General features: G+C 40.0%; 5 protein-coding genes and 1 pseudogene across 11 annotated transcripts; 2 read left to right on the top strand and 4 right to left on the bottom strand.

Moving 5' to 3' along the window:
- Positions 1–4,955: 4,955 nt before the first annotated feature.
- LOC103993343 (peroxisomal membrane protein 11-3) lies at positions 4,956–6,533 on the bottom strand. 2 transcript variants are annotated; one of them, XM_009413368.3, is made up of 2 exons: positions 5,694–6,533; positions 4,956–5,363 (listed from the first exon to the last, which is right to left on the bottom strand). In XM_009413368.3, exon 1 carries the CDS (start codon positions 6,457–6,459, stop codon positions 5,698–5,700), a length of 762 nt encoding a protein of 253 aa, XP_009411643.2. In that variant the 5' UTR covers positions 6,460–6,533; the 3' UTR covers positions 4,956–5,363; positions 5,694–5,697. The 2 variants fall into 2 exon arrangements, with proteins under 2 accessions (XP_009411643.2, XP_009411642.2); XM_009413367.3 differs by having other exon boundaries at positions 4,956–5,356.
- Positions 6,534–10,526: 3,993 nt separating this feature from the next.
- LOC103993344 (kinesin-like protein KIN-14F) lies at positions 10,527–18,206 on the top strand. 2 transcript variants are annotated; one of them, XM_009413372.3, is made up of 19 exons: positions 10,527–10,853; positions 11,138–11,304; positions 11,409–11,552; positions 11,733–11,987; positions 12,066–12,137; positions 12,249–12,317; positions 12,512–12,604; positions 12,692–12,823; positions 12,906–12,987; positions 13,078–13,173; positions 13,248–13,421; positions 13,504–13,610; positions 13,739–13,917; positions 14,132–14,293; positions 14,374–14,627; positions 14,711–14,874; positions 15,006–15,197; positions 15,973–16,499; positions 17,730–18,206. In XM_009413372.3, the coding sequence occupies exons 1-19, from the start codon at positions 10,736–10,738 to the stop codon at positions 17,860–17,862; spliced, it is 3,120 nt and encodes a 1,039-aa protein (XP_009411647.2). In that variant the 5' UTR covers positions 10,527–10,735; the 3' UTR covers positions 17,863–18,206. The 2 variants fall into 2 exon arrangements, with proteins under 2 accessions (XP_009411647.2, XP_065018778.1); XM_065162706.1 differs by having other exon boundaries at positions 10,587–10,853; positions 12,689–12,823; positions 13,739–13,919; positions 14,134–14,293; positions 17,730–17,949.
- Positions 18,207–19,445: 1,239 nt separating this feature from the next.
- On the top strand, positions 19,446–26,983 carry LOC103993348 (probable protein phosphatase 2C 33). Its single transcript, XM_018830123.2, has 8 exons — positions 19,446–19,575; positions 19,674–19,977; positions 20,059–20,230; positions 20,320–20,537; positions 20,631–20,738; positions 20,817–20,942; positions 21,060–21,286; positions 26,553–26,983. Exons 2-8 carry the CDS (start codon positions 19,759–19,761, stop codon positions 26,770–26,772), a joined length of 1,290 nt encoding a protein of 429 aa, XP_018685668.1. The 5' UTR covers positions 19,446–19,575; positions 19,674–19,758; the 3' UTR covers positions 26,773–26,983.
- A 5,677-nt stretch (positions 26,984–32,660) lies between these two features.
- On the bottom strand, positions 32,661–38,523 carry LOC135646203 (protein DEHYDRATION-INDUCED 19 homolog 2-like). The gene is made up of 5 exons (XM_065165487.1): positions 38,160–38,523; positions 37,911–38,056; positions 36,131–36,208; positions 35,704–35,975; positions 32,661–32,983 (listed from the first exon to the last, which is right to left on the bottom strand). Exons 1-5 carry the CDS (start codon positions 38,272–38,274, stop codon positions 32,884–32,886), a joined length of 711 nt encoding a protein of 236 aa, XP_065021559.1. The 5' UTR covers positions 38,275–38,523; the 3' UTR covers positions 32,661–32,883.
- Positions 38,524–38,741: 218 nt separating this feature from the next.
- On the bottom strand, positions 38,742–40,071 carry LOC135645726 (COBRA-like protein 7; annotated as a pseudogene).
- A 5,710-nt stretch (positions 40,072–45,781) lies between these two features.
- LOC135643965 (probable galacturonosyltransferase-like 7) lies at positions 45,782–49,538 on the bottom strand. Of its 5 annotated transcripts, none has more exons than XM_065161282.1 (4): positions 47,857–49,538; positions 46,969–47,528; positions 46,596–46,720; positions 45,782–45,890 (listed from the first exon to the last, which is right to left on the bottom strand). In XM_065161282.1, the coding sequence occupies exon 1, from the start codon at positions 49,006–49,008 to the stop codon at positions 47,875–47,877; it is 1,134 nt and encodes a 377-aa protein (XP_065017354.1). In that variant the 5' UTR covers positions 49,009–49,538; the 3' UTR covers positions 45,782–45,890; positions 46,596–46,720; positions 46,969–47,528; positions 47,857–47,874. The 5 variants fall into 5 exon arrangements, with proteins under 5 accessions (XP_065017354.1, XP_065017358.1, XP_065017357.1 ...); XM_065161286.1 differs by having other exon boundaries at positions 46,596–46,714; XM_065161285.1 differs by having other exon boundaries at positions 46,596–47,112; positions 47,200–47,528.
- Positions 49,539–51,210: the final 1,672 nt, after the last annotated feature.

The raw sequence follows: 51,210 nt of genomic DNA, 5'->3' as shown, positions 1-51,210 counted from the left end.
CTTTCACATTGAATTAAGGCAAATAAAACTATTTGTTTCATTTTCAGAACTATAAGAATCGCATTGTAAATTTTTTAAACAAGAGATTACGATGCTAATATGATCCAAGTACAAAGAGTATTATGTAATTAACCTTAGCTTCAAAAGAGTGCCATTTGTCCTACACATCCATGGAATAGAAATAAATAAAATAAATGGTGAATATTAGCATTCATTATCCTCATGCTGTAAATGAAAGTGGCAATGTATTGCATGGGCTAATTATAGATTAGACCATGTAGTTAGACCTCTTTAGTATCTCGATCTCTTGACTTAAAAAATTTATATTGAAATCTCTATATTTATGAAAATAAAACATTTAACCCTATTTATTATAATGTCATCAATTTTATCGATGAAAGATATAACACGTGTATAAATGACATAAACACGATAGACAAGACAGTAATTTCAATGATTGTGACAGACAATAGCGTTGTGGGCGGCTATTGTTGTGGTGCTCGACGACAAATGGTGGTTAACCTTACCAATGTCAATTCGAACATCAATAGGGAGGAGGAATAAGAGAGATAGCAATGAGACATCTATGTAAGCACCAGAAGAGGAAGAGGAGGGAGGTGGGAGGTGAGGCATCTGCGTCGACACAACAATGCTATGTCTCCTCTTCCTCCTCTAGAGCCACTCAGCGTCAGCGTCGGAGGAGGAAGAAGAGCCAGGTGAGGCATCGGTGTCGCCAACGATGAGGAGGGATAAGGAAGAGGAGATAGGTGAGGTAAAGTGGTGCGATGTCATTCATGCACATACTATCACATGTCGTATCTTCCATCGGTAAAACCGACATTATCAAGGTAAATAAAGTTAAATGTTTCACTTTCATAACTATATGAATTTGAATATAAATTTTTTTAGTCCGGAGACTAAAATAGTAAAGAGTTCTAACTACAAAGGATAATATGTAATTTATTCATCACTGTTAAAACTATCTTTTTACTCATCATTTTTATATTATTTATGCACGTATTATTATCTTTCGTTGGTAAAATCAAATAAATAAGATTACAATTTTCACTTTCATATCTAAAGTTTGAGTTGTTAAAAAATAATTAGTCCATCGGTACGCATGCAAAGCAACTAATCATGCTGAAATATCGCTTATGTCGATATGTGGCAGTCACATTAGCAACCATTAATTAGGTGATGAAAAGAACCACGAGAACCTTGGATGCATCGAATTCCACTTTGACCGGTCAAAATCGTCATCGAGTGAATCAACCTAATTAAAGTACTCTGTTGTGAATAAGTGGGATCTCAAGTTTCAATCATAAAGAACATCACTATTTTTGAAGTCGCCTCTCCGTTCATCAGCTTGTCACTCATCAGCACGGTTTTGGAGGAGTTGGTGATGCCGAGACTGCTGTGATCAAAACAATCCACTTCGTAAACTCAACATACAACAAAGAAACAGAAATAGGTTTCTTTCTCCTTTTGGCTTCACAGTTAAATGTGATTCCGCGCGTCAGCCCTCTCGTCTTCATCTTCCACCCCTGCTCGCACTGTAAGAACCCTAAGATCCCTGCACAACTCCATCAAAACGTCAAGGGATGCAGGGATTGCTTCACCAATATCCCACTCAGTATTGATCAAGTTTCCCGGATGGACGTGAACAGACGATATATGCATAAAGGATGTTAATATTTGAAGGGATGTACATGACAAATACATATTTGAGAAATGACAAATATGATAGAATATTTTGACTCAGAAGAGAGAGAGAGAGAGAGAGAGAGAGAGAGAGAGAGAGAGAGAGAGAGAGAGAAAATGACTCCATCAATCCACAAAACAAAAATATTTCTGAAACAAAGAAGATAATAACTATCAAGAAATCACATTACAGAATTTTAAGGAAGTTCTTGACATTTACATCGAATTATTTAATCAGTTGAAACTAAATACACCCTTGGGATCAAAATCCAAGAAACAGAGGTACACACATCTTGTATTCTGGTTTGCATCAGTGTTCTATGCTTGAAGAGGATATGATGTTTGATGCTGATAATTCATTTGGTTAATGGGAACAGAGAACCCTTTGGTCTCTGTTGATGGTGATGCCAAATACAGAGAGCATCTATCAGATGAAAACATAATTCAATTGGACTAGCCAGGAGAAACCGCAATTTATTCCCCACTTACACAACAATGAGACCTCCCTAGATCTTTCAAGGCAGATATAATTGTGGAGTGCACAAGATGATGTAAGCCAAATTACTTCACGAGGAACAAGCTATTCCCAAACCAGAAAAGAGAATAAAAAGGTTGAATTAAAGGGATCATCTGGTTCATGGAGCAGCAGAAAAGTGACAATCCCGAAAATGAGAAATTTTCCAAGTCAAATATTGCATTTCCATTATCCATTATTGGAATCACAAACTATAATTGCTCCTACTGGCGGCGAGAAAAAGAAAATAAGAAACTGAAATTTGTAGTATTTATGAAAGCAGATGCTCCTTTGATCAATAAAATTAGTTGGAACCAGACCAGGTGTTATCTAAGCAGGAAGCTCACTTTGTTTAGTAAATTTTTTACAAAGAGCTTTGTTAATGTAAAAGCCATCAGTTCTTGATTGCAGATGGACCGTTAATAAAGTATGTTAATAATGCTTTTTGACATGGTGCACTTAGACATTAGTTATCTCTTTCCTACATTTACTAAATCATGTGGCTATCAAAATTCATTTCTTTACTATTCTCTTCTTAGGCATTCAAGCACTGGAACTTAACTATTAAAAATTTTGGCTCCTAGCTTATCAAATAACCTGCAAGTAGAACTTTGATAATTTCTCTAGAAAGAACACTAACTTAGAAGAGGATACCAGCAAGTAAAATGTCCCTTGAATATGTATTGTACTATCTGTTTGAATGCTAGAGTAAAATTGGCGAAAAAGAATGTTATCAAGTTTCATCAGGGATCAGTGAATTTTCTTATTTTGTTACTACCTAAGTCTTGTCTTTTGTTGCGAATTACAGGATGAAGATGCTCATCCTGCTTCAGCCGTTGGTTGGTCTCTATTCTGGTATGACACAATCGATAAACAATAGATATTACAAGCAGAAACTCAAGTGCAATGCCCAACAATTTCTTTTTTGTATTTCATTTTGTTCCTGCAATCATTCCTAAAACTTAAAATAAAATGATCCACACGATTATATATACATGGAGATTCATTAACACAATTCTTCAGGAATTTTAAAATTGTTGATAGGCATATGAAGAATGAAAACATTGGTAAGTTCATCAGATCTATAACAAAATGTATGCAGTAAAAGTGTGGCAAAGATCTCATGACAGTTTCATGAAGAATTATGTAAATCCAAGTAACATCTACTTAAATGGAGACATCTTGGACTCTATTCAAGCTGGCATTGCCCAAAAGTCCAGAACAGTTACTGATCTTAGTATAATCGACAATTTACAATCACTGGTTTATAAGCTTAGCTATAATGATTTTTTACTCGAGAAGTGAAGAGGCAACTACAATTTTTTTCATGGAGAAGTTTATAACGACACAATGAAATCTATAGAAGACATTAGACACAATTATTTTCTACCTTCTCTTCCATGACAATCTAAAAATTTTTCCATGCATCCAGCTACCAGTTGGATATACTACAGCAATTCGAAAGTTATGAAAGGCTAGACCCAAAGAATCCCCAAAAGATGATTAGGTTTCTTGTTACTTTAATCACATCAGCAAAGCAACGTCCAAAACTTATACACAACAGCTCATTGCTCCTTAAACACTTAAATGTAGTGGGATTGAAGTCATTAGTATTAGTCTTCCTAGCTACAACAAGCATAAGCAAGCACAATTTTGCTATTAAATTATTAAATGGCATTTGTAGGTTACATTCTATTTAGATTTTTTTAACTCTATGATCCCTAGTCTTTTATGATCTTAAATCAAGTATCTTGTCCCTTCAATAGTCAAAACACATCTCAAAAGCTCTGAAGTAGAGAAAAGAAACAATCATCAAATCATGGAGATTCCATCTTTTCATTTTAAATTAATACTAATATTCCTGTCAAAAAAAATCCCACTTCATTCGCTACAGGATACAATAAAAACCCAAAATAACTTAGCTCGCGTCAAGGGAAATATGAGGTGGCAGCTTATATGGCATAACCTTTCTAGTAAGAATTTAGATTTTTTTTAAGCAGTGGCACTCATGATGTAATTGTTTTAAGTTGCTTGCATATTGTTAAGTAAATTTGAGTTCAGGATCTCTTCCGAATTGGACTCCAGCGAGCGTCCAAGCACCCATGGAAGCATTGCATGCATCTCAACATTATTAATCAAGATCAGTTGCAAATCTCAAACACCCACATCTTCAACAAGTGGTGATCATGCATAGGAAATGAACCATTAATGCAGGGCAAACCTTAGAGCAACATAATTTTGTCTTCCAAAAACCTTAGATTCTATTGACTTTCTTCACCATGATGTGTTCAACAAACTCAACTCAGAATCGATAAGCATATTCAAGGATATGATTGCCTCTTCTTGAAATTTGGCCTTCACCAAATATTCCTACTATTTGTCATTTCTTGAGCTCACACCTCTAATATGTTTTCTCCTTTTGGGAAACGAATAACACCCTTTCTAATATGTTTTCTCCTTTTTGGGAAAAGAATAACACCCTTTTGAAACTTTGTGGGCACAACACATCCACTCTATGTTTGGTCTCTCTTCTATTTCCCTATGTACTGTTAATGCACAACATGCTGATACCAGAGTATTCACTGATCAATAGCTTTATTTGAGAAAACTCTTTATCATGAGATAGGAGGGCTACAATATTACTGAAGTCAACATTAATCATAATCAAAACCAAATGACCTTACTGTATCTCTTTGCACTAGATGCAGAATGGAGATTTAAATACTATCAAGAACTCACATCCAATAACAAAGTGATATGCACTCCTATAATTCAAAAACTGGAACCAGCCAATTCAATAGTTAGAAGAAACCTCAGCTTAATCATACACATCCAGACTTGATCCAACAATAGACTATGAGTAAACTCCCAAACCTAACATCAGACTGAAATAATTCACCAGGACTCATCTAATCAACAAAAGAAAAATTACAACTCAAATGAATCACCTGAATACACTCCTCCATGAGCACGAACATTTTCAAAACCATGTAATTTTCAGGGTACATGTACTTTTTGAAAATGCAGCTTGGGCAGAACTTCATGAAGTATATGAAATTGAGAAATGGTAATATCCCACCATTAGTCAGTCTCTTCTTCCAAATTCTCTTTCTGCAAGTTTTCCTAATTCGCATCTTATACCTGCCTCCTAAACATAAATCGACCATCAAATTTTTTGAAGTGGATTTTTCTTTATCAGAAATGAAATTCCACAACAAGAAATAACAGTGGTCTATGATTCTAACAGAAGCAAAGGATACACTTCAATGCTCCAAATTAACGAATTGCAGCATCTTTTCAGCTAATTCCATTTTATTAGGTTTATAAATCACAAATGAATAATACTGCCAGTCATACATCATTATTGATCGCAGACTCTTATAGGATTTCAAGAAGTCTGAAATTTACTCCAATGATCTTAATAATCAGTTCATATATAGAGCTTTATTTTCTAGAGAATGGAAGAACAAGAATCTACCCGGTCAACAAGAAGTCCAATTCTTGTGGGTGCTGATGAGAGCTGAAAGGAGGCCGGCCGAAGCCATCAGCAGCGAACTCGAGAGGAACCCCTCCCCATCCCTCACGTCTCCGAGAGCCATCAGACCGTCGGCGAGGTCTTGAATGACCGAGAGTTGCTTCAACAGCAATTTCGTCCTCAATTTCCTGATCTCCTCATCGCAATCGGCTGATTTCCCGCTCTCGATTCGCGATTGGATCAAAGAGCTGATCTTTCGCAGCTCCCTAGCCTTCAAAGCGACGCTGCCAAAGTAGCCGATGAGCTCCGCCCAAGCGCTGATCTTCTGAAACCGCCGCGAAAGCTCCGCGGGTATGAGGCCTGCCTTGGAGAGCCAGACGAACTGCTCCACGAAGTAGTAGACGCCCTCCCCGCCGTAGGCGACAGCGGCGAGGAGGCGATCGGTGGGGTTGAGGGCGCCACCGGTGGCGGCGCGGAGGGCGTTGAGATCCTGGACGAACTTGCCAAGGCGGAAGGCCTTGCGGCTAAGGCCAACGCTGGATTCGAAGGCCTTAAGGCGGGGAGCGAGGGCTGGGGGTATGGAGGAAGAAGGGGCGGATAGGGCGATCTTGGCGGCGTAGCGGGAGATCTTGAGAAGCTTGTCGACACCGTCGCGGCGGGCGAGGTAGGCTTCGAGGTGGAGGAGGAAGTCGCGGTCGCCGCCCCGCGGCGGGGCGACAGCCGGTGGAGGAGGAAGAGAGACGTCGGGCTTCCGCGACGGTTCCGCCATGGAAAAGGGAGAAGCGCCGCGGAGTCGGGTATCGACCGCCTCCGACTGACTCGATCCCCTCCGAGTCAAACTTCAATCACGGAAGCGCTGTAAGATGCGTGTCAATATTTACTATGGGAAGATTCATGTATTGTTGAACCCGTTGGTCAATTACCCCAACTACAACTCCCAGCCCTGCGCGCTGGAATCAGCATGGAGATTTTGCAGGACCCACATTTTGCTCCAATCTCAAGGTATGCAGGAGAGCTGGTAATCATCTGGGTAATTGACTATTATTTTTCTAATAGATAAAGTCAGTTGTCAAAATCGTGGCCTGTACCGATCGCGTCTCTTTAGGGTTTAGATCCTGACATTATATATCTCTGATTGCTGTACTTTTGTACTTATCTACCACTTCAAGATGACGTCTAATGTGTCTAAGTAGCAATATATATATATATGTTAAATTATCAAAAATTGGATCAGAAATGAGGAATAATCTAATCAAGGCAACATTTAAAACCCAACAAAACAATCATTCATCTCTCTCTCTCTCTCTCTCTCTCTCTCAAACTCAACCATGCATAAGTGAATCAGGTGAAGCTCTCTGTATCAAAATGTGCCACATGGAGAGCATACATGCATAATACAATAATATGCATCAGAAAAGGCCCTCTGTTCATATCTACTACTACAGTTGAATGCTCAGAAATCATTTGTAAAGTATTTATCAGCTAAATTATTTAGTATACTATTTATTATTATTATTATTATTGCATTGCACATGTGGAGAGCATAAAGAAGCTTTGTTTCAGTTGATATGACTAGTTTTATAACTCCAAATCCATAGGTGCATGCAGATTAAGATCATCAAATGTATCTTAATTACATGTTACTTTAGACTCTATTAATATTATAATTGTATACTTAAAAAATTTATATTGAGATCTTTATGATTTTAAAAATAAAATAAATAATCTAATTTATCATATCATCGTTAGTTACGTTGATGAAAAATATAACACGTAACATCTCATGTTGAATCAACGTAAAAATGATGAGCAAAAAAATAATTTTAACATCTCTTTCCTTATCAGCACGTGGAATGTTAAAATTATCTTTTTATTCATAAAATTATTAGATACGAAAAAAATATTAAAATTATCCTTTTGTCCATCATTTTTGCTTTGATCTAACACATACTGTCACGTGTTATATTTTTCATCAATATAACTAATAATTTTATGATAAATAAGATTATTTATTTTATTTTTAAAATTATAAAAATCTTAATATAATTTTTTAAGTATAAAATTATGATACTAATATGATTAAGAAATAGAATATAATTTATAATTAGCAGGACATGAAAGAGGAGTTCGACTATTTGCCTCTTGCTCTCTGGCACATGAGAGGAGCAATAATAGGCGGTGCGGGTAGCTAAATGATTCACATAACGACAAAGAATTGTGTTTGACGACAAATTGGGTTGGGTTTGATATGGGCCCAAAGGACCGCAAATGTTGACCGAGTGATCGAATTGCATTCGTTTGGTTTAGACAAAATTAGGCTGTGTTGACATTCTTGCTGCATCAATCTCACCAACACAAAAAGCTGTCGGTGCTTACTTTCGCTGGCACTTTATTTTGGGATTCGACATGCAATTTATACTGATTCTGATAACAGTCAAATCTCTAGCGATAACAATAATAACCAATATCTCCCCAATTAAATAATAAAATATCATAATTCTCCTTCCAAACATATATTGTTTCGATCAATGCAATCTTCTTCTTTATATGTCATTGCTATCATGATATCAAAGCACCGTCTTGACAGAAGTACCATCTTACGGGGGTATGATAACATCTCTCGTGATAATTACCTCAATAACAACAAAAATCATCATCTGTTAAGAAAAATTCTCCTTTCCAAATATATATAGAGTTTTATGTATTATTTCAATTAATATAATATTTTTCTTTATATTTCTATCAAATTTCACATACATATAAATTGCTGGTTAATAGAGAAAATTAACCAGTGATACATTCATCATGTCTCATATGCTACATTGCAAAGTAATGCTTTAGATGTACATATACAGATAGTTCTACTTGGAACTCCAAATCTCATCTTGAACTCATAATCAAAGTTTTAATTATATTAATAGACTAGAAATTCTCTAGTATGAAAGAAATGTACTATATAACTTAGGTTAGACACTCTCACCAACTCAACTTTTCTAGCTTTTTGAGTGAGTTGAGTTGTCCATCCTAAAGCACTTTGCTTTGCATAACCAAATGCTGAGTTGCCTCCTCCCTTATACCTTGCCATCATCTTTGATGCTTATTTCTCGGCATGGAATAATAGTATTATTATGTGCTTCCAAAAGGATTGACACGCCCTTTAATTAGGAAAAGTTTTTGGACCCATTCAACCTTTATCACATTAATATGCTTCCTCTAGCACAAAAAGACTTGATCGACGGCCATTCGATCAAAGTGTTCTTGAGTAGCTCCAATGGTCCTTGTGGTGCCTAATTATATCCTAGAAAATAGGGGCAAAACCATTGATGTAATTAATGTCTCCTTTTTGATTGGGTTGGGGGGGCCAATGAGGGAAAGATAAAGAATGGGCCGCATGACAGGTTAAAGTGTGATGTCCATCATTGCAAATAGGTGAAGCTTCGCCTGTCATCAAAATAGATAAGCATGGATGGATTCTTATATGGCATATGGTGTGAGCTTTACACTGTGGGGGAGAGTTGGAAAGCTGCCACTGCAACACAATATCTGATCACTCCTCCGTGCGGAAAGACAAGTGTTAGGGGTGCACAACTCAACTAAGAGTGTAAAAAAAAGAAAATATAATTTTAATTTCAAACATCATAAATGCAATTCATAAATTTAAATTACTTAATAGGATAATTGATCCATTACTTAATAAATTTAAATTTATGTTAATTATATTATACTATTTTTATAAATCAAAGATTTGATAAGACAATAAGTCGATTTTCTGAGTCTAATTCTAATCGATTTATTTGATAATAAAATATTTTTCAAATAATTTGAGTCTGCACTCAAATTAGCTTTATTTGCGTCTTCAGAAAAATAAATATTTTTAACGAGATATATTTGGTCATATTAAAATTACAATATGAAGATATTTTTGATAAAAGTAATATAGTGAATTCTTTTTGTGTGCCTCATATGACAATTAAGGCTGAATTGTACATGTAAAGTGAAATCGGCAATAATAAGAAAAGGAATGGACAAATGGCATAAGATAGAGAGAGAGAGAGAGAGAGAGAGAGAGAGAGAGAGAGGGGAAACACAAAAAGGAACGGTGATGATGATGAGAGGCGTGTCATGCAGAATCAGGCTTTTCAGCCGGGGCCCACGGTCCGGCTTAGAGAAGACCGGGGCCCGCTCGGCCCAAAGGCGCGCCGCACGGGCCCCACCTTATATCTTTCCCCTTCCTCAGACTAAACCCATCTTTCCAACCACTTACCCGAGCCACTTCCGGTTCGGACTTCCCGAGCCTAGCTTTTTCAAAATTTTCGAACGTTGGAGCGTCAGAAGCCACATGTGAAGCCAACCGGGCGACGCTCGTCGGGTACTGTCAACATATAATATATAAATATATAGATAAATTGTATAAAAAAATAATTCCCGTCCATATATAATTAAATTGAAAGCTTAAAAATTGGAAGAAAAAATAAATGAAACGATTTTATGAGATTTAAAAATTAATTAATATACAGAGTAGAAGGTAATTATAAATTTAAATTTCGGTTTTTTTTACATTATTATATATTTCCTTTTTACCACAGCGGGGGGACGCTCCGAAGCGGAAGCACCGCGATTTCACTTATTTGCCCTCGACTACTAATTTGTGATGTATATACCCTTAAGAAGGGTGTGTTTGTAAGAATTGAATTCCGTTAAAGAAGACTTGATAGGTGGGAAATATAATAGATTGTCAAATATGAAATAGGGAAGGGTGGTTTTTGAAATTGTACCGGGAAGGCACAAACTGAAGTGTATTATAAAGAGGGAGCCCAAAGTAATCGGTCTCCCCCACGCCCGTCGCTCCTCCGCCTCCATCTCCTTCCTACTCCATTGGAGCCAGAAGTGATTTCTCCTGCGTCTTTCTTCCCCGATGATCCCGAGCTTAAAGGATAAGTTGAACGAGATGAGATCGGGGAGCTCTTCTTGATCGTTCTTGCCGTCGGACGCTCTGTTGCGTGGGTGTCTTGGTGGGGATTTTGAGGAGGAGAGGGAGGTCGGAAATGGCATCGGAGGGGATGGTCGCCGTATCGCTGGCTTCTGTGGTTGAGGATGTCCTGAAACAGCACGGGACCAAGCTCAGCGATGTCAACTTGGCTTCCAGGAAGGCCGGAGAAGCCGGTGAACGATTGCTCCTCTGCTTCTCTTTGTACCCGTTTCCGTTTTTGATCTCGAGTTCATGTATTCCGCTAATTCTTAGAACATTTCCTTTCTTTTCCTTTTTCTTTTTGATGTCCTTTTCTGTTCCAATTTTTATATGCTGTTGTTCTTGATCGATGCATTTGACCGCTTTTTGTTGAACTGGGCTTTCTTTACCTCTTAATTTTATTTCAAGTTTTCATCGGGTCGATTACAGGAAAAAAAATTAGATTATGTGATAGTTATGCTCTTCGATTGAATGCCAGTGGCACGTAGATACGAGGCTGCCGGATGGCTGAGAAAGGCGGTGGGAGTTGTCGCTGCGAAAGATTTGCCTGATGAACCTTCAGAGGAAGAATTCAGGCTTGGATTGAGGAATGGTTTGATCCTTTGCAATGCACTGAACAAGATTCATCCTGGAGCGGTACCAAAAGTGAGTGTGCTTCGTATCACAGTGGCCAGGTTCTTGCCGTTTAGTGGGGTGTTTTTCCCTCTTTGTCATGTGTCTTCTAGTCTAACTACAATTGCTCTCTTCAGGTGGTGGTCAATCCTGGAGATACAGTTCAACAACCAGATGGAGCAGCGCTATCCGCATATCAGTATTTTGAGAACGTGAGGAACTTCCTTGTAGCTGTGCAAGAGATAGGTCTGCCCACCTTTGAGGCATCCGACTTAGAGCAGGTGCGTTTCATAATGTTTAGCTAATATATTTCTTATCAAGTGTCATCTCTCCTTGCCCTAAAACATTTGCAACATTTCATATGGAATTTATGAGCTTTACAATTAGTTTACCATAAATTTCTTATCTTGCTTTTATGTAAAATGCTTCTTGAATTCTCTGACTGGTTTCTCATATTCCAGGGAGGTAAGAGTGCGAGGATTGTGAACTGTGTTCTATCTCTCCAATCTTATGGTGAATGGAAACAAATGGGTGGGCATGGTTCATTTAGATATGGTGGAAATTCTAAACCATCCATCTCAGGCAAGTCCTTCATAAGGAAAAATTCAGAAAATTACAAGGGTTCATTGTCGAGAAGCCAATCGTTGAATGAGAATGATGGTCTATGTGCTGAGCTCAATTCTCAAGGGGACATCTCAATGGAGTCCTGTCAAATGGTTAGGAAGCCATTTTTTGGATAAATCATCACAGAATAATTAGATGCATTTTTTTACTAATTCCATGTGTACCAACAGACTACATCACGGCCTTTAAACATGCTTGTCCATGCAGCTCTATCAGATAAGACGCCCGAGGAACTCCCACTAGTATGGCTGCCTTAATTTCTCTTAGTCATTTGATCCACAAAAAAGAAAAAAGGAAACAGCAAATGCTTTTAGATTCTTTTAGTGGATATATAAATTTTTATTTTTTTGCAGCTTGTTGAGTCAATGTTGAATAAAGTTATGGAAGAATTTGAATGCCGTGTAACAAGACAAAATGAACTGGTATGATCCGCCATTTAAGCATTTGATCATTGAGAAATTTAATTAGAGATTGGTATGCCTCATGCATAATGGTTTGCTAAGCAATATGAAATGCATGTGTTAGGTTTAATTGTTATGTCTGGTTAGCGACATCTTCATTTTTGATGCACTGATCATTATTATCATCACTTCAATATAATTATGAAAGTCAACAGGAGAAAACCACTTTGAAGGGCCACGACACTAGCAAATCTTTTGTGAAAGCGAAGGCTTCAATTGGGCCTCCATCCATTCATTGTGAAATGGAGGTATGTTGCATATTCACTCTACTGGCTGAATTCCTGAATTCGTATGGAAATAATAGAACTCTCTTCTTAATTATTTTATTTAAGAAGGAAACCGAAGGAAGTATTTTGAGGAAGGCAAAGAGAGAGAACCATGCTAAGAAGATAAACAAAGAAGATGCATCAAAAGAAAATCATATGAAGCAACAGTTGATTTTTCAACAGCAAGAGAGAGATATTCAGGTAAAATTTCATATCTTGAAGTTGTATAAATTTGTTAATCGCTTACAGTTGCCAGATTATAGCTGTTGTTCGTACTCTACAGGAACTTAGACATACTCTTCAAACTACAAAAGCTGGAATGCAGTTTATGCACATGAAGTTTACTGATGAATTCACTAAGCTTGGTAAGATACAAAGAGTACTTTGACCTTTACAAAGCTTTTTGTACCTCATTACTAATTACCAACTCTCCTGCTGGTCAACTCATACATCAGGAGAGTATCTACATGGCCTTGCCCATGCTGCTTCTGGTTATCACAAAGTTCTCGATGAGAACAGGAAGCTGTACAATCAAGTGCAAGATCTAAAAGGTGAACTAGCCAGATTTTAACAATATTTTGGTTGAATATATTTTGAGTAACTTTTGTTTTTTGACCAATATTAGGTAGCATTAGGGTCTATTGTCGAGTGAGACCCTTCTTGCCAGGACAACTGAGTGGCAACACTCTTGGTTCTATTGATGAGGGAAGTATCACAATTGTAACACCCTCAAAGTATGGCAAAGAAGGACGTAGATCTTTTAACTTCAATAAAGTTTTTGGGCCATCTTCATCACAAGGTCATTAAACAATATCTTTTTGTATAAGCTGTTCACTTGCAATAATTTTTAAACATCACTCTCACATTTTATCATGTTGCAGAAGAAGTATTCTCAGATACCCAGCCTCTCGTTCGTTCAATTCTTGATGGTTACAATGTTTGTATTTTTGCATACGGCCAAACTGGATCAGGAAAGACATATACGATGGTATGACACTCGCTGAACTTATTTACTTTAAATGAATGATTTTGTTGGCTAAAATTTCATTGTATTAATCAATCTTTGTTGACAGTTGAGATGCGCTTAATATAGATTGATTTTGTGAATCCATACAGAGTGGACCTAAGCTTCTCAATGAGCAAACAGTGGGCGTCAATTATAGAGCACTAAGTGATTTGTTTAAGCTCTCTGAACAAAGAAGAGGGATATTTTCTTATGAGATTTCTGTTCAGATGATCGAGATATACAATGAGCAAGTCAGGGACCTCCTTGTGGGGGATGGTCTTAGCAAAAAATATCCTTTTTTTTGCTCATATAATATTTTGTTTATTTTTATGTCTTTGTTAGGAAACTCATTATATGTTTGATTATGTAAAAATACATAAAATTATGCGTAATTTCCAAATGGATGAAAATAAATTGAAATGCACTGAAATCTCTTTTGAGTTGTTAGTTATCTTTTTAACATTTGTTTATGTCTCAGTTTTTTTTCCTTTACAAGAAAGTACATTGGAAATTCGTAATAATTCTCAGAAAGGACTTAATGTTCCCAATGCAAACTTAGTGCCTGTTACATCAACATCTGATGTGATTGAACTAATGAACATTGGGCAGAGGAACCGTGTTGTAGGTGCTACTACTTTGAACGATCGTAGCAGTCGTTCTCATAGGTACAATATTAAAATTTCACTTGATAGTTTGTTTTAACTCAAGGTTCTCTAAGATGTCATTTGAATCTATTTGTTTGCAGTTGCTTGACTGTTCATGTTCAAGGCAAAGATATGACTTCAGGAACTATTCTCCGAGGATGTTTACATCTTGTTGACTTGGCAGGCAGTGAAAGAGTTGATAAATCTGAAGTAACAGGAGAAAGATTAAAAGAAGCACAACATATAAACAAATCTCTCTCGGCTTTAGGTGATGTAATATCTGCCCTTGCCCTAAAGAATTCACATGTTCCTTATCGGAATAGCAAACTCACTCAGTTACTCCAAGACTCCCTTGGTAAGTTATATTCTTGCATGAATCTTGAATGACTAAAAGAAACCTCGTCTTATTCATTCTTTTGTATAACCTTGCCTACCTAGGTGGACAAGCAAAGACATTGATGTTTGTCCATATAAGTCCTGAAATGGATGCTATTGGAGAAACTCTCAGCACGCTAAAATTTGCTGAGCGGGTTTCTACGGTTGAGCTTGGTGCTGCAAGAGTTAATAAAGAAAGTGGAGAAGTAAAAAAACTAAGGGAGCAGGTTCACCTTCTTTTCTCTTTTTCTTTGTTTTCTTCATTCCTATGAAATTATTCATTTCGTACATTTTTATTCTTCGTTTCTTTTACATCTCTTTCAGTTTTCAAGAAAGGATTTGCTTCTTCCTGTTGTAGATGGCTAGTTTGAAAGCAGCATTGACATGCAAAGAGGAAGGATCACAACATCTCCATAACACAATACCAGGGGCAGATTCACTCAGCACAAGACCATCATCACCAGTACATTCCAATCGACGGAGTGGAGCAGATTATCTACACAATCAATCTAACCAAAGACAGCCAATGGAGGAAGTTGGTAACATAGAGGTATTCTCAATATCTTTTGCTTAAACTATTTCTTTGTTACTTTCTTATTCTTTTCACATAAAACAGGTACCAAAAGAGCAGCTACCATAATGCATTGTTTTAGAGAATTTATTATGAGATGCCACAAATTCCAACTTTTAGAAATAATGCTAAACCTTGTTTTATTTCTCTATTTATGCCTGTATGTCCTTTCAAAACTTAATCATTTGCATTATCTTTTGAAAATTGGATTTTGCTACTGACTTCTGTTAACCATCAGTGATTGCCATATCTGGTTAACATATCGAGGATGTTTAAGTTCAAACGTCTCTTACAACAAAAATTCATGGAAATTTTATATATGGCACAGCCTATATTTCATATTTTTTGAATAAAATTTTCTTCCTTTCTCTAGGTCTTTGTTGGTAGTATGTTGCCTGTATTTTGTGTTCTATCATTTCCGACAACAGAAAATCTTGGCTGAAATTGTTTTTTCTTCACTTGTTTTATTTGGCACAGCCTGTATGTCTTTTTGTTCTAATTGATAAATGTTAACTCCTTTCTGTAGATCTTGGTTGGCAGTCTATTGCCTATATTTTGTGCAGAGTCTTTCTTTGATTGTAGACATCTGCTTTGATGTTTTTCAAGACATGACTTTCAAGGGAACATATCATTCATAACTTGGCAATCAATAGATTGTGTTTCTTCCTGCAAATATGATTGGCACCAATATGTGCTGACTACCTCTAATATCATGCACCAGATAGTAACAACTGTGATAATGGCCTCTTTTCAGGTCAGAAGTAGTCTGCCATCGAGACAAAAGAAGCCAAGTTTTGATCTCCAAGATCTTTTTACGACAAATGATTCTCCTCCATGGCCAGATAGTTGTTCCAGAATGAATCTTCCTGTGAGGGATGATAAAGAAATTGTTTCTGGAGATTGGGTTGACAAGATCATGGTGAACAAGCTAGATACAGCTGTTATGGATGACAATCCCATGATAGATTGGGAGGGTGATACTGGAACATTACCTGACTTCTTCTACCAAAGATGTGTTTCTGACGTGAGAATTTATCCAGATAAACAATACCATAAAAGTGCCATGAGAAGAAAAGATAGCTATGAGCTGGACATGCAAAGAAGTCATTCATATTATGTGGCTACTGATGATTCAGATGATCAGGATATTGCGACAAGTGATTCTTCTGAAGCAGATATGCTGTGGCAATTCAGTCTCCAAAATGTTCATAGCACAGGTAATGAGAGTGGGTCTAGGATCAAGAAGCCTCAACCAAAGTTCACACAGAGTTCCGATATAAGGTAGTTGACTTGCCACAATCTTACTTTAAGTATATAATACACAATCTTGAAGTAAATAAATTCCTTGATCTTCTTTCATTTGATATAAGTAATTTCACATGTGAAGAGATTTTCTTGCTTGTTTACCTAATTTGACTGTGAAACCCAATACTATGAAAGATCTCCGGAACAACTTCACAACTAATTATTTTGCAGAGTTATGTCGCACCTTAGTTCTGATCTTAGATGCTAAAAGTTAATAGTTTTTCAATTGATATATAAATGAAAAACTACTTCTGTTACTGTTGTACATAGTAATTGTGGAAATATTCTGGCATATCACTGAATATAGTGTTATATATTGTGCCTAAATTGCAGGATATTTCGTTTGATCTATAATTTCTTATTGATTTTGCTCTAGTGATAGTCTGATGGTCAGTCTCGGTCATATTATTTTTTGAAATGAACCAGCAACAATTAAGATAATCATATTAATTAGGTAAAACTTTCCAGGTTGAGCGGAAACTTTTGTTAGCAGTCCAATTTGCAACAATTTTAATGATTAGACATGCTTTTTTTCATCAGAAAAAAAGTAAATCTTCATACCGACATTTTGTCTGCCATAAAAACTTAATGTGATATTAAGTTTTATTGCATGTTAGCCATCAGATTTTAAGAATTACACTTCAAAACCTTTATACTAGATGGTCTTTAACTTCCAGATAGTAGAATTTGGTGATGCACTAAAAAGCAGATGCATCTTTGATGTTGTAATTACATCCATAACCAAGTCCAACTAGCTCGCAATGACATGCAAAAGGATTACAGCTGTTGTTGGATATAGCATTTGATTTGCTTACAGCTTGTCACTTTTGACTCGGGTGGTGGTGTCCCTTTCCAGAATCTATGAGTAGGGTTGTCATGCCTGAATGCTTGAGCTTAGATCAAACAGTTGTTAGGATAGCTATAGCCTTGACAAATTTTTTGCTTCTTCAAGTATGCTTTTCGCCCAGGTGTTGCTTCTTCATATGGCAAAAATCTGATGCTTGGATAATTATTTATGAAACTTAAAATATCTTGTTTTGGGATATAAAATGTCAACCATATGAGAATTGAGCAAAACATATACATACAACTCCTTTGATATTTAATCTTATGCAATGCAGTTGCCAGTGTACATGAGATACCTTGTTTTTGTTTTCTTGATCAGTACAATATTTGAACTGTTTTTGTTTCTTTCCTTCGATTCAGGACTCCGAATTATACACACATACCATCTCCTTCCCAGAAAACATCAAACGGGTCAAAGAGAACGGGAAGGCAGGCTAACGGCGACGACGGGAAACGGATTGCATCAGGTGGCAAAACTGGCAACAGAAAGTAGGGTTGCTGTTGATAATTTGGTTTGCGATTTGTTCTTTCTTTTCCAGAATGACATAAGAGATTGAGGGCCTCCTTCTCATTCTAGTGACGAGTGGCAATAATCTCAGTTGCTTGTACTGCTGTTGTTGTGGTGGAAGTCTCAGAACCAGTGCAGGAGTGTTGGATTCTCTCCTTCTACTTCACTTGATTCTTGTTGCATTCTTTCTGTCATGTTTGTAGAGGAAAGCGAGGCAAAATTATAGAGGCACTGTATCATCTCTTGTGTATCTCCCCATCAAGTTCTTTGAGCACAGGATCATAATTACAATTGTTTATGTTATATTCTCTTAATGATTTCAGCTTTTACCTTTGACAGGAGGAACTTTGTGCTGAGGTCATAGTCGACATGAGTCCGATCTCATCCTTATTCAAAATTTCATGGGTCTTTTGATAATTATTGAGAAACACATTAATTAATGAACCGATCGAATCGGTTAAACATTTTAATTTTGATTTTGATTTTTTTTCGATCAAATTGACCGATCGATCCGATCTGAGTTGGACCATGAACATTTACCAATTAGTTTGCACGCTTCTGCACAGGAGCTGCTATGCGCTGAGATGCTCCCATGCTCAAGCATACTGTCTGTGTCCCCCCATGTCTTCTTCCTGTAGCTTGGATGATGGAATACACTGCCACGCAATAACACGAAGGACGGGAAACGTTTACGGTAGATTCCTCGACCTCCGCGGGAGAAGAAGCAAAGCTACATCATTCCTCGACCATGCGCGGTGGCGAAGGGAAGAAGGCCGACGACAGCCAGCTGCAATCCCACTCTTCTTCTTCTTCTTCTTCTCTTTCTGCCTCTGTCTCTCCTTTTCATGCGTCGACGTCGAAGGCACGGCTGATGGAGACGACGAGAGACGGGGTGCGGGGGCGGGGGCGGGGGGGAGGGTCAATGACCGGCGCGGGGCCCAGCCTCACATGGTCGCGGCACCGCAGGGGGAAGCGTCGGGCCCACGCGGGTGGCCATCACGCGGCAAAACCGCGTGCGGTGGCGACGGCCCATGCGGGCCCCTCCCGGAGCTGCGTTCCCTTATCTGCCCCTTCTCGCCACTCATCGAAGCTGCGTTCGTATTCGGCACCATTTGGTGATCAAATAAAGATCAAGTAGAGACATTGTTAGCAGAAGATTTCATGACCTCCAAATCCATTTGAGGCGGAGGAAGCATGCCCGATCTCCCGTGCTTAAAAGTCTCATCCATGGCAGAGGGGCACTCAAGTCATTATGACCGTGTGGTCCTCCTTCCCTCTCCATACGCAGCATCACAGAGGACTACAGCTACACAACCCAATCAAGAGGCTTTAGTTTAGGCAGCGAGTAGTGGGGGATAGGCAGCACAACTGGAAAACACCACATAAAAATTTCCTTGGTCCCAATCCTATGCATTCCCCCTCTTTCCTCACCTTCTTTCCCCTCAGAGCCATCTTTCCATGATAAAAAGGAAAAAGATCTCCTTTTTATTCCCCATCTCCGCGCTCTCTCTCTCTCTCTCTGTTGTGTTCCTACAGTGAAAGACTCCCTGATCGTCTGCCCCCGTTCTCGTTTTCTTCGCCCAATTGGGCGTGCTCTTCTCGGTCCCTCTGATCCCAGTCCCATCCTTTCTCGATCCCGGAGATCGAATTTTTATGGTCCGCATTGCTCTTTCCGATCGTCGAAACCAGTTCTTCTTGGTAAGGTTTTCTTAGTCAAAAGTTCGATATTTTTTTTCTGCTTGGAGTCTTGCTTTGGACCGGAATGAGAGGGTGGTAATGTGGGTTCTTGGGAGGAGATTGACGGGAATGGGGGCTAGGTGAGTGATTTGTGGCGAGGGGAACGGATTAGGGTTCTTTAGGGGACCGCGACGTCCGCCACCGATGGCTACTGAGGTGCGGCCTCGAGATCCGAGCATGCGACCGCCCATGGTCCCGCTGGCGACCCTCATCGGCCGCGAGCTTCGCGGGGGCAAGTCCGAGAAGCCCGCCATCAAGTACGGGCACGCCGCCTTCGCCAAGAGAGGGGAGGACTACTTCCTTGTCAGGCCCGACTGCCTTCGGGTCCCCGGCGACGCTGCCTCCTCCTTCTCGGTCTTCGCGGTACTCCTGATCCACCATTCGGTTTCAGTTTCCTTTGTTCCTCCTCATGTTCCCTTTGGTTTGATGTCACTTCCTGTACAGATCTTTGACGGGCACAATGGTGTTTCTGCTGCTGTGTTCGCAAAAGAGCACCTTTTGGAGCACGTTATGAGTGCGATCCCTCAGGGAATCGGTAGGGAAGAATGGCTTGAAGCCCTTCCGCGTGCACTGGTCGCTGGTTTTGTCAAGACGGACATCGATTTCCAGCGCAAAGGCAAAATTTAGTTTACGCGCTGCTGGTGACTTTGTACATTTGACCGAAGAAAAAAAAGAAGAAAAACTGAGCTTTTGTTGTTCTGGCAGGGGAGACTTCTGGGACGACAGCGACGCTGGTTGTCGTCGATGGGTGGACTGTCACAGTTGCATCTGTGGGTGACTCGAGGTGCATTCTGGATTCGCAAGACGGTGTGGTCTCATTGCTTACGGTTGATCATAGGCTGGAAGAGAATGTTGAGGAGAGGGAACGTGTGACTGCCAGTGGAGGAGAGGTTGGAAGGCTTAATATTTGCGGTGGAAAAGAGGTATTGGTTGCCAAAATATCTGATGTTCAAGGCTATGACATGATCCTAATGTCTTGTTTGCATTGTCTGATTTATGTGCATGCTGCTTCTTAGGTTGGACCGCTTCGCTGTTGGCCGGGTGGGTTATGCCTTTCAAGGTCAATCGGGGATACAGATGTGGGCGAGTTCATTGTCCCGATTCCTCATGTGAAGCAAGTCAAGGTGTGGGCCATCAAGCTTGGTGATTTGCGGTGTTTGATGTTATTTGAATGACTTTGTTTTAACTTGTCGGATGATCAGCTTTCAAGTGTTGGAGGACGTTTGATAATTGCTTCTGATGGCATATGGGATGCCCTTTCATCCGAGCTAGCAGCCAAAGCTTGCCGAGGAATTCCTGCGGAACTTGCTGCAAAGCTCGTTGTTAAGGTGATGATGAGCATAAATAACTTGCCACTGTTTGTAATTTGTCAGTTTCTTTCTCATTACATCTTATGATTATAGTTAGCTCATTTAGAGTTCTTCATGTATGATCAATTGGTTTAGGAAGCATTGAGAACAAGTGGCTTGAAAGATGACACGACTTGCCTAGTTGTTGATATAATTCCATCTGATCACACTCTCCCACTACCATCACCAGTAAAACAGCAAAACAAGTTCAGATCACTCTTTGGGAAGAAGCCACAGAATGCTGCTGGCAAACCTAACAAACTTTCTTCTGTTGGCGCTGTGGAGGAATTATTTGAGGAGGGGTCAGCTATGCTGGAAGAAAGGTAATATTTGTCTAGTGCTACTAACTATGGTCCTCCATTATTCTTCTTGTTCAATTAGTTATGATTTTTTCCATTAAGGCATAATTTGCTGCTTGTTAATGGAAAAGAAAGATGGGTCAGATTTAGAAAACCAATTTGATAATCACTTTTTAGGCAAACTGGAAAAATGTGTTCATTCAAATAGGTCCATGTGACTAAATATCTTTTTTGATCTACATCATGAACTTGATGGTAAATGAATAATGTGTTCTATTGCTAAATTGCTTCATGTCAAATATTATTACCATCATTAGATTATTTGCTAAAACTTTATCACTTTTATTCATAACTTATTGCTTAAACTTATAGATTGTTTCTTTAATTTGTAGACGTCTTGATTTTTATCAATTTGAAGGCAAATTTACCTTTAAACTTAGGTTCTTTGACTTTTCAATAAGCAATGTTTGAGGAATCAAGAACCAGATTGGCAGTGGATCAAATTGGGTCAGATGAAATTTGATCAAAACCAGGCCAGAATCAGTACTGAAAATGTGGTACAAAGGGTATACAAGGGTTTGAGGTTCAGGTGATGAATGGGCAACTCCTTGAGGGCTCTGCTTGTGGCTCAAGATAAATTCTTGAACATGTATTATGATATATCTATGGTCCACTCTTTTGGGTTGAAAAGAGTTACGCAGTCAAGGTGAATCAAGCTCAAAAAGCTTAATTGGACTCAATTAAGCTGGCTCGGTTGAGGCCCGATGGCCAGATGGTTTAGCCCTGACTCGGCTTGATACTGGTCCAGTTCAATGGACTCAAGCCAGCTTGGGTATTACAAGCCCTATATGAATTAGTCAAAGTTGACCTAGAATTATTCAGTTGGCTGAAAGCAGTGAACACTAGTTGGTTCTGGATGGTTCCCTGTTTCTTGAGTCATGGATCTAGCCTCTACATTGGCTGATACTTTTGCCAACTCCTGATGATTATTGATTTCTCGAGAATTTTGGGTTCGAACCAATCAGATCTTGGTTGAGTTAACCAGACATTAGTACCTATAGTTAGCATAGTTGTTTATTCATACAACACCCTTGATTGAATTTATGCTCGATTTATTAAACTTGTCACCTACCCTTGTTTTACTTGGAAAGGTTTCTAAGATAAATGCATTAGTGTGTTTAATCAATTATGCATTAAGGATGAGAACACCCATTTTTTCAGTTTTTCACATTTACCAGCACTTGTAAAAAGAAGAGGCTTTTGTCTATGTAATGTTGCAAATTCAAATTTAGATTCAAGGTTTATAATTCGTTCAATCTCTATTTCTCATGGAACAAGGATGGTGATTGTGCCTATTAAAATAAAACATACTAAACTATTTTACCTCAAGTCATGCTTAGTTGCTTTCAGGATGGAACTATGGAAGTCTTCCCATTTTATGTGTATTTTCACATTGCTTCTGCTAAGTCAATTCAAAATATGTACCTTAACTATGCCACTGAGTCAAATTAAATTAGGTACGTTATGCAGCTACGTCAATTTAGTATGTACGTTAATTGCTAAGTCAATTCAAAGTGTGTAATTCTGATATTGGAATATTTGATGCTAATAGATAGGGCTCAATACAAATTATTGAAAAATAAAAAATTTCTTTGTTGGAAGGTAGATCAGTTGAGTCTAAGGTCAACTAGAAAAAGGTAAAATTGTAAATTTTGTGTTCTCCACCCACCATAGGAGTTATTGCTGTCTTTCAATGCTTGAGGTGTAGATGCTGTCTCTTAACCAGAGGTTATTCTATTATGCTTTTATGAAATGCTAGTAGATTGAGGGACCAATTTATATCCAGTAGACAGGAAAAGTTTTGACAGTATTAAAAAACAAGAATAACTCAGAAATCATATCAATTAGAAAAAAATTCCAGTTATGTAATTGGCAAATTCCATTGCAGTGTAGATTATTGTCTTGAAATATCCGAGATATAGGACTATTGTCTTAACCTCGATAACTCATTGGTGATAGATCTTCAATTGTTAATTAATTTAACCTGATCCCTGCAAAAGAATATGATTTCAAGTTATCTATAACAAGATGAAAGATGAATATGTGAAAGTAATATATTCCCTAACCGTAGAATTTTGAGGACAGTAATTCCCCTCCAACATGAATTGTTAAATGGCATGTTTTTGCCTTCAGGATTTTGCAAGTTGGTTCATAGGTTCACACAGAGGTCAATCATATGAACCATTGCTGGAATGTCATGAAACCCTTAAGGTCTCAGACACTTTGTTGTCCATGAGTAACACTTTTTGTACTAATATAATTGGATATATATTTGGGTTAAGTCAAGTGGTATTTCTGTCAATAGCTAACACGCTACATCTCAAATTTGCATATAGTATATTCTCATCCAACAATCCTAAGAGAAAGCTATATGCACACACCTCAAAAATGTCAAAAGGCTTTTCTGAGATGTCTCAGACCAAGAAATGCTGTGATCTTTGTCATTTAGACTAAACACCTATAATTTGATTGTACAAACTCAAGTGAGAGACTTAAATTGATGATATTGTTGATGTAAAAGGGGTGCATTCACCTAGCGCAAGTTACAGTAAGAAGACTCCTAAGTGTCGCATGTTACCATGTTGCAATTTGGTTAGCTTGGCACTTTGTCACATGTTGCATCAACACACCTCACTCCATGGTGTGCTATTTATTTACCCGAAGCAGGTAATGGGGGGTGCACAGGTGTCTGCTGAGCATCCAATGGTAGTGACGCTTGAGAACCTTGAACTTGAGGCGGCAATTGATGCATCGCCTGGTGGAGATGGTGTTCTTGCATGCCAATGCAATGTGATTACCACTCAATCTGTTGGATTGTATGTTTGGCTGCTGGAGGCGGAAAGTGAGTTACTAGAAAGGATGTCACTGATCCTTAAACCTAGTGCTAGCCAGCTTGCGTTCGCATGGTTCACAAGGTTAACCTTGAGCATGCTTTGCCATTCTAAGGTGTTGGCTGGTATAGGTTTGATATTTTAATCATTATATTTTAATGATTAACCTTGAGTCTGACTACATACCAACTTGTACCGAGTGTCATATGCTAACTGGTAACAGTACCACACCAGTCTGATCATTGACCAATATCAATACTACACTGATATTTTAATCCTTTGAGTGCCCATTTTGTATAACTTATTTGGTAAATATGAGAAATGAGTGTTTAATTTTGGTTAACCCTTTTATTATCTCAATATCCCAAACCAAGGTCTTTGTGGAGAACTTGGTTATATTAGAGGCTAGGGTGGAGAATAAATCTGAAGATTCAGGTAAAGACCTCTCGAACACCATCAGATGGAACAAGTAGGATAGATTTACAATGGATACAAGGATAGTTCTATTACAGTCTAGAAATGATAGTATGATCCATTATGTCCCTTGGAGTATTGTGAAATAACACAGCATCTCTAATGATGTGTAACCATCTATCAACTATGATCAATTGGTAAATATTTATCTGGTCTTTTACAGGCACCATAGATGGTGCCTTAATGTCATAGGAATATTTGGCAAATGATTCTTGAAGTGGGCATTATAAATCCTAGTTATGGCTTAAGGTTTTAGTTAATGACAACCTTCAGGATTTGAGGATGTAAAGACACAATGCTCATCTCGAATGCAGTTTCACTTTGCTGCAAATTTTCTGTAGAATGCCTTGATCACCTCAATGATTGTTAGTGATAAAAAAGATAGGTTTCAGTCTTTTCTCTGTAGAAACTGGCCAAGAAACAATTAGAATAGAAGTACAAAGTGAATACTGAAATTGTAATCTGTAAACAATATAGTATCTGTGAAAAGGTGAAGCATAGAATATATATATATATATATATATATATATATATATATATATATATATATATATATATATATATATGCACTGGTTCAATTTCCAGAAGTGTTCTGGAATCAAGCTATTATTTAAGTCCATTTGTAATTATGAAATTTGAGAAGTTCGTAAACTTCTTGGCATTGTATTCATGTTGATGGATCTAAATTGAACAACAGATAGGGAGAATCTGGCCTATGAAGAAGCTTCTTCTACTCTGCAGGTCAACTGGATTCTGTAAGAAGGTAGATGGAATAATCATTTCAAAAAGACTGGGAATATGAACAGATGTTTTGGGACCAATCTACAGAAGTTTTGTTAGTCTAAAGACTACAAGGAGGTTGATTATCAGCTGTTATTTGGAGTTCTTTGGTTATACGTGAGCTGTAACCATGGCTACTCTACATATTTTGATAATTAGTTAAGCTAAAATAGAATAAGATAAGAAGTGAAAGATGTGAATCCAACATTCTTCATTATTTTAAGCCTTTGATTTCTTGATATAGACATCTAACTTTAACATAAGACCGAAAGTCCAATTGTCTTATGTGTTGCTATTTCATATGGTGATGGATGGTTGCCACATATGTCAAGGGCCTTGATATGATATGAAGTTCCTTGTGTTTGTGAAACTGAGCAGACATGAAAATTTTGATGTAGAGGAGGGATTGATCAACCGTTATGATTCATAACAGATCATGCATGATCTTTCAACGTCTTAGTTCTGTTTGCTTCTAGGTGTGGTTCATATTCTTTTTTTCCGTTAGCTAAGGCTGTGCTACAGTTGCAGGGAAGTGTAGTAAGGGTTAAAATTTCACTGCCTTCACTTCTCAGAAGTTGTTGTAGGCAACTCCCCACTATCTTGGAAGTCAAATCTGCCCTTTTGCCCTCTCAGGATTTGACTTCCTCAAATCCTGGTGCAACTTCATTTGAAACATGTTAAGTGTGCACTTGACTTAGGAACCGCACTTCCCATGGTACCACTTCCTCGGAATCAAACATCCCAAGTTATTTGGCTTTGAATTCATTTGCTATACAATACACTGGTTATGATTGTAAGAACATGAAAATTCTTTCTGCATTGCCTGCCGAGTGTAACTGTTGGTGATGGGTGATACCTAGATCTTTGCAATACACTGATGTGTTCGAAGATGTACAAGTATGGATGGATCCTAGTTTGCTATGAACATCTATAGCCTTATGAATTTTAATCCTTTTTGCTCGTTTCGTCTTAACAAGAACTGATGGTCCCTTTCCTGAGTGATAAGATTATTCAACCATAAGGTTGGAGGTTCAACCAGTATTACCATCACTGACATGCCCACACATGTTTACATTTTTTCTTCTTTCATTATAGTTGAAAATTTTCTCATAGAAAACAATCTAACTGTGACAAGGGGAATGCAGGCTGGGAAAAAGTTTCTCATCAAGGGAGAACACAGGGCTTCTAAGATGCGCAATCTGCCAAACTGACCAAGTTCCAGATGATGATTTATTCGTTAATTCAGGTGATCTCTTCTCCCCACCATCGAAGCAACAGGAGGGTCCATATCTTTGCGTTGACTGCCGGAGGAAGAAGGATGCCATGGAGGGGAAACGGCCCAGTGATTCATCTATGTCCAGGTGAAATACTGATGGAATGTGTTCAAATGTAAAGAGGGTTAAGGTGAATAAACTGTTGGCTAATGTTCCGAGGTGGTTTCCTGATTGTTGTTTGGTGAACTAACTGCGGTGCTATCTCACATTGTGATAGTTTGATTACTAACCAGGTGTGGAAGTTGTATGAACCACTGTTGGTGAACTAGTGATATTGCTCAAGAAATAGCTTCATTTATCTACTTGGAAGCCTCAGGCAAAAAGCATTTTGGTTCATGCAATACTGAATCAAAAGATCACAGATGACATACTTTATGCAGAAATATATAGTAATTTGGTGGAAAGCTGTTGTTGATGAGTCGCATGAGGAATGATGCGATGCATGTAATTTTGGTGCCTACACTATGCAGTTCTGATAGAATTGATATCTTTCTCCATTTGTTTGCTGATCTTAGATAGTTGGAATATTGCAAGTCGTGAAAAGACCCATATAGTTCATCCTACATAAATTGAAAGAGTTCATAGTGTTTAATTATTAAGTCAATACAATGATATGGAGCATGATCTTGTCACTGGTAAAGTTGTAAATATAATCTTGTCATTCTTCATGCTTTATATGATATAAAGAGGACTTGTAGTAGGCTTTTATAATTGGTTGACTTTTATAATTATTTCATATAGAGATAAAACTGTTTAGAAATAAATTATCCAGACTTATTTTGAAAGTATTTAAGCTCTACAAAGTGTCCATCAGCACAAGCCCAAGAGTTATTCGGGTGGCATATGGTTGAATGGATATCTGGTTATTCGGGTGACATATGGTTGAATGGATATCTGGGGGTAGTATCTAGGGTTGGTTCATTGTTTTGTTCTACGGTAGTGTCATATGAGTACTTATGGGGATTTTTTTATCATGGCAAATCACTTTGCATCTTTTGTCTCTCAAGTATTTATTGAAATGATTGTTTGTGGGATTTCGAGTTAAATGTTTCCTCTAACTCATCTTCTCTTTTGCATATCCTTAAAGAATCATAAGAGGTTTCGGGGAGGTTGATCTCTTGCAAACGGATACATAAGTTTGTTGTACGATTTAAGTAAAATCAGTTAAGTCCATGACTGATGGTATCAGAGTGGGATAAACATAGAAACACTTAACTTACAAATGTAGGAGACCTAGCGGGGCTACGTTGATGGCAGTTGGCACACGCGACCGCTTGAGGAAAATAAGCACTGAGACGTAGTGTCACGGGCTTAGTTGAAATTGTCTAAGTTGTGAGGTACCCTTGCGGCAAAGTCACAAGCTTAGCTGAAGTTGCCTAAGTCGTAAAGCACCCTTGCGCCAACTCCTCGGACTTAGCTGAGATTGCCTAAGTCATTAGGTGCCCTTGCGACATATGCATCTGCAAATGTTCAGCCTAGTTGCAACCTTGTACAGGTCCCGAAGGACTTGTAAAACGAAAAGTCGATTAGATTGAAAATGAGCAATGGATAAGTCTTGACGTCTCGCGAAGATGGAAGCTTTACAAACAATTCAGCAAGCACCTTGAGTGCAAGAGAAAAAAGAGAGGAATGAGAAAACAAGGACTACTAGTTGCAAGTCCACAAACAACTACTCACCGGGCGCGAAGGCAAGTTCCTGTTAAGTTAATGTGCGAACTTGTGAAGATTTTTCGATGCCCGACAATATACCGAAGCCCCATCCAGCCCTATGCCACCCGGGAGGGTTCCAGGGTGCTGAGAAGGCTGACATTTTGCGTGCAGTAACAACGTGCAGAAAACAAGCTGTATGAAAACAGAGCCATTTTGGGACAGTTCAGCTTGGCGCGACGAGCGATCGTACTACAGTGCTGTGAACTATCGTTGCTTATATTTTCTAAGCAAAAACACACAAAACCAAGGTAAAACATGCTGTCATATCTCTGTACAAGCATGCAAAAGTGACGAACGGTTCGTTGCACGAAGTTGTTGTGGGTGTGCGACGACCGTTCGTGACAGTAGGGAAAGGAGTCGCTCAAAAGAGCAAGTATTCAAGATTAGCATTCAGATGAATGACCAACCTTTCATGTAAGAGGTACCACGACGACAAACGAGTCGGGAAGAATGTATAGTGCACAAAAGTTAGGATGACTGAGTTCAAGTTGATAACAGAGAGATTTTCTCTGATAAAAGAGAGATATTCTCAACTGCATAGCAGATGAGGTTTCCTCAACTGCATGAGGAAATCTCTCTGCTCAGTTAAAGAAATATCCTCTTTCACTATGTATAAATAGACTTCACATGATACTACTTGATGTGTGACTTTTTGCTTTATCCTTATAATGACATATGTGGGAAGGTACTATGGTTCCCTGCGGGAACAGTAATGGGAGCATCAGAGGTAGATGATGATGACATATGGAAGATATGATCAGGGAGAAAGTTCTTCAAATGTGATTGGTGAATCACGTGCCCGTATTGCTGCTGCCAATTTCTTGTACTCGTCTCCGAGGCCATTGATGATATGAACAGTAACTTCTTCATTACTGAGGGAATGACCTACCAAGGCCAAGTTATCGATGATAACCTTTATGTTATGTAAATAATCAGCAATATTACTTCCCTCTTGTTTTATCTTCATGAGGCTGGATAGGAGACTAAGCATGCGAGTGCGAGAACGATTGGCCAAGGTGGTTTGCAACTTGCACCAAGCTTCGGCAGCAGCAGTGTCACATGAAGAAATGAGTGGGGCAAGGGATCCAGCGACCGAGGCTTGAATTGCTTGAAGGATGAGGCGATCCTGGCGTAACCATAGTTTGTGATCCGGATTTGGTACTGGATCGGATGCGCCTGGGATGTTGAGCATCGCCGGTGGACAACGAAGAGAGCCATCGACATAGCCTAGAAGATCATAGCCAAATAGTAGATTAGAGATTTGAGCACGCCATGATGCGTAGTTACCACCGTTGGATAATTTGAAGGGGATGAGGGTTGCTGCATATATGGAGATAAGACTTGTATGTGGGAAGGTACTATGGTTCCCTGCGGGAACAATAATGGGAGCATCAGAGGTAGATGATGATGCCATATGGAAGATATGATCAGGGAGAAAGAAGTGTTGATATAGATCAATGTCACCTGAGGTGGTAGCAAATAAGATCTGTGAAAGAATAAAGTCTTCGTTGAAGGAAAAGACCTATGCAAGATGGTGTAAAGCTGTAGATTTCTATGCAGCAGTTCTATAGGAAGGACTCTGGGCAGTGATGTAGCCAGTGGCCCGGTCTACAACTGAAGCTGAATATCGTGCTATTGCTACCGCTGCTGCTGAACTCAACTGGATCACAAATCTCCTCAAGGAATTCAAAGTTAGCTTTACTCATACTCCCACAATATATTGTGACAATGTTGGAGCTACCTACTTATGTGTCAATCCAGTGTTCCACTCGCGCATGAAACACATCGCCATCGACTTTCACTTCGTGCGAGATCAAGTTGTCAGACATCAACTTCGTGTCTCTCATGTCCATACGGCTGATCAACTTGCAGACTCACTCACGAAGCCTCTAGCCCGCAAACTATTTTTGTTTCATCGATCCAAGATCGGTATCCTTGACAGGAGCTCGATCTTGCGGGGGCATGATAACAGAGAGATTTTCTCTGATAAAAGAGAGATATTCTCAACTGCATAGCAGATGAGGTTTCCTCAACTGCATGAGGAAATCTCTCTGCTCAGTTAAAGAAATATCCTCTTTCACTATGTATAAATAGACTTCACATGATACTACTTGATGTGTGACTTTTTGCTTTATCCTTATAATTTCATTCTTCATTCTCTCATTCTATCACAAGTTACGGCTCGACGTTGGTAACCAAACTTAATGGTTCTCAAGGCAAGTGTAATGGTTAGCAAAGGATAAGATAGTACAAGGAGGGTGGGTTGCTCGACAACCAAAAGAGTTATGCAAAACTCATAGAGGTGAGAAAAATTGTTAACTCGAATAATTCGGTACTCATGCAAGGGCTTATATGCGGACGATAGACTATTTGTGGCCATCCTATGATGATCGAAACTCGATGCTATGGAGCATTGAAACTTTTTTTTAGCATTAAAAGGAACTTTCTTTTTAGCATTAAAAGGATATGTCCATAAGAGGCTGAAGTGTGAAGTAAGTTCAACATGTTGCTAGGCTTTGAGGGGTATATCAGGAGCTATATTGGTGAAGAGTTGTAATCTAGCAAGTGTTTAACGGGAGCAAAATAGTGTAGATGAAATAGTCCAAGGAGATTATGATCTACGAAACTTCTAAAGGAAGGATGCGGAGAGGAAAGTTGCTCTAACGAAACAAATATCCAATAGGGTTAAGTCTCAATTCTCCAGATGGAAAATCATGTACAACGGGCTACACATGTTAAAAAGAGGTACCTCAAGACAATAACTCTACAAAGCTCAACGGATCGAGTGAGCAACAAGGAATCACCACATGATATCGCACAAGGTAATACATTGGTAAACGCATTGTGAGATTAAGTGGGCGAGCAACCCAAAGCAACACTAAACCAAGACACACTTAGAGTCAATGTGGAGATTGGACTCGAACGGTTGACCCATGGATGGTTGGCACAAGGGTCACCATCTATTCAATGTAAACCGAGGAGTAGAGCAACTTGAGTAGAACTTGGCGAAGTGCCCAAGTCGCATGAAAAGAGTTGACATAGAAGATGAAATATTGAGCTGAGTCATAAAGCTTTCATTGGACAAAGATCAAGGATATGAACTCTTGCAAAAGCAAGAGCGAGATCATGTCATTCTATGGGTCTCTCATTCGGATGTGGCAGACTCATCTTACATTGTATCAAAGTAGAAGGTAACTTTAAAGCATATATACCTTATCTTGATAAAGTATTTGACGGAAGAACTAAGGTGTTCGACTTGCAGAGACGATGTTAGGATCAAAAGACCTTGATACGGGGCAAGAAGATGTAGACGTGTGTATTCTTGAAAAAATGAGATCTAGATAATGACACACCAATTTCAGTAAAGTTGGTGGACTATAAGAGCTATTAGATGACTAATTGTCCTAGAATTGCATTTTGTTTAGTGTGACCTGAGAGCGAGTGGACGAAAGTTGATTTCCAAAGTGTGCCAGCAAAAGCCACATATTGTGAGATTGCATAATTCATCTCATAAAGATCAGAATACAATGAAATATCACTAGGAGGTGACATGGTGCAATGGATCGTGGTGGAATAATTCGAAGTAATATAACACGACGACAAGAAGGACAATAAATTCAAGGAGTGAATTTCATGGTACCGCAGAGATAAGCCTTCCATACATGCCTCAAATTTCACATCAGATGATAGTCTTGCATATGGGAATTGTATATCACTAAGGAAGAATTTTAAGTACACGTACCAATTAGTCTCATGAGAAAACTTATATAGAGATATAATCATAGCGATTGGAGAATTAGCTTCAAAGCTAAAATTATCTTAAGGGAGTCGAGAAAACTTGATCATATAGAGATATAATCAGAGCGATTGGAGAATTAGCTTCAAAGCTAAAATTATCTTAAGGGAGTCCGACAAATAAAATGATAAAATTAACACGAGCCCTATAACATGATGTCGGAAGCTATGCATGAAAATTATAATCTTTCTATCGATAAAAAAAAAACTACTTGTAAAACATAAAGATGTTAAAATAAGTTATAATAAAGAACAAGAAAACAATACCGAGTACGTTGATTAAAATGAATATAAACTCAGAAGAATGCTACTGTAGACACAGAACTTTCATATTTTAAGATTCCTAATGCAATTGATATATATAAAATATGAAGACTCAATTAAATAATATGCTCTCACATCTCATCTCCTGTACGAAAGGATGAGTTCACCCTCACATGAACAAGTGTTGCGTGATAGTTTGAACATTCACTGTGAGGAACATGTCTTTTTAGGGATAATAGTACTAACGTTACATCCAGAACACAATTTATGCTTCTCTCTCTCTCTCTCTCTCTCTCTCTCTCTCTAGTAATACCAATTTAAACATACGGTTTCTAATTATATACCAAGGAATGACCACTTGAAGAACAAGAATAATGATACCGCCGATGCGCTCCTGTTATCCCCCAGCATTATGGCAACCATTGGACATGGCTCACAATGTGTCGAAGATTGTGGAAAGCACAAGCCCTTGTACGAATTGGCTCCTTCGAGCTCTCTCCATCTGGTCCTTGTCAGATAGAGATGGTTCAATCCTGGAGGTATAAATCACACAGGTTAAATTAAATTTACTGGGAACATAACATTTACCAAAACAAGTGCCAAATAAAGCCAAAGGGCGCGTCTTTGTTTGTTTCATTTTAACAAATAAAACCACAAGCGGATCTCGATGTCCGCTATTCCAACAAACCACTCTAAGAAACTAAATGCTTCCATCATATGTTGAGAGGGTGAACTTGCAGTAAGAATCTGTATGGATGCAAAATCTTTTCAGACATTTTAAGTGAACGTGAGGAGAAAACAGCAATTGTGGAACATAAAATGAAGAGTTCAAGAAAATCAGCAAACCGAAAGCCGCACCGAAATCCAGAACATGAAACCTCAGCAATTGTGGAAGCCGTTTAATCATAGTTCATGATATGACCATTGCCAATATGACATGGCCAAACCATATTAGTGTTGTATAAAACCAAGTTGCTTTTGGCAATTTAATAAGCTAACAGCAAGTAAGTTGATTGGCATCAGATAAATGCAACAAAAACTCAATCGTAATTGGTCTTGTTTGCCCAATTCTAGGCAATTTGGAAACCTCGAAGGGAAGGAGAAGGCCTGAGCCAGACGAAAGATAAAAGAAAACCTACAATACAGCTATGAAACAGACTGTATTTGCTATCTGCTGACACCTTCGTATTAGTTATTCATTGTCACTTTGTCAGTGTTGTAATGTTCATCATACATAATCGACAAAACAGAGATGAAAAAATATATATTTGAGGATGGTAAATATAGTTGGGAGCCAACTAAATAAAGGCTTCGGTGACATCTTCACATGCATTAACACAATTTGGACCACAAGATTAACATTAGGCAAACTTGAATTTGATCAGTCTCATGAGATGTTCTGAGAGTAAGTGCATAAATAAATAAAGACTGAAATAAAGAAATAATATATGCTGAAGTAGAAATATGTTTTGGAGCATGACATGTACACCTAATTAATTCTTCTTCTTGACTAATATTTGCTTTCCCACCGGTAGCATTTAGTTAAAAAAAAAGGCACCATATCCTCTCATAGTTCACGATCTAATCTTGTCACCGTGAAGGCTTAGTGTTATTCAAGTATCAAACCCAATTAGTTTTACGTCGTTTTTGATAAAAAAAAATAAAGAAAAAGGAACAGTTAATGTGTCTTCAAACATAAAAGAGAGAGAGAGAGAGAGAGAGAGAGAGAGAGAGATAGAAGCATAATTAAAGAAAAACTGAAAACTGGGGGGGCAATAGAATGTTTTCTACAAAGAAATGAAAAAATAATCTATCACACTATCTATAACCAACCAAACACTTTCTTATTAGTAGGCTAGCTCGCTCCAGTTAGAACTCTCCATGGAAAGAAAATAAGTGGAATTGGCCTACACTTTCCTAAAGATCAAGACTCCTATAAAATCTTTAAGTTGCTCAACTTTGGCTAGAATTGCAACAACAAAAACACTGTAATATCCCTAGTATTTTAAGATGACTATATGGATCTTTTATTGCCATTGAACTCTGTACAAAGCAATGTTGTTAGCTAAATCAAGAGAATCTAAATTTATATTTAAAGTTTCTAGTAAAGGCTTTTAGGTCTACGAGCCAACAAGTGTAGGAGAAATTCAGAAGCCAAAAAGAAGTCATAACAATCTCATATAATAATCGCTTTCCATTGATCACTGGTCTCGAATGTCTAAGATAAACTAGCATATCTATGACTTTCTTATCTGTAACTCATTGGTCCAATAACACTCCTGAATTCCTCTTTCTTCACAATACCAAGTAATAGCCACAACCACCATGTCACAAATCTAAATTTATTTGGATTCTTCTTGTTCTCTAAGTGCCCCATATATAACTTCAGATGTCCATTTTCATCAAACATGTAGAACCACTCTAGGATGTTCTTTACCATCTTTTGCAAAGAAGAAAAGAACAATTTCATAAAAGGCACTCTGTTGCCACCAATCAGCACAATTGACATCATTAGAAAAAAATCATTGGTTCTTCTTTAGGATCTCTTCAGCTAAGATGGATTCATCATGTTAATATTCTTTCAAACCACTGACTGCCAAATGATTATACTATATACATCAAAGCCCTATAGAAGTTGTAAAATGATCTAAAGAAGAAGGAATCCACCTCAACACATCTCCACAATCTTCCTAAATGATCTTCAAGACATCAAACCCATCCATCTAAAATATTAGTGATTTCCAATATTGATTTTTTTTTTCAATAATATAGTGGCATAGATCTAGAGTTATGGTTCGAGTGCATGCTTCAAAACTTATTCAAGTAATCAGCCACTTAAGTATTCCCTTCAGAAAAGTAGGCCCTTTAGAAATGCTTCTGGATAGTAACAAAATTGCAGAAGTTAAAGCAATATTCAGAATCTGTGAATTGAACTTAGCGCATTCAGTAAGACCCCATATAGGGAGTCAGCAAACTCTCATTTAGATTAGCTTTTTGGAACTTTAAAATGTACAGGATCCTAGTTTAGGTTGGGTTCAGCCTGCAATCAAATTGAGTAAATAAGGGTGAAAACAAATCATAGTATTTATGACTGCATAATGAGTATTGTAACCAAAATTTTCAAAGCAAACTTAACAAGGTAAATTGACTGAGCTAATATAAGGTAGAAATTGCAGAAAATTCATGATGCAGTATTTTAACATCATGTGTATGTCAGATCTCATGTTATTGTAAAATAACATAAATATCATACCTCTCAACCACTTTCTCCTCTGAATTCTTGCTGACAATGTTTCCTTCATCTAATGAATCTGATTGTGCATCTTTGGAAGATTCATCCAAAGGCAATGTGTATATTAGAGATGATATAAATGGATCAGGTGCTGCCATAGGAGGAGGAGGAGCAATGTAGGAAGATCCTCCTAGGAGGGCTTGCAGATTGCCTTCTCTTAGGTCTTTTCTCAACAGAGAAAGCATGGTACGAGAAACAGATGATCCTTTGCGGTATTTCCTCCTTCGTTGCATGTAAGTCACAATTAAGGAATCCAAACTTTGAGCTGAATATAAATTGTGATCGTTTTAGGAAAAGAACCTTGGACTTTTCCAATTTGTTCAAATAAAGTGTTATCAACTCAAGCTTTAAAAAATGGTTAACATCAAGCAGAGAATAAAAAGGATATCTTGAAAAAGCTCCCATGTTGCGTTGTTAAGTGTCTAACCAAGTCAAACCCAACCCTGGCTGCACAAACAGGACATACCTGCAAAAGGTAACACATCCCAACACTTTACCATAGCAAGTGACCATTCAATGTGCACCCAGACAGAAACAAAAAAAAGCTGCCTACTCTGCTCTCATCACTTTTCCACATGCATTAGAAATCCGATGAAATAAAAGAGAATTGTGCACTATGATAGGAGAAACTCTCCTTCTGCTATACGAAACAATAAAAGGGAAAAAGAAAAAAGAAAAAACCATAACAACAACGCTTATCCCGACTTCTTGGTAAATCTGCATTCTCCTTCTCCTTCCTTAAGCTATTAGCATTGAGTGACTTGTTCAAGGTGCCGAAAATTGTTAGTTTCGATAGTTCTTTGTCAGTAACTTATCATGTTTGCTAAAACTAAAAAAGTTGCACCATCCTACTAGATTTGAAACACCCTTGAATTTAATATGTTAGAGATTTAAGATCCAGTACTGCCTTTTCCATAATTAAAACATATCCATATATACTTCAGGAGTTCAAAATAAAAGAACTAGGGTAGGCATCCCTCTTTGAACTACTAATATTCTCTAGTTTAGTTCACTAAGACAAACTATACTTCGTACAAGCAAAATGGAAAAAAAAAAAAAAACAACCATATTCATTCTTCAGGATAATTAATCAGAAGTATAGGAAATTATGGAATGGCCCTTGACTTTAACTGTCCTGTGATTCCCAGTCCATGATGAACAACAATCTCATGACCAGCCCCAGGTTTGAAGGAGTTAAAATTCATTCCTTTATTCACAAAATGCTCTTTTTAAATTGTATATAAATGGATATCAAAGGTTATAGTCCTATAACGAATGCACTTAATTATTTATATTCACACACAACACAACTGTGAATGATAGCATTGTAACCATACATGTGGAGTTAAGCAGTTTATAACAGAGACTTGAACTATATATGAAACCGGACAAGCTAGGAAAAACAATGGCACTAATGATGTATAAAGGGCATTTGGGCCTTTAAGAGAAACAACGAGAAAGCTCTCTTCAAAATAGGGACTGTCACATGATTTTTCATTACCATGAAAAACTGCCAAAAAGAAAGATACTGCTCATTTCAGTCCAAACTAGGTGTCATTCACAGTAATCAGTAAGGTTTAAGGGTAACGAGATTGACATAAGCATTATTTATTATTTGAAAATAAGCAAAAGTGTTGACATCTAGCTATCTATTCCAATGAATTCATCAAATAACTGCTCATTATCAGATGTTTAAAACAAATTCAGATACAATAAAAAAGGACTCAAAACTCATTTAAAGCTTATCTTAAGAAAATAAACAAAGTTATCCAATGAGTGCTAAGGAATAAGCATATTGAAAGCGCTAGTTTCACTGCATGTCTTCTGGGGCAACAATCAAGCTCGTGGTAACATAATAGAGAAGCATCAGCCAATGCCGACAAACGAAGAGAGAGATCTAAGAAAAAATTTAGGTAAAAGATATGATTCAAAATACATCTTTCTATAAATAATTGTTTAACAAATGAAGAATCTTTACCAGGATAACAACAAAAATAACCTGGAAAAGCATCAAAAGAAAACACGAACTCGTGCAACTAACAATTTCCAAATGAAAACTAAGCTTCTCACGCACAAACAAAATCTTTACCCAAATATCACACAGGAAAGGACGAACGACATATTTCTTATTTATTACACCTTAATCAGATCGGAAAATGAAGTAATACCCCATTCTTAGCCTCCACAGGGTGCTCATCATCGATGTGGCAGCAGAGTCCGACGATGTCGAAATCCTCAGAGCAGAATGGGCAGGGGAACTCCGCGCGGGGGTCATCTTCTCCTCCTTCAAACTCCTCGAACCCGAGATACAAATCTGCCAACCGAAAGGGCCGATCAGACAAAAAAATGAACGAACTTAATAACCGCGCAATGAACACACGAACCCTCTTCGGCGAAATCGAAATCCACCCACCCACCTCTCCAACCGCGAAGATTGGGATCCCTAGACGCATCGGAGTATCGTGACTGGGGCGCGGATTGATGGCGCTTGGACGCGGCCGCGGAGAATCGGCTCCACGCATCGGGGTCCATGATCGATCACCCTCCGAATATGTTTCCCCTCGAAGAACCTGGTACCGATTATTCCTCTACCGACAACCCTAATCGACGCCCCACCCACAGATCGGAAAGAAGCGGAAGAAGAGGTGGACACAAGCTTGCGGTGTGGAAAGGCGAAGCCACCGACCGGCGTTTGATAGCACTTAATAATCGCAAGGTCGTCTCGAGGTGGAAAAACCAAAACGCCATTGTGAGACATCGAAGTTCGACACCCGTGATGTACCGATTTCCAGATCGTGAGAAGGAGGTTCCAATGGGTCCCGCCAGCGTGGCCATCCGAGTACGTCACGGTAGCTGCGACGGGTAGGTCTAGAGAGTCTTTTTTTCGCGTAACAACCTGTGGAGGTGGGACGTGTTGCTCGGGCGAAAAGAAAGTGGGCCCAGACAAGGACTAGGCACACGTGTAACGAGTGGGATGGATTATTTCGCTGTTTGGCGTTTGGGGCTCCGAGACGCAGCACGTGAGGTTCTGTCAGAATCCACCTCGAAGATGAGAATCCGCGAAATCTGCTGTCACGCGTGAGACAGCAACCATTTAGGACGGAATGAAAGCTGATTCCCCCTGCAATAAGACTACAACTGGTCGAAGAGCACAAGAGCCGAAGCAATCAGGAGCCGGGCCATAGAGACAGTGGTAAGTCCGGGGAACGCCCTGAGGCGGGAGATGTTGCAGACCGCCTGCCAGCTCGCGAGCGCCTGGTTGTTGGAGAAGAGGCCGCTCGGGTCGAGGAACGCCGAGGGGCTGACGCGGATGGGCTGGCCGCACCGGTAGACCGGCTTGAGCGTGCCAGAGATGCTCCAGTTGACCGGGGGGAAAGAGGATGGAGCGGTTGAGGTCGCGGGGTATCTTGGACACCTGGAGCTGGAAGGAGGAGACGACCTTCTCGAGGTCCATCTCCGGCGACAGGATGGTGCCATTGCGACAGCAGTGGGGGATGCCGCCGAGGTCGGTGTCGTTGAACCGCCACGGGGGGAGGTCCACGATGGTTGGCTTCCTCTTGCAGCTGAGCGCCTTGGAGAAGTCGAGGCTGTCCGTGTAGAACTGGCCCTGCCTGCCGAAGACGCAGTCGGAAGCGTCGATGACGGCGGGATAGGCGCCCTTCATGGAGTGAATGAACTCGTGGCGCTCCCACTCCCAGGAGAGCTGCCAGTGGTCAAGGCGGCCGAGGGGGTTGCGGTTCTCGATGGTGACTTGGGCGAGGTAGCTGCTGGGGTAGGACTGGATGACGTCGTAGGCGATGGTGATGTCGCCGGAGTCGCGCGGGAGGAAGCTGGTGGAATTGGTCATGTTGGGGACGAAGTCGGGGTCGAGGAGGCAGCAGGTATGAACGGCACGGGACTTGCTGTTCAGTGTGGAGTGCTCGCAGATGTAGGAGGGGTTGTCGAGGGCGAGGAACTCAGGAGGGGCACGGCGGGGAGCAGCGAGCCGAAGAGGGTGCACACGAGGGTGATCCTGGCGCCGATCTGGTGTAGGGCAGGTTTAGAGCCGTTGGTGAGGGTCCCACCGCCGACGGAGACGGTGGTGCCGTTGTTGAGGATCACGGAGGCGGCGCAGAAGGTGTAAGGCTGCTCCGCCGGGTCGTCGGTGAAGGGATGAATCTTCTCCCGGCGGTCGATGGTGTAATTCATGTAGACGCCGTTGCAGAAGCTGTCCGGCGGTGGCGGCGAGGGTGCCGGGACGGCCACCGGCGTAGGCAGTGAAGCGCCCACGTACAACGAAAGGACAAGAAGAACAAGTGCAAAAGAAGGCTTCCAACACCAACCCATCATCGCGCGCCCACCCTTCTCCTCGACAACACGCGCAGGACGAGGAGGGAAAAAGGAGTCGAGGAACACGGATTGTTGTGATCTAATATAAGGGAAGCAGGAGCAGAATGGAATTGGAGGGAATGGCTTGTTGAGGTGCTTGTGGACTTTGTTTTGTTTATCTTATACTGTGAGTTTACTTGTTCTGCAATTGAGAGCAATGACTTTACCTCTTGAAAGAACTTTGAATTGTAAGAGTCTCGAGCGATTCAATTGTAAGAACTTTGAATTGGACCGCATAGACACGACCATAATAACAATCGAGGAAAATATTCTATTCGTCTCTCGAAAACATCATGTTAAATCAAGTTAGGTTGATTTAGATATCAATTATATTCACATTAGATGGCTTTTGTTGCTTGAAGCACACTTGGGAGTGTTAGTTTGGCAAGTCCCATAGTCCCACATAAATAAGACTTGTTGTCTCGTCTTGGAATTATAAATAAGGGCCTGAGCTTTGAAGTCAGATGCACCACAGGTACCACAAGAGGCACCACAAGAAAAACCTAGGTGTTTGCTTTGATTTAAGTCCATACTCAGTTAAATAGTTTGGACTTATAGTTTGATTTTTCTTGTTTAGTATTTTCGGGTGTTTTATGGCCTAGGAACATCTTCCTAAGGCATTTGTAATTGTCCCTCTTTTGCAATAGTAATTTGCTCCTCTTTCGTCCGTGGATGTAGGTCAAAGTCAATTGACCGAACCACGTATATCTAGTGTTCTGGTGTTCTTGTCGCTTTTATCTTTTCCGTTTTATTGTCTTTGTTGTGTTGTCAAAATTACCTTGTGGTAAATTTCCTGGGGCTAGCTCTAACAAACTGGTATCAGAGCCTGGTTTCTAGGATCTTTTGGCAACGATGACAATAACAAAGATTGTTGTCGAGAAATTCGACAGAAATGTCAACTTCGACATGTGGCAACTCAAGATGGAGGCCATTCTGGTTCAAGATAGAGTTGATTTGGTACTGTAGGGAGCCGAGAGCATTCCAGATGATATGTCAAAAGAAGAGCTTGCGAGTATGGATAAGAAGGCCCGATCAAGCATCATTCTAAATCTCTCTGACGAGGTTTTACGGGAGGTAGCTACGGAGACTACGGCTAAGAGCATGTGGGACAAACTTAAAGCCTTGTACATGAAGAGGACAGTGGAGAATCGTCTCTACTTGAAGCAGAGTTTGTATATGCTTCGGATGATTGAAGGTACATCTATACTCTCGCATCTTAATAAGTTTGATTCTTTGGTTATGGATTTGGAGAATATAGATGCAAAAATTGATGATGAGGATAAGGCTTTGTTACTCTTGTGTTCTCTTCCCCAATCTTTTAAGCATTTCTGTGATACTTTGATTTATGGAAAAGAAACAGTTTCGTATCAAGAAATTAAATCTGCACTGAAATCTAAGGAGCAGATAGACAGGAATATCACTGGGGAAAGTAGAGGGAATCAGGTTGAAGGTCTGGTTGTTAGGGGGAGAATGAAAAAAAGAGAATTTGACAGTAGTGGATCTAAATCTAGATCTAAATCCAGACATAGAAATTTGGAATGCAGATATTGTCATAAAATGGGGCACATTAAGACTGATTGCTTTAAATTGAAAAATAAATTAAAGCAAAAAGGAAAACTTGTTGAAAAAACTACTGAATATGTTGAAGTTAGTGTAGCAATTGATGAGAATGTTGGAAATATTTTTTCTGCTATTGATGACAGGACGAGGTCTAAAAATGAATGGATTTTAGATTCGGGTTGTTCTTATCACATGTGTCCCAATAGGGATTTGTTTTCCACATATGAATCTTGTAATGGTGGAATTGTTTTGATTGGCAATAATGCCGCATGTGATGTTGTTGGTAGAGGCACAATCCGAATTAAAATGCATGATGGTATTGTGAGGACGCTCACTAATGTTAGACATGTTCCTGATTTAAAAAAGAATCTCATCTCTTTAGGCACCCTAGAGGCCCTTGGGTGTAAATACACAAGTGAAGGTGGAGTTATGAAAGTTTCTAGAAGTGCCCTTATTGTTATGAAAGCTTGTAGGTCTGGTAGCTTGTATATTCTGCAGGGAACTTCTGTCACAGGTTCGGTTGTAGTTTCGTCATCATCATTGTCTGATTCTGACATCACCAAATTATGGCATATGCGTTTGGGTCATATGAGCGAAAAATGTTTGAGCATATTGAGCAAAAGAGGTCTACTTTGCGGACAGAGTACTGGGCCACTAGACTTTTGTGAACACTGCATTTTTGGAAAGCAGAAAAGAGTCAGCTTCACTTCTCCGGCAGTTCACAAAACGAAAGGTACTCTTGACTATATTCATTTAGACCTTTGGGGTCCAGCTCATGTTCAGTCTAAGGGTGGTGCCAGGTATATATTGACTTTCATTGATGATTATTCCAGGAAAGTTTGGGTTTATTTTCTAAAGCATAAAAATGATGTTTTTCTAACCTTTAAACAATGGAAGGCTTTGATTAAGAAGCAAACAGGTAAACAGATTAAGCGGCTTCGAACAGATGAAGGCATTGCTCGGCATCGCACTGATGAACACATGGAATTTTGTGAAGGTGACTTTGAAAAATTTTACAAAAATGAAGGCATTGCTCGGCATCGCACTGTTAAGATGACGCCTCAACAAAATGGTGTGGCCGAACATATGAACATAACACTCTTGGAGAGAGCAAGGTGTATGATCTCAAATGCAGGGTTGACAAAGGACTTTTAGGCAGAGGCGATTAATATGGCCTGTTACGTTGTCAACCGCGCTCCTTCTACAGCACTTAATTTTAGAACTCCAGAGGAAGTTTGGTCAGGTACTCCTGCTGATTATTCTGATTTTAAAATTTTTGGGTGTCCAGCATACATGTATGTAAATGAAGGAAAATTAGAGCCTCGGGCTAAAAAGTGTATTTTCCTTGGATATGCTTCTGGGGTGAAAGGATACAGATTATGGTGTCCTGATCCCAAATCCCCAAAATTTGTAATCAGTAGAGATGTTACTTTTGATGAATTATCTAGGTTATCTTCTAAAGAGGATTCTACTAGTTGTACAAATGATAGTGCGCAGAAGCAGGTGGAGCTTGAGATTGGTAGTTCAGATTCTTTTAAGTCAAACTCTTCTACTCAAAGAATGCCAGTAGATGGTCCCGTGTCTACTGAGGAAGTTGATCCAGAGGAAGAGCAATATTCCATAGCCAAGGATAGACCACGGAGAGATATTCGACCACCACAAAGATATGCAAATTTGGTTGCATATGCTTTGTCTGTTACAGAAGAGACAAGTGAAGTTGGTGAGCCTACTTCCTACTCAGATGCAGTTTCTTGTGATAATTCCGTTAAGTGGTTGATTGCGACGAATGAAGAAATAGAATCTCTCCATCGGAATAGAACTTGGAATCTTGTGAAGCCGCCTTCGGGTAAGAAAATTGTTGGATGCAAATGAGATACCATTGCTGAGGGGAAAGTCCTTGTTCAGAAAATTCATACGAAGGACAATCCAGTTGATATGCTTACGAAGCCTGTTTCAGTTTACAAGTTCAAGAAGTGCTTGGACTTGGTTAGTGTTCATTGTTGGTAATTGCCCATTATGGCTTTTATGAAGAAGGTGGAGCAAGTTTTGTTGGGATATGCCAAGGTGGAGATTTGTTAGTTTGGCAAGTCCCATAGTCCCACATCGGGAAAATCAGACTTGTTGTCTCGTCTTGGAACTATAAATAAGGGTCTGAGCTTTGAAATCAGATGCACCACAGGTACCACAAGAGGCACCACAAGAAAAACCTAGGTGTTTGCTTTGGTTTAAGTCCATATTCAGTTAAATAGTTTTGACTTATAGTTTGATTTTTCTTGTTTAGTATTTTCGGATGTTTTATGGCCTAGGAACATCTTCCTAAGGCTCCTCTTTCGTCCGTGGATGTAGGTCAAAGTCAATTGACCGAACCATATATATCTGGTGTTCTGGTGTTCTTATCGCTTTTATCTTTTCCGTTTTATTGTCTTTGTTGTGTTGCCAAAATTATCTTGTGGTAAATTTCCTGAGGCTAGCTCTAACATGGAGGAAGACTTTGGTTCACTCCATTTGAATCAAACTTGGGGCCGCTGTGGATACCAAAATTACCAAATCTATTACATTTGCCGTCTGATTCGTATCCAACAATGAAATCACGGATCCGATAAAAAGTATATAACAAAGAATCGATGGATGTGGACAAGTAATTGACAAGTGTTTTGATGGTGCCAATGGCTTAGAGTTGAGTTGCAAAGTCTGATTAAGACGCGCCCACCCATTGTTTTGTATATATGCACATCACACCGGTCTCCCACGTCACACGAGGAGAGTTACGAATTAGGCCTTCATGTAAATAATTGATATCTGGTAAGCGTTGAAGACGATTTTGATTCGACGTCTTGTTTATTTATACTGAAGTAATTATCAACTAAGTTAAGTAGCATCTTTATAATTTTATTTTATGATGTTTCGTTTGCTCAACCCACTTCATATTGGCCTTCGAAGAAAAGAAAAAAATAATAATTTTTTTAATCATTTATGATTAGAAAAATAATCATAAATTTTTTTCTCATCATTTATAATCAGAAAGACAATTACAAACTTCATTTATGCTCTTTAATAATAAATATAAAAACTCATCTTTAACATAGAAAAATATAAAATATCTATACTCGTACACCTCATATTGCTAATATAAACAATGAAGAGATCAGATCAGAAAACCTCTCCTGACATCAATCTTCGTACAGATAATGCTCGAAGACACCTCAAACAATCATACATAAATAAGGTCCGGACCATGTCGGGTTAACAAAAACGTCAACGACATTTTCTCCCGGATAAATATATATCCACTTAAGTGAGTTCTCAACTACCATTATCTTAACATCATGCATATTACTCACGCAAGAAACAATCTGATTTGATCTAATATGATCTACAAATCAACCTTATGATATCATTCCACATGTCACATGAAAACACTATAAGCAACGGTAGGATGAGGAACCACTGAGAAATTTGACATTAAGGAGTTATACGGACAATCATCAGAGTACATGACGCTAACAAATGGGGCAGTCAAAACTCAAATTTCCCTGGTCAAAATAATTGACATGGAACATTTAATGTTCAAGAAATCACCAACCGTGAAAGATAATTTTATATGACTTGAAGCTGCTGTGCCTTAAAGCTGCTGAACCACGGCACCAAGTCCTTTGCAGACATATTTTATGAAAACTTTACTGACACTGGTAAATAAATGTTTGGACCATACTGATTGGAGCAAGTCATTGGGTCCATGACATAGATTTTGATTCTATCAACAGCTGCAGAAGTGGGGACACCTCTCTCTCTCTCTCTCTCTCTCTCTCTTCATAATTCTCTAAGCTTTTATCCTTGCCTCCGTGACTGCAGGTTGAAGAGCCTGCCTTCACTTTGCATCAGTAATGACAGCAGAGAGTGATGTAACTAAAGCCAAAGCCTCCTCCCCTCCATTAAGATCGATCTGGTGAAGTTTGTGTTCAGTGGAAAGAGAGAATCCCATGGCAAGATTTCGAATGGAAGACACCAGTGGGGAGGATTGAAGCTATAGTGCCCTAACAACATCCATAAACTTGATGATGACGAGGCAGGCAGGCAATAGTTTGTGTTCAGTGGAGTAAAGGGGTCTGTGTGAGGAAGACGTTGAAGACTGGTACTAGTTACTATGTTGGAAAGGTTGTCTTTTGCCGGCCCCAAGTTAGTGAGATGGAATCAATTCAAGGACTATGAATCCGATCAACCTGTAAAAAGAATCATTAATTAATTAGCAAAAAATTGCATGCTTCCATATTTTACATGTAAAATAAGACTTAGCAAAAAATATTATTTCGGTTGACAGACTCATATCAAAGATGCATCTCGGTAGCCGACTAAAGCGCTTGTGAAATCAAGGAAAATCCACTAAACTTCAATTTACTGAAGCAGCTTAGCTGAGAGGAAGAGTCTTTAAACAAATGTGCAATGACAGGTATCCAGCCAACAAGATTAGCTGGAGAGAGGAAAACTCCAAAGCCAGTTGAAGCAGACACATACATAGCAACAACTTGAAGATTATTTTACAGCACAGGGAAGGAAGGGTGCATGTGCCACCAGATGTCTGACTCTGGAACTGACAGGCTGGGAGAAACAGAGAGGGGAGTTCAAGGCTGAGGCCAACTGGATTGAGCAGTTCCCTAGGAAAATTTCTGGACCCAAAGGTCTCATATTCTAATAACAAGGAGGCTCAGAAAAAAGAAAGAAAACATGCTGCTTCTCCTTTTTGCTATATAAAAATTGGACTGCTTCAACTGGTTGACAAGTCATACTGGAAAAAGAAAATTGGGGGCAGTTGATTACTTCCACGAATTAAATGACTTGACTAATAGAAAAATATGCAGTCATGCGTCATATAATGTGAAACAAAACATGTAAAACAACGAGGAAGGCCTTCGTTGGTTGAGACGTACCATTCCCCTCATTTGAGAAGTGATTGAGTTGTGTCGCAAAGAACACCGCTTCTCAGCCTCAACTCAGAGATCTCTTTCCTTCTTCGCCGCCGTCGTCTTCGTGATGTATGACTCCCCATCTGCAGCTAAATGAACAAACAAGGTGAGTGAATGAAGTGAAGACTCTTTCCACCACATCCCATAGACTTCTCTCCTGTGCAAGGACCACATCTAGCGGGGACAAATGGTCTATCTATCACTTCTTCTCTCCGACCTCCATGACCCCAAAGGATGACAGATTCCCCCTCTCATCAGAACATATATCAGATTCGCGCACCCACCAAAGCAAAACCCATAGTATTGCTAAAAGATGATTCAAGGTTAAAAATCATACTCGAGTTCAAAGTAACTGTTACAGAAAACGCAAAAGTAGAGGCAAACGGAGTCGTCGTTATCGTCCAAAATCCACCGACACCCAACTGGAGAAGACGAAGACCAAATCGGAGAGGTGACGTCTGCCCCTTCGGCTCTGTGCACACTACTAGATCGATAACTCATTTAAAGGAATGACATAAGATTAGGATCAGATAAGAGAGAGAGAAGAAGAATGAGCCAAAGATGAGACCGTTATGGGGAGGTGCTTCACAGGCGTTTTGCTGCCAGCGAACGTTGAGCCACGGCGCCCCCACCTCTCCGGTCTTCGACACCTATTCTTCTGCACACCTCTCTTGCCTCGAGGATTTACCTTTTTTTTCTGGATTTCTGAAACAAGAACTCATTAATCTATACCTACATTAGGCGAATCAAACAAGATAGACTTCCTACTGCGACACAACGTCATTGCCGGCCGTTAGAAGCTTAGTAGAACGAGTTCGTGTGCATCCAAACCGAGAACAAAGCCCCCCAAAATTTCCTGTTTTAGAAACAGAGCTGCATTGCACTAGAATCGGTCCACTGAACCAAAAGAAGAAGAGCAGTTGCCAGTAAAGAGATGAAGCAATTTAATTCAATATAGGTAGATATACATAACAAATTCGACCTATCTGTCTCACTTCTTTATTCAGGGAGGGAGCAATAATAGAATTAAAATTACAAATCGCCCCAAAGCGGGTAAAAAAAGGGGCTAAACTAATGCAGATTAAATCCGTAAGAAGAATCAAACGTAAAAATTCGAAACAAGAGATGAGAAAGTAGATGATCATGCTGACGATGATGAAGGTTTAGGATAGTAATTGAAGAACATTAGCGGCGGCGGAAAGGTGGGAGCAGGCGGTCGTTTTACCGGCTGGGGGCAGCGGCGTCAAGCGTCAGCGGGGCCGTATAGGTCGTAGGGAGCCCAGAGGTGGTCGAGCGGGCACGGCCGTTTGGAGTCGAGCCGCACCCATGGCTTGCCGCTACCGCTCCAGTGGAGAAGGCTCACGTGCCCTGGGTGGAGGTCCCGGCAGCTGCCTCTGGCGTTGTCCCCGCCCAGGCCGTGTTGGTTCCACCGGTGCTCGATCGGTGCAACGTGGCCGGCGAACACCAGCAGGAAGGGCGGTAGCGACCCCAGCTCGTAGATACGGCCGGCACCGCTGGGGGCGGCACCGCTTTTCTGCACCTCCATCCATCGCTCGATCCTGCGCGTGTAACCGGCGCGCCGCCACCGGACCAGGTCCAGCACCATCACCCCCGTGTTGAAGTAGCACGGCCGGCGGCCGGCGAACGTGGCCGCGAGGCGATGGTCGGACCAGAACCGGTCGGTGAAGTACTTGGTGAAGTTAGCGTGGCAGTACTCTGGTGCGCCTACGGCCCGCGACCCCAGCCGTGTCCGCCATAGCTTGCCGATGTCGTCAACCACCACCAGGTCGGAGTCGAGGTAGATCACCCGGTTAACGCACCGCTCAAGGATGTCCCCCAGGTAGTTACGGGCGTAGTTGAGCGGCTGCTCCAGTGCCTGCCGCACCGACGTAGAGATGAGCCCCCGGACCCGGTCGGGGTCAAAGTAGTACGCCTTGAAGCGGAGGCCCGGGAAGGCGGACCTCACCACCGACTCCAGGCCCGGCTCCGACAGTAGCAAGTGGAAGAAAACGTTCTCCGGGCACCGAGCGTGGGTGAGAACCGAGTGGACCGCCGCTATCGAGCCGCGCAGGTACTCCTCGTCGAGGGTGATGGCGATGTGCACCAGCGAGGGGTCGCAGACCGAGGTTCCGTTCGCCGATGGGGGCTCGCACTCGGCGGCATTGTGGAATCGCGGCGCCCTCCGGAACACGAGGCTTTCGGCGTCGCCGGATGCCGCGGCAAGGTGGTGGTTGTAACCGCCGCCGCCGGCGGGGATGCGGAGGTAATGAGACGACCGGATAGCCTCGGCAGGGGGGAAGGATTGGAGGGAAGGGGACAGCACTACCATGACCATGGCGAGGGAGCACAGGCCGGAGAGGCGGGCAACCCAGAGCATGGTTCCACCACCCCGCCGGCCACAGCCCCTACGCCGGCGGCGCCTTCGGGTCTTGAAATCGAAGAGATCGGCAAGGCGGGCGAGCGCGGACACCAGGACGAGGGCGAGCGTGCCCCTGATCCCCGCCAGAGCGAAGAACAAGGAAGACCCACCCGCTCTCGATCTCGATCCAGGAATGGGGGCAGAGTTAGGGCTTCAGTACTTGGATCCCTCGGGAACGAAGCGATCGCATGGGGAGGGGAAAGCGCAGGGGAACCCTAAAAGCCAGCGGGAAAAATCCACGGACGGCGAGCAGACCAAGGAAGCCCTTGCGATGACCTCACTCGCGACGCACTCGTCCGCCCCCAATGGCTCACTTCACGCCCACCATCTCCTCCCCCGATCTGCCTCTACAGCGTCTCTTTCTGCCAATGGCAGCGAAGCAGCGGCGGCAGTGGGAGAAAAATGGGACAATCCCTCGAGCTTCTTCGGACCATAGAACAAATCCTTAGCTTCGTATTAATAATTACTCCCCCGCGGTGTATAATTATTAGTACATTCTCATTATTAGGTGGAGAAGATTTCTATCGTGCTTATTCAGTCGATGTGCTTCATTTGATTAAGCTGCGGGGATGGAGAGCAGGAAGGCACAGCTGGCTTCGTGATTCACTGACAGGGACAAATCAGAGCCGTCCCTTTGGACCCCGGTCTTTTTTGCCCCTTAGACCGTCTTCTCTTTCCATCTCAACCAACTCCTCTTTTACACGGAACAAAGGGGTAGTACCGTCAATTCGGTTTTGGAGGGGTACTTTAAAGGTCATATACTCCACATTTCGAAAACGAAGTTTATGTATCTATCGACCTTTCCATGTTTGAACCGTTTCGACTGCGGATTAAAAGATAGATCAAATGACGAGGATGGCCCCGAATCGTCCGACCACGTGGCGTGATTAAACTAGCTACCTGTGTCAAGCCGGCGGCCCATAGCCATCCACGTGGGTGAGATGCACAGTTGTACGGCTGATGCCACTTCTGACCCGGTTCGGCTCACGATTGATTCGTGCGCGCGATCGTCGAGCCGAGCCGCGCCGGCTCCAGGTCGGATTCGCTGCAAGTAATTCAACGTGGCAGTTCGCTGCCACTTGCGCCTTTTGCCCAACAATTTTAATGCTTCTTTGCAAGCCGTGCTACATGGGATCCGTGACAGAAGGTTAGCCGGCATCCTCGTGACCGTCATTACCATACATATTTAATTGTTCCATTAATCATTTTCCAAACCGTCGGTTCGATTAATAAAAAATTAAATTAACCCATAAAAACTCAAAATATTATATTTTAAATTTGAATCACTAACCATTATATTTATATATATTAATTTTAAATCAAATATCAAATAATCGAATCGTTGATCTAATTCCTTTCATTTTGTTCCTTATGTTCCAAATGTGATAACTAGTCTTTTTCTGTGATTTAAATTTGATGGTGAAAGATATATATATGGGTCCATTTGACATCGATGGTAGAACAAATATGAAGTAGCCAACCTACCCCAACTCTACTATAACAATAAAATATGTGACACATGTTAACCTTCTCCTTTCTAAAACATTTGTTGATCACTTAACATTGGAAAGTGGAGAGATGAATGTGACTGTCTTTTGATGTAGTGATTCAAGCGTATCTAAATTTTCTTTGCGTTAAACCCATTCAAGCGAAGCATTAAGAGCTTTTTGTTGTTTGTATTATTAGATGTAGGAATGAATACCAATGAAGATTATTGCAATTTAGATTTCATCCATGAGAACTCTGACTTGTTTTGATTGAGTTGTTAAAGCGTCTCCATCTTGATCCAAGCAAACATGTTGGGAATGAAGTCAATGTGGAGTGCTACTCATGAAAGGCAATTTATAGACACATTTGACTGACTTAAATCCTATCTGATGCCGTCATCAAACAAAATAATAGCAAGAAAGCAGTGTTCTATTTGTCTTGAGGAATAAGATTGTGAAGCTTCCTATGTGAGGAATAAGATTGCAATGATGAAGAGACTCGTTAATTTAGAGAATCCAATGGATATGTTAATATACTAACTCTATATGTACCTTATTATGTGCAAATTATATGCCTAATTAAATAACTATTACCAAATCAACAATGTTTTGGATTGAGAAAACTATAGAATGAAAATTGAAAGGATCCAAAGTTGCAGGCGCAGCCAAAGCC

This window comes from Musa acuminata, chromosome BXJ3-8 (assembly GCF_036884655.1).
Source record: "Musa acuminata AAA Group cultivar baxijiao chromosome BXJ3-8, Cavendish_Baxijiao_AAA, whole genome shotgun sequence".
NCBI classification, from domain to species: Eukaryota; Viridiplantae; Streptophyta; class Magnoliopsida; order Zingiberales; family Musaceae; genus Musa; species Musa acuminata.
This window is presented reverse-complemented; position numbering and strand designations above follow the sequence as displayed.

Excerpts from the sequence above, each read along its gene's own strand:
- LOC103993343 (XM_009413368.3), bottom strand. The coding sequence starts at position 6,459 with ATGGCGGAACCGTCGCGGAAGCCCGACGTCTCTCTTCCTCCTCCACCG.
- LOC103993344 (XM_065162706.1), top strand. The coding sequence starts at position 10,736 with ATGGCATCGGAGGGGATGGTCGCCGTATCGCTGGCTTCTGTGGTTGAG. Across the intron at positions 12,824-12,905 it reads AGCAAGAGAGAGATATTCAG|GAACTTAGACATACTCTTCA; the intron begins GTAAAATTTCAT and ends CGTACTCTACAG. Across the intron at positions 13,422-13,503 it reads TGGGCCATCTTCATCACAAG|AAGAAGTATTCTCAGATACC; the intron begins GTCATTAAACAA and ends ATCATGTTGCAG.
- LOC103993348 (XM_018830123.2), top strand. The coding sequence starts at position 19,759 with ATGGCTACTGAGGTGCGGCCTCGAGATCCGAGCATGCGACCGCCCATG. Across the intron at positions 20,538-20,630 it reads ATATTTGCGGTGGAAAAGAG|GTTGGACCGCTTCGCTGTTG; the intron begins GTATTGGTTGCC and ends GCTGCTTCTTAG. Across the intron at positions 20,943-21,059 it reads CTGCAAAGCTCGTTGTTAAG|GAAGCATTGAGAACAAGTGG; the intron begins GTGATGATGAGC and ends CAATTGGTTTAG.
- LOC135646203 (XM_065165487.1), bottom strand. The coding sequence starts at position 38,274 with ATGGACCCCGATGCGTGGAGCCGATTCTCCGCGGCCGCGTCCAAGCGC. Across the intron at positions 38,057-38,159 it reads CAATCTTCGCGGTTGGAGAG|ATTTGTATCTCGGGTTCGAG; the intron begins GTGGGTGGGTGG and ends TTCGGTTGGCAG. Across the intron at positions 36,209-37,910 it reads CTGTGGAGGCTAAGAATGGG|GTATGTCCTGTTTGTGCAGC; the intron begins GTATTACTTCAT and ends TACCTTTTGCAG.
- LOC135643965 (XM_065161281.1), bottom strand. The coding sequence starts at position 49,008 with ATGCTCTGGGTTGCCCGCCTCTCCGGCCTGTGCTCCCTCGCCATGGTC.